The 72,089-nt window shown below is 42.2% G+C and overlaps 1 protein-coding gene across 21 annotated transcripts; it reads left to right on the top strand.

The window, feature by feature from the left end:
* Positions 1-29,027: 29,027 nt before the first annotated feature.
* LOC106573232 (paired box protein Pax-6) lies at positions 29,028-45,027 on the top strand. Of its 21 annotated transcripts, none has more exons than XM_045696927.1 (14): positions 29,028-29,395; positions 31,572-31,720; positions 34,506-34,559; positions 35,383-35,406; positions 37,827-37,957; positions 38,267-38,308; positions 38,398-38,613; positions 38,937-39,102; positions 42,426-42,584; positions 42,900-42,982; positions 43,099-43,249; positions 43,507-43,619; positions 43,939-44,086; positions 44,207-45,027. In XM_045696927.1, the coding sequence occupies exons 2-14, from the start codon at positions 31,708-31,710 to the stop codon at positions 44,290-44,292; spliced, it is 1,386 nt and encodes a 461-aa protein (XP_045552883.1). In that variant the 5' UTR covers positions 29,028-29,395; positions 31,572-31,707; the 3' UTR covers positions 44,293-45,027. The 21 variants fall into 21 exon arrangements, with proteins under 21 accessions (XP_045552883.1, XP_045552882.1, XP_045552881.1 ...); XM_045696926.1 differs by having other exon boundaries at positions 43,099-43,255; XM_045696925.1 differs by having other exon boundaries at positions 38,398-38,628.
* Positions 45,028-72,089: the final 27,062 nt, after the last annotated feature.

Below are 72,089 nucleotides of genomic sequence, written 5' to 3'. Positions count from 1 at the left end.
CCAAAGCTCTGTTTCGCCTCCCGTGAAAACTTCTCTCAGTAACACAAACGGCTCGTTTCCGTGTAGCTCTAATCGACGGGAGGTTCCTCTTGCGGCACAGCCAGTCTCGTACAGAGGTTTTAGCCTGACAGTTGAAACCTGACAGAGGAACCTGTAAATGGTTGTCTGCTTGCAGCGAGAGAGAGAGAGAGAGAGAGAGACGGCTGCAGCTGGCACGGCGGGCGGGCACCATGTGTGCCATCCCAAACCCATCATGTCTGTCTTCAGATGCTCAACTCCCATGATCACTGATCAATGGAGCGTTACGCCACGTGTGTGTGTGTGTGTGTGTGTGTGTGTGTGTGTGTGTGTGTGTGTGTGTGTGTGTGTGTGTGTGTGCCTCTGTGTGCTTCTGTTTGTGGGAGGAGAGTGAACACCGATCATTCAAATATTCTCAAAGGATTGAGCAGTGAATATGTTTACCCCTAAATAAATAGTCTAATGATGTTCATTAAAGTATGCCACAAGGCTACAATCTTCTAGGTCAAGTGTAAAGGAGCTGAGAAGCAGGCACCAAGATCAACATGAATTTCCTACGAGCGAAGCTTTCTCCCACATCACACATGAGCTCATGAGCTGGGATAGTCTCCAACCTCACAACCAACGTCTCTTCCCTGTATGTGGCTGCTCTATCCTGAGAGCCAGCCAGGGTAAAGCTTTGTGATATTCACAGGCTGCTGTGTGTGTGTGTGTGTGTGTGTGTGTGTGTGTGTGTGTGTGTGTGTGTGTGTGTGTGTGTGTGTGTGTGTGTGTGTGTGTGTGTGTGTGTGTGTGTGTGTGTGTGTGTGTGTGTGTGTGTGTGTGTGGCTAGCGTGCACATCTGGGTGCTGGTGAGCAGTGCTGCAGAACTGGGATACAGCATGGCGGGAGCAGCTGTGCTTTTGGTGTTGACTGTTGAAGGTAAACGTGAGTGATAGGATCAGAAGGCACATATGCTGATGAGCACACGGTAGCACACGGTAGCACACGGTAGCACACGGTAGCACACGGTAGCACACGATAGCCGGGAGCACCAGAAGGCCCTCAGCAGTCGCACGCCTTTCAGCATGGCTGCATCAAACATGCCGTGTCCAGACTCCAACAACACACCTTTGTTCCTCCTCACCTTTTTGTTGTTTGGCCTGAATGCGTATCGAGAGCAGCTCTGCCCAGGTTCACTTATATCACAGTACATCATCAGTGGCTGCTGGTGTTACAATTTTTCTCAGTCGCGTACAAGCCTTTTTTGGAACTGTGGTAAAACATACCCAAAGCAGAACAGCAGAATGCCTGGTCGTTAGTTTTTTTATTGATATCTAAAGTTTTTAAGGGTGGATCAGCTTTAATATTGCAGATAGATTGTTGCTTCCATCAATGTCATTGTCCGCATCATTTCCAATCCCCCATATACTTTTTTTTGTCAATATATATATTTTATTAATTTTATTATTTTCCCCTAACCCTACCACCACTCCCCTAATTGGAGTAAACTAATGGACAACAAAATTGAGGCTTCCAGTTTATACATACTATATACATTTTTATGGGCACAATGTATTTTACAATAGTTATATTTTGTTTGTTTTTAAATCCCGTCCTTCAGCTACCCTCAATCCCTTCAATCTATCTCTGAAGACCATCCAGTTGGATTTCTATCTGCCATATATTATTAACTGTGCTGTATCTGGTCATTTTATTGCCTTTGTACACAAATTACATATCTTAAACCCACTTTTGCAAAACTTTAAAGACAATTGTCATAAATGAATATTGAATTCACTGTAAGGTGTTTTGTTAACAGCCATCAACACATTGTTTTCATCAGAAGAGAAGAGTTTGCAAACGGGGCTTTAAAGTGCGACCATTTTAGTCACATATGCTCTTAGATGTGTTGCTGGTGCGACATGGCATTTTATTTTGTGAGCACCAGTGCGACCAGGAAAAAATAATTGATATAATCATAGTCTTCACTGTGCAGTCGTTTCGAGTGCCCTAGAGAAAAAGTAGAGCGCTGATTTGTTTAATCCAAACGCTACATGTGAAGAATATTAAAAAATGCATCAGTGATTTGTATTTTTTGCAACTTTCTGAAAACCTGACAGCATGGGAGTGGCTGTGTCTATCATTGTGTAGCCAGTTAGCGATGTCGAAACAGTAATTTCTAAAGGCTTTCTCATATAACTTTCCAAATGAAATGTTAAAGGTGCTACACATAGGATTTCAGAAAATGTCCATAATATATCTACCTCTAATAGCTGTTTGAAGCTGGTGGACCTTTTGGATTTTTTTTTTGTTATTGAAAAAATGTTTCACAGAGAGTAAGATGGTAAAATGATTTGAGCGAACAGTGTCGAATTTTAGCAACCAGGAAATGACAGAGCAATTTACATAAACTCAGAACAGCTTTCCCGGCAGGAGAAATCAATAGGCGAATATCACAGCCAATCACAGGACTGATGGGTAAGTAATACTGTGAAACACTATCATTCCACTATAAGCGGCAGATTTACACTGAGTGTATAAAACATTAGGAACCCCTTCTGCACCCCCCTTTGCCCTCAAAACAGCCTTAATTCATCGGGGCATGGACTACAAGGTGTTGAAAGTATTCCACAGCGATGCTGGCCCATGTTGACTCCAATGCTTCCCACAGTTATGTCAAGTTGGCTGGATGTCCTTTGAGTGGTGGACCATTCTTGATGCACACTGGGAAACTCTTGATTGTGAAAAACTCAGCAGCGTTGAAGTTCTTGACACACTCACACCGGTTTGCCTGGCACCTACTAACATACCCCGTTCAAAGGCACTTAAATCTTTTCTCTTGCCCATTCATGCTCTGAATGGTCCACATACACAATCCATGTCTCAATTGTCTCAAGGCTTAAAAATCCTTATTTAGCATGTCTCCTCCCCTTCATCTACACTGACTGAAGTGGATTTAACAGGTGACATCAATAAGGGATTATAGGTTTCACCTGGATTCACCTGGTCAGTCTGTAATGAAAAAAAAATACAATGCAAAAATTCTAAAACATTTGTGTAGCACTCTTAACTGCAAAGTATAGGCTTAGCTGGCAGAATTATATGATATCATGATTATTTGAATGAATCGGGCGGTCTTTTGTTTTGTAAACTCTTCCATTTGGCATACAGAAACAACGCCAGCTAAACACCAGTCTCTTGAGGTGCGCAATTTTAATTAAAGGGCAACTACTGTATACCCTCAAAACTATAGATGTTGTTGTTTTACTATTCAAAAAGTGAAAACCTGGAGAAAGAAACTGGGGGAAATCCAAAACCTGGAAAAACTAAACCGATAAAACTTTATTTTGTGGTTGTTGGTGTTATTATGGCAAATAAATGTACTGTCTGGTAGTTCTGTGTCTTGAGAACACTGTTTTGAAAATCGACAACATTGTTCCAAGAAATGCTTGTACACGATTAAGGAATGCATCTGATTTAGTGTCCTTGTCGTGAATCTCTTCCTTGTTTCTCAATCCCAAAAAATCGCTTCTTTAAAGGTAGGCTCAGCGATATGACATAGATGCAGAAAGTTAACAGCATTGGGGTCAATTTCCGCAACAACTAAGAGCGTTGAAGCGTGAGGCTCAGCTTCTCCGCTGTTTTGGTCTCGTACCCATGCACAGGCGCAGATACTGTTTGTGACTGTGCGCTGCTGCTTGTGGCAACGCCGTTTCGCTTTAAGTCATCACTCAAAATGAAATGTTACTCAAAATGTATGCATACAAATGTCCAAAGGAAACGTAATTAATATAGTTAGTCACTACTGTTTGATATGCACTACCAGATGATAATCTACGGTCATTTGCGTAAATGTAAATGAGCATCTAGTCCCTCAGATTGATCAGTATGGACGTATGACAGTACGGAGGCAGAAACTGCTATTGGACTGAGGTCAACATTCCTTGTAGATAATGTCAGGTCAAGGGAAGCATGGGATTCTTCCCCTGAATAGAGTTGTTCTCTCTGTTTTCCCGACAGGAAACTCCATCAATGTCTCTCCCCAGCTAGCTATACCAGAGCCACAACACAACACCCTCCGAGATTAATTGCAAATGGTCATTATTAATGAGATTCCCTGGCGCCTGTGGTTCTCCTCTCCAGAGGTCATCTCTCATTGGGGAGAGTGAACACTCTCACAGAGACCAGCATCATGGGCCAAATCCCACTTAGTTTCTACCAGTCAGGTATTCCGGTTATTGTCATCATGAGGACGGTAAGGGAATGTCGCTGAATGAGTCCCTAAGCCAGCAATACTGCCTTCTGTGATCAGCTCTCACATTAATTCCATACTGTTATAGTAACATATCCAATTGGTTCCAGAACACTTTTTCTAATGAAAGCCAGTGTAGTGTTAAGCAGACTTATGGTACCTGACTTAAACATGTTTGTAAGAACAAAGCAAATGGATGACTACAGAGCACAATGTCCCCAATGTATCACCATGCCTCAGCAACAGCAGCAGCAGCAGCGTGGAAGCATGGCTTGCTTTAGTGCTGAGAGCCAGGTTTCTATGGTGGGCTCGGTCATTGGGGCCTGACTGCTTCATTAGTCCCTGTGGCTGCATTGAGCTGGGTGCTCTTTGTGACATTTCCCATCTTGACTGAAATGAAAACCCACTCAGCAGCTTTCCCTCCTTTCTTCTCCTCCTCTCCCCCTAGGAGCCATAGCACTGGAACCAAACCTGTCACCACACAGTGCCTAAAACAAACCTTTCCACACTGCATGGGCCCAGAACAATGTACCTCAACTAAATGGTACTAAATGGCATATTAAGGCTGTGTAAATGACTCATAAGGACACGAGGACCATACTGTACTTGCCATAGAACCCACCGTCATTGCATAGAACAGGGATTATCAACTAGATTCAGCAGAGGATTGATTTTTTTTCTTGAGCAGATGGTCAGGGGGCCAGAACATAATTACAAATCATTTGTAGACTGAAAAGTGACCGCAAGAAGCCCAAACACATATCATTTATGGCTAAAACATCATCATTTCAACACTTTGTATACGGTCACATATATCTCTCTATTATACGTGGTAATACTTTGGAGCAGATTTCCATCATTAAAATCACTTGGAGCTGATTTGCTGGTGTTTTTACAGTCTTTTATGTCCAACAATAAAAACATTTAAGTAAAAATTGAAATTGAAATTGCTCTGAAAACTTGGGGAGGCAAATAAAATCACCAGCGGGCCAAATTCGTAACGCGGGCCACCAGTTGGGGAACCCTGGCATAGAAGATACAGTACATAAATGTACTGAGCACTCCTATTAATCCACAAAAAGGAGATCAAATCATTTTGCCCATGTACCTTTATCCCACCCATAAAAACAGGTAAAAAGTGATATTGCAGAACATGCTGGAATAACATTAGTAACAACATTGTGGGTATAGGCTCCTAGAGGCAAAGGGCACAGTGACAGCTCTACCCAACCACAGCTGCACCAGCCCACCACACCATGCCAGACAGGGTCTGTGCCAGTCAGCTGTGCCCTTATGCCCGCAAACTCCCCCATCTGTCACACACACAAACACACACAAACACACGCACACACACACACACACACACACACACACACACACACACACACACACATGCACACACACAGGTGCACGTGCAAAAACACACCAAAAAGAACAAACGGACATTCAGAAATACCTTGTTTGCCCAGGCACCTGCATTTGCACTTGAAATATGAAGCAAAACCTGGAACAGTATGATATGGTGCAAGTGAAAGTATTTTCTCCAGAGTTCACAGGTAGGTTAAGAAGTGCAGGAGGAGAGGAGAGAGGTTCTGGAGCTTTAAACTTGCTGCACATCTGCCTGTGTCTCCTTCTCCTGCACCAGGCGGTGGTGAGGCATCTGCTGCCTAGCAGGTGAATCCGCTTTTGTTCCAAATCCTTCTCTCGCTCCCTGGCTGCATACATCTCTGGCACAGGGTGCAATAACACTACCATGACCTTAGCCCCGTAACCTGGAGGAAACTGGAGGAAACTTACGCACCATTAGATCACACAGGGACTGATTTGACATGAGAGAACTTTTCTTCTGTTCAAGAACTGAACAATTAGTGGAGGGGTGGTAGTGTACCGATCTCACCTTGTCAGCCTAATGAGTGGAGAATTAGGTCCAAGTTAATGGAATTAAACACCACAATCTAATTTTAATCAGAATGTTTCTCGCCTTGTTCTGTCTTTTATTTCTGAACTAGATGATTCCTGATCATGAAGACGCGGATCCTTGGGCAGCTAAGCATTCTCTTTGGATATAACATTCAATTCGTCAGTGGTGACAATACTACATTTCCAAGTACTTAAAGTGGAACTGACAGTATTTTAGCAACATGAAATCTTATTAAAATCTGTTCATATACTCCCCCAGGAAGAATATAACACATTTTGTACATTTCTAACAAGCTGGCACTTAGATATGGTCATTTTCACGTTTTCATAAATTCATAGAATGTTTGGTAATGACATATAGTAAGGCATTTGTGAAAATTCTATTGCAATATAGAGTGGGAAAGCGGCCGTGCGTTTGGACAATGAATAGACACTGCAGTAAATAAAACCGAATAAAAACATCTATCCTGTCCAGGACCGGAGTCTACGCAGACCGGTGAACCATAGCCAATCTGAGCTACAGTAGACCTATATGGAAATAAGCCATTTGCCACAAGGGCCTGTAATCATTCATGTTGAACTGGGTGTTTACAGACAGTAGCAACAGAGTGACTTTAGATCATTAGAACGCATTTGCCAAAAACCTGAAAATACACCTGAATGGATTTCTACAAATACAGTATGTAAATACCACGGGATTCCTCTTACATTTGGGAACTTCACAATCCTGTTGATCAAACAACCAAGAAAAGCTAGGCTCTCTCCCTCAGTTGCATATGCACACCCACAACAACAAGATCAACAATTAATGCTAGGCAAAGCGAGGTGAGCTCAAGTCTAACAAGGGAACATTAGATAAACCCTCTCAAACTTTTTCAGCTAGTTGGCCGTCAAAACTGCACTGATAAACAGTGGGGAAAAGTAGCCTGCTCGTCCTTCTGTAGTTTGCCTGCCAATGCATGCTTGTCCCAACCCACGTTTTGACAACTAAATGGGAACTTGCCTGCCTACCTGCCCATTTGATTGATGCCAAATATATTTGATTGACAACTAAGAGATATGCTAACTGTGGATAACAATCGTTCAAGTTCAGCATAGCTAGCTAGCTAGCAAAGCGATTCACATTCATAACAAGCTAACCAAATGACACATGCTGCATCTCTAGCTGTACCCAACGAAAAACGATATGAGGGGAAAAGGTTGGTCACTCATCCACTCCTCCAATGACATTTATTTATTTTTTATTTAACCTTTATTTAATTAGGCAAGTCAGTTAAGAACAAATTCTTATTTCTTATTTGTCCTGCGAGACCGGGGGCTGGGATTAAAAATTTTAAATAAAAAAATAAATAACATATAAATATAGGACAAAACACACATCACGACAAGAGAGACAACACAACACCACATAAAGAAAAGAGAGAGCTAAGACAACAACATAGCAAGGCAGCAACACATGACAACACAACATGACAACAACATGGTAGAAAAACAACATGGTAGCAGCCCAAAACATGATACAAACATTATTGGGCACAGACAACAGCACAAATGGCAAGAAGGTAGAGACAACAATACATCACGTAGAGCAGCCACAACTGTCAGTAAGAGTGTCCAGGATTGAGTCTTTGAATGAAGAGATTGAGATAGAACTGTCCAGTTTGAGTGTTTGTTGCAGTTAATTCCAGTCGCTAGCTGCAGTGAACTGAAAAGACGAGCGACCCAGAGATGTGTGTGCTTTGGGGACCTTTAACAGAATGTGACTGGCAGAACGTTTGTTGTATGTGGAGGATGAGGGCTGCAGTAGGTATCTCAGATAGGGGGGAGTGAGGCCTAAGAGGGTTTTATAAATAAGCATCAACCAGTGGGTCTTGCGACGGGTATACAGAGCTGACCAGTTTACAGAAGAGTATAGAGTGCAGCGATGTGTCCTATAAGAAGCACTGGTGGCAAATCTGATGGCCGAATGGTAAAGAACATCTAGCCGCTCGAGAGCACCCTTACCTTCTGATCTATAAATTATGTCTCCGTAATCTAGCATGGGTAGGATGGTCATCTGAATCAGGGTTAGTTTGGCAGCTGGGGTGAAAGAGGAGCGATTATGATAAAGGAAACCAAGTCTAGATTTAACTTTAGCCTTCAGCTTTGATATGTGCTGAGAGAAGGACAGTGTACGGTCTAGCCATACTCCTAAGTACTTGTATGAGGTGACGACCTCAAGCTCTAAACCCTCAGACGTATTAATCACACCTGTGGGGAGAGGGGCATTCTTCTTACCAAACCACATGACCTTTGTTTTGGAGGTGTTCAGAACAAGGTTAAGGGTAGAGAAAGCTTGTTGGACACTAAGAAAGCTTTGTTGTAGAGCATTTAACACAAAATCCAGGGAGGGGCCAGCTGAGTATAAGACTGTATCATCTGCATATAAATGGATGAGAGAGCTTCCTACTTCCTGAGCTATGTTGTTGATGTAAATTGAGAAGAGCGTGGGGCCTAGGGTTGAGCCTTGGGGTACTCCCTTGGTGACAGGCAGTGGCTGAGACAGCAGATTTTCTGACTTTATACACTGCACTCTTTGAGAGAGGTAGTTAGCAAACCAGGCCAAAGACCACTCAGAGACACCAATACTCCTTAGCCGGCCCACAAGAATGGAATGGTCTATCATATCAAATGCTTTGGCCAAGTCAATAAAAATAGCAGGACAACATTGCTTAGACTCAAGGGCAATGGTGACATCATTGAGGACCTTTAAGGTTGCAGTGACACATCCATAACCTGAGCAGAAACCAGATTGCATACCAGAGATAATACTATAGACATCAAGAAAGCCAATCAGTTGATTATTGACAAGTTTTTCCAACACTTTTGATAAATGGCAAAAAAGAAATAGGCCTTTAAGAGTTACGATCAGCTTGTTCTCCCCCTTTAAATAAACATTACATTGTATCCTCCCAGCAGCTAGATAGCGAATGTTAGGCTCCGTGTTTTTAGCTTGCCTAATAAAGTAGATACATATTGTACTTTCAGACCCCTTGACTCTTTCCACATTTTGTTACATTAAAGCCTTATTCTAAAATTGATTACATGTTTTTTTCATCATCAATCTACAAAGAATACTCCATAATATCAAAGCAAAAATGAATATTAAAAATATACTGCTCAAAAAAATAAAGGGAACACTTAAACAACACATCCTAGATAGGAATGAAAGAAATAATCTTATTAAATACTTTTTTCTTTACATAGTTGAATGTGCTGACAACAAAATCACACAAAAATAATCAATGGAAATCCAATTTATCAACCCATGGAGGTCTGGATTTGGAGTCACACTCAAAATTAAAGTGGAAAACCACACTACAGGCTGATCCAACTTTGATGTAATGTCCTTAAAACAAGTCAAAATGAGGCTCAGTAGTGTGTGTGGCCTCCACGTGCCTGTATGACTTCCCTACAACGCCTGGGCATGCTCCTGATGAGGTGGCAGATGATCTCCTGAGGGATCTCCTCCCAGACCTGGACTAAAGCATCCGCCAACTCCTGGACAGTCTGTGGTGCAACGTGTCGTTGGTGGATGGAGCGAGACATGATGTCCCAGATGTGCACAATTGGATTCAGGTCTGGGGAACGGGCGGGCCAGTCCATAGCATCAATGCCTTCCTCTTGCAGGAACTGCTGACACACTCCAGCCACATGAGGTCTAGCATTGTCTTGCATTAGGAGGAACCCAGGGCCAACCGCACCAGCATATGGTCTCACAAGGGGTCTGAGGATCTCATCTCGGTACCAAATGGCAGTCAGGCTACCTCTGGCGAGCACATGGAGGGCTGTGCGGCCCCCCAAAGAAATGGCACCCCACACCATGACTGACCCACTGCCAAACCGGTCATGCTGGAGGATGTTGCAGGCTGCAGAACGTTCTCCACGGCGTCTCCAGACTCTGTCACGTCTGCCACGTGCTCAGTGTGAACCTGCTTTCATCTGTGAAGAGCACAGGGCGCCAGTGGCGAATTTGCCAATCTTGGTGTTCTCTGGCAAATGCCAAACGTCTTGCACGGTGTTGGGCTGTAAGCACAACCCCCACCTGTGGACGTCGGGCCCTCATACCACCCTCATGGAGTCTGTTTCTGACCGTTTGAGCAGACACATGCACATTTGTGGCCTGCTGGAGGTCATTTTGCAGGGCTCTGGCAGTGCTTCTCCTGCTCCTCCTTGCACAAAGGCGGAGGTAGCAGTCCTGCTGCTGGGTTGTTGCCCTCCTACGGCCTCCTCCACATCTCCTGATGTACTGGCCTGTCTCCTGGTAGCGCCTCCATGCTCTGGATACTACGCTGACAGACACAGCAAACCTTCTTGCCACAGCTCGCATTGATGTGCCATCCTGGATGAGCTGCACTACCTGAGCCACTTGTGTGGGTTGTAGACTCCTACTCATGCTACCACTAGAGTGAAAGCACTGCCAGCATTCAAAAGTGACCAAAACATCAGCCAGGAAGCATAGGAACTGAGAAGTGGTCTGTGGTTCCCACCTGCAGAACCACTCCTTTATTGGGGGTGTCTTGCTAATTGCCTTTAATTTCCACCTGTTGTCTATTCCATTTGCACAACAGCATGTGAAATTTATTGTCAATCAGTGTTGCTTCCTAAGTGGACAGTTTGATTTCACAGAAGTGTGATTGACTTGGAGTTACATTGTGTTGTTTAAGTGTTCCCTTTATTTTTTTGAGCAGTGTTATATATATATATATCACATTTACATACACTACCATTCAAAAGTTTAGGTCACTTAGAAATGTCCTTGTTTTTGAAAGAAAAGCAAAAAAAATTGTCCATTAAAATAACATCAAATTGATCCGAAATACAGTGTAGACATTGGTAATGTTGTAAATTACGGTTGATTTTTAATGGAATATCTACATAGGCGTACAGAGGCCCATTATCAGCAACAATCACTCCTGTGTTCCAATGGCAAATTGTGTTAGCTAATCCAAGTTTATCAATTTACAAGGCTAATTGATCATTAGAAAACCCTTTTGCAATTATGTTAGCACATCTGAAAACTGTTTTTCTGATTAAAGAAGCAATAAAACTGTCCTTCTTTAGACTAGTTGAGTATCTGGACCATCAGCATTGGTGGGTTCGATTACAGGCTCAAAATGGCCATAAACAAAGAACTTTAACGCTCTGGAGCAAGTTTTCATCAAGGATCTCTCTGTACTTTGCTGCATTCATCTTTGCCTCGATCCTGACTAGTTTCCCAGTCCCTGCCGCTGAAAAAAATCCCCGCCACCATGCTTCACTGTAGGGATGGTGCCAGGATTCCTCCAGACGTTATGCTTGGCATTCAGGCCAAAAAGCTCAATCTTGGTTTCATCAGACCAGATAATCTTGTTTCTCATGGTCTGAGACTCTTTTAGGAGCCTTTTGGAAAACTCCAAGAGGGCTGTCATGTGCCTTTTACTGAGGAGTGGCTTCTGTCTGGCCACTCTACCATAAAGGCCTGATTGGTGGAATGCTGCAGAGATGTCCACAGAGATGTCCACACATCTCCAAAGAGGAACTCTGGAGCTCTGTCAGAGTGACCATCGAGTTTTTGGTCACCTCCCTGACCCAGGCCCTTCTCCCCTGATTGCTCAGTTTGGCCAAGGCAGCCAGCTCTAGGAAGAGTCTTGGTGGTTCCAAACTTCTTCCATTTAAGAATGATGGAGGCCACTGTGTTCTTGGGGACCTTAAATGCTGCATGTGTTGGTACCCTTCCCCAGAGCTGTGCCTCGACGTAATCCTGTCTCGGAGCTCTACGGACAATTCCTTCGACATCATGGCTTGGTTTTTGCCCTGACATGCACTGTCAACTGTGGGACCTTATATAGATTCGTGTGCCTTTCCAAATCATGTCCAATCAACTGAATTGACCACAGGTGGACTCCAATCAAGTGGTAGAAACATCTCAAGGATGATCCATGGAAACAGGTTGCACCTGAGCTCAATTTCGAGTCTCATACCAAAGGGTCTGAATACATATGTAAATACATTTTCTAAAAATGTCTAAAAACCTGTTATCGATTTTGTCATTATGGGGTATTGTGCATAGATTGATGGGGGGGGGGCGGGGGAAATCATTGAATTCATTTTAGAATAAGGCTGTAATGTAACGTAATGTGGAAAAAGGGAAGGGGTCTGAATACTTTCCGAATCCACTGTAAATAGATATTCTAGCCCAGGGGTGTCAAACTCAATCAATGCACAAGCCATATTAAAACGTCCAACTGCGAACCATTCTGGCCATTGTTTTATTCAGAAATAAGATGGTCCTTTATAATGTCCACTTAGTAGCCAGGCTACTGGTCAAATGTTGCTGTAATAGGCCTACATGTTTCTCCTTTGCATTGTTTTGTTGCAGGTTTAGTTTTTTGGTTATTAATTGTCAAGCCAAAGCCAGACTGCAACATGTTAGTGGCCTAGCTAGGACACTTTCCCTCTGCTGCGCGCTATAAATGGGACACACGAAAGCAGCGCAATTGACGTTAGATTCACCAATGCGAGCGCATCAGCCTGTCATTTCATAAAGTTGATGACTCAACTGTTTATACTCGCTTGTGTGTCCTATTCGGCCCGCGGGCCTTGTGTTTGACACATGTGCGCTAGCCTATTAGCCACGTTATGACTGACTTGTGATCCCTTGCTGGTTTGATTCTATTGATATTCCCATACTTAGTTACAGTCGTCCGTTTTTGTTCAAAATATTGAGTCATTGAAACTGAAATGGTGCATCCCGAATGCTTGGCGGCAGCGAACAATGTACCAGACCAGCTGTGATTTACAGCCTGATCGTAATGTTTTTTGGACTACAAATACATGTATTGGCAAATTATATGATTCATGCATATGAATCATGTAACGGCATCCATCTATTCTGCCAACAATGTCTTGCTGTACCTCGTGGAATTGTTTGTCAGATATAACCTATTTTTTAAACATCTTATGAAGTTGGTTTTGAAGCATAAACTGGGAATTTGATCTTTTTGTACTGATAGTTTGATTGTCTTTGTTTTATATCGGCAAAGTAGTTAAAACGCTGTCAGTTCCAATTTAAGAGTACGGATAGCCACTTTAGTAGAGCAAGCTCATCAAGGGAGGTAGTGACAGTACAATCAGAGAAGGAGATAGATACTGGCTTGCAGGTCAAAACCATGTGTGTGGGGCTGGGGGGACGGTTTGGGCTGGGCTGTTATGGTCAAATCTGCTGCAAAACGTCTCGCCGCTGGCCATTTTTGGTTGTGAAAATTAGCATGTGTTCATCAACCTCGTGGTGATATCAGAGAGACAGTGTAGGAGACAGAGAGGGGGGAGGAAGTTGTAGTCTCCCGGGGCACTGGGGGGTGGGCGGGTAGTTTAGGAGGTTGAATAAGTCATCTAGTCAGCGCTGGCTGCTGTGAGATGTCAGTCCAGTCTAGCACCACCCTGTGCCACGGCCAGTGCGGCTGACGTTCTACTTTTATGTAAATACTAAAACAAGTACACCAATCTCCATGTGATAGAGCTCCAACAAAGCCGTAGCCTTCAAATAACACATTATTTTACATTGAGCAATTCAGTATATGGCAGAAATAACATCTACAATGTTAATATTCATAATGTCAAGATAACAGGTGAGAGTAAATATTGACCTTACACATTGATTCAACCATTCAAAATCCCTATCTGTATCAAAGCCCAGACCAAAGCTCCTTCGTTTCCCATTTCCTTATGGCATCCTAGAGAAGTGGAGCAAAATGACGCTCACTATCGAGATCGGCATCAATCATGGTATGACGTTTCGCCAGAGTTTTGGGAAAGGACTTTAAGAGCAACTTGGATGGGTGACATTATGAGATTGAAATTGCCTGTTAAAGTGTCCCATATGTCAGCTTGTTCTTGTTGCTATAAAAACAGACGGGATGGAAGGAAGGAGGGAACGAATGCCAAATGCTGCCCCTGCCAGTCCACTCTCAGACAGCAGACGTAGGTAGCATTTTACTGCTGAGAAAAACAACATCTTCCGATTCATATTTGACTTTCATTTGACACAAATAGATGTACTTTATTATCGGCTTTTTTATTGTTGACTACTGACTTCTATAGTCTAAATGCAATCTTTCTTCTGCAATGATTTCACACATTTCATTAACGATGTCCATCGGTAGGAATATGAAAAACTTAATTGTACAAATATTGTGTATATGTGTCCGGTGAAAAATGTATGTTTTAATTGCATTTTCTTTTAACCAAATGTGTTTATTAGTGGGTGAAATAAAGAGTCATCTTTCAAACGGAACTAACATTTCCCTCTTTCCTCCAAATGCAGAATTAATGTACATTTTAAAATCATTAGTTTAATTTCCAGCATGATAGTTTGGTTATTTTGGCTTTTGAACTGCTATGGATATGTTTTATCCTCTCAGATTGTTTGCCTTATTCAAGCAGTCTTTTTTTAAATAATGAATGAAGCATTCTTAGTCAAGCGTGGAGCACCTCATTTAGCAGAGCATCCTTTCCTTGTGTGTGCCCTGACAGGCAATCAAAGTTTTTATCAGTGCAGAAAATCTGCAATTTACAGATATACTTGCTGCAATTAGTAGCTATCTGATAACCAAGAATTGGCAGGTTGGTGTGAGAGTTGACAGGATTAAATGGAGTGGATAAGAGCTAGGCATGGTTCAGACAGAGCAAAACAAAGAGTCAGCCTTTAACTTCTCCAAAGTGATAGGGTGATAACAGGTTATGTTCCTTTGTTATCAACCAACAACCTAACAATCTCTCTGCGTGAAAGCAGCCTCATTTCATCGACAAGTTACAGTGAAGAACGACTATAGAGTAAGTCACTTCAGGCTGTCTGTGTATCTTCCTGTGTCCTCGGAGGAGGTGTTTTTGTGCCATCTCTCTCAGGCACAACTACAATGCTCAGAATGAAAGGTCAGTCCAGAACCATATCCCTACCATGTGTAACTGATCTAAATATAGCTGTGGTCCCATGGGGTCTGTCCACCATGGGCTTTTCAGGTAGGCCTTTACTTGTTTATAGCCATATTCATAACCCTATAAACGGTGTAGTCAAAAGTATGTGACATGTTTTTAGTGTTTGTATCACACATGCGCGCGCGCGCCACACGGAGCGAGCCGCACACCCTGGTGCTTACGCTGGACAGTAATGTGGTGAGGAAAAACACGGGTCCATTAAAACATCTCCCCACCCTTCTCTGACCCTCATTAAATACACCGACAGTCTTGTTAAAATACAAGCCAGATTTGCGCTTAATGATCTAGAAAGAAATGTAATTGACTGTGCATTACCATCCAAATGGCTTCCCAACACACGATGTTTACATATTTCTGACGGGATTGCTGACCAACTCAGCATCCGATCGTTGTTGATGAAGAAAGTGTCTGACCAAAGATAGAACCAAGGATTTAACCCTTCGGTCCATTACTCACTATATAGCCTAACAGTTTCCAACATGATTGTGTCGGTGTAAATGGACAAAGAATAACCTACAGCGCATTGCAGTAGACTAGGCTACTAAAAAGGCACGCCACTGTTGCGACCTGATGGGAGCTGTCATTTCAGCACCATAACGTGTCCTCCAGTCCACAACTCAAGTATTCAATGGAATCGACAGATCATATTGTTGACACAAATGCATCTGCTCAATAGCGAACACAAATGCATTCCCTCAATAGTAGGCTAACACTTCCTGAAGGGGTTGACATCTTTCAGCCCAGTGCTTGCGTGACAGTGGGAGGAGGACAGAGCGGTTCACGCCACGGTTCTCATTAAAATATAACATCCCTTGACATACTCTGGGACCTCACAGACAATGTGTGCATATACACACAGCTCTTCCGTTTTCGGTTTTGTTAACTGCAAAGCGGTAGTTATTTAAATATAACATCGTGGAAATAATCACAATTTTGAACATGGGCCAAAAACGTGAAACTTTGTTTCATTGTATCGTGTCTCCGTTGCATTAAATAGGCCAATCCAAATGTAACCATACAAAAAAATAGAAACGACAAAAAAAAGTGATGTCAAATCATATTATTATTTTATTCGTATAGACTACCCCAAACGCTGGATAGGTATTTGAAGCCAAGCCATGGATTTCTGTTATATTTCTACCGCTAGAGGGCATTCAAACATTATGAACCAGCCAGGCAACCGCTGCAGCATGAGCGTGATAAATGATCCGTGGTGGAGGAACCCTGGCTAGGATGGAGTCAACGGAACAGTTTACCGTACTGCCACGGACTCTCAAATAAATTAAAACAATCCTTCAATCACAAACGTGGACCTTACTAGTTACCTGTATACGAGTACTTTGGTCAGGCATAGACAGTTGTAAGCCGCGCTACACGATCACCACCTTGGCTGCAAAACAAGCTCAGAAAAATGCATTGAAACTGGGGCTCCTGGGCTATGCCATGTAGGCTTAGCAGGTAGCTTTAGTGAAGCAATAAGCAAAGCAATTGTACTATGTAAACACTGGACCACTGAGGTTTATTTTCATAAAGAGTTAGGCTTATTTATCCCTCTTTGGTAAAGTGCTTTGGTGAGCCTATAGGACAATCGATTGAGTGTATTTTTTTTTTTTTTTTTAAACATGCAGATTTTGTTCCATGCAGAACTGCTCCATAGTGTGATTTTAGCAGTTGATTTGTGGAGAGGAGTGAGCGTTAAGGCCTGTCGGGTATCCAAACGTTTCAAGCTGTTGTCTGTATTAGAGCTAATCAAAGTCCTTAGTCCAGTCACAAAGTCCACCATGCCTGCAGGCAATACAAAAACAACAATAACATTGATAAGCAGGTATTTTACGTGATTAGCAGTGGCGTGGTTCTCCAGTCTTTTCGATGCGTCACTCATCTCCCTGACTAGGCCTATATGCATTCATTCTGGCAAAGAGAGTGAACACTACAAACACCCGGAAACACTGTGTTGATGCTGTGTGGCAGAGGCGTCACTGTATTTGGTCCAGTCAAACAAAAAAAAATCTTATTTTAGAGTTGTGTGAAGTCAGGGATATTTTGTGTTTTCGGTCCAAGTCGCACACACAGATGAATAAAGACCATATTTTTCCCCCCACAGACAATAACATGGTTTTCCCAAATAACATCAGTAAGTAACCACAATTCATGACAGACCACGGAAATATTCATTTTGCAAACTAATGGACGATCCTAGTTTGAGAAACACGGCCAACCCACATTTCGAGCTAATATCTCTTTGCGGCATGAATTATGAGCAATTATGAAAGCGCGTTTGACTTGTTGTATTGTCTATTGACAACCTCTGTCGTGGAATTAAATGGTGAACATTTATTCAAACCAGTTCCAGTTTATTCATGTTTAATCGTTTGGCCTCTACCATACATGAGCAGCAAGCTGATGTACTTTAGAGTAGCTGTATATATACGCTGACAGTCATGGCACAGAAGTCGCCATTTTGGATTCTATTTGTAGCAGACAATAAATGTCACTATTTGCATTGAGTATGGTGGTCATGCAGTTGAGGAGATGTTATGATAACATGAACATGGGTCAATGACCAGGTTATCAGGTGCAGCAACCAGAGGTGATGCCATGCCAGGATCCGATGCGGGATTATAATTGGTCCAACATAGAGAATGTAGTCACCTTACCCCAAAGCATGTGATCGTTTTTTTAGTTTGTTGAATATGGAGCTACATAAAGCCTATACTGTAAAATTAAAAGTGTGTATCATAAAACATGAATGTGTATTGGCAGTGTTTCGGCTGCTAAGGGGTGAATAGAATAGGCTTACTTACCCTACTATATAGGGCCTAAAGGGTTCTCTTTTATGTATTTCTCTCACACATTTACCAGCAGAATAAACGGCAAAGTGATTAAGACTATTGTTTTATGACAAATCTAGTTTAAATCTATTGACATTTCTGATAATACAAAAATATTGGTCGTATTTCCTTGTTAAATTTGTATAAATCAATATTTACTGAGCTTTATTGTAAAGGAGACAATATGCCACTGCTCATCACGTGGTCACACGATCTCCCAACGTTCGAGTTATGCCATCAAACTAACGCGTTGTGACTGCTCCTCTCTCTTGTGACAAAGTCTTACAGCTGCCTCGAAATCAATAGATGTCAAAGAAATATGAAAACAATCATGACGAAGAACTTAAATCCTGCCTCCGAGCCTGTATGGGTAATGACAAACGTGTCCCTATTCTCAAGACAACAGATTAATTCAACTCAAACTTTGGTCGAATTGTATTTCGGGTAACTTTTTCTTCAAGCAGATAATGGCAGTCAGTCACATCTGTTGGGTTTGTAGTGTAATTTGTAATTACTGCCCTTCATGTGGTCTACAGCTTTGAACCATCTTTAATTAAAAGCTTAATTAAGGGGCTATCTTAAACAAGATCATAACCAGATGGTTTTCTGTCGACAATAGACGATGTGAGGCCTTACGCTGACTTGTCACTAGGCGGCTATTCACGTTCATTCAAAAAGAGAAAAAAATACTTTAAACTTTCAAAAATGAATTTAATAAAATTAAACAAGAACATTTCATTAATAACACTTAATGCAAAAAATGTCCCACAACCAAGGACAGGTGTGTGTGTGTGTGTGTGTGTGTGTGTGTGTGTGTGTGTGTGTGTGTGTGTGTGTGTGACCTGCCTGTTAACCAAAGTTAACATTATTCTTAGTTTTGCCTTGGGCTAGATGTTAACAAATTAAAGTTATTCTGATAACTTTATCATTCTGATTTTCCCATGCATTACCATGAATTACATTTCTATATAGGATATACTCTATATCTTCTTCAATTATCATCAAAAGATCTACTTTGGGACAAAATGTGTATTCTACGTAAACAGTCATTATCACTCCTGTGGGTCTATTTTGCAGACGGCTTGTCGTTCATATTGTTTCATTCAGTGGGTTGTTTGCTTATCTCTGGTTATTTCTAATTACTCTGATATATTATTTTTCCCTAGATGATTATCTCATCGACGTAGTAATATTTGGTAACTAAAAGGATAGCGAAAGGAGAATAAGAAATGTTTAAATCTAATGTAGCATGACTCCTTTGTTCAGTGGTTGATGTAAAACAGTTTTTCTTGGGGAGAGATGTTGGCGTAATTTAATTTGAGCCGTGCTCTCCCCCCTTGCTGTGGCACACAGCACGCGCACTGTGCATTCACTGCATTCTTCTGGGCTGTAGCATCTGGAGCTGCCTGGACGGAGAAATTAGCATTGATATGGATTTAGTTCAAATGCAATCTTTTAAATCTTTGCAAGAGGCAGGCAAATAATTACACGTTCAGTAAAATGCCAGGGGTCACTGTCTCGGTGGACCTAACATGCTGATGCCCTAACAATACCGTGTACATGGAGCAAAGCACCGGCTGAGATTGCAGTGTTAATGGAAGGAGTCGCTGGGGAATGGGGAGTGTTGGGGGTGTATCAGGCAACAACAACAAAAATTCAATGTTCAATGCATCTAGGCTGAACTTGGTCTGCTATATATTATCACTGAGTCTAATTTAGGGATTGGACTCGTGCAACACTGCAAAGGAGAGGATGAGATGCTCTGCTTAAGGCTTTTGCTTTGTGCATGTTATACATGAGAGTAAATGATTTGTTCCTAGTCAGATAACATCCAATGTGAACTGTATATACAAGGCTGGCAAGCAGTTTGTCTGAGCGACATTGTAGTGTGCATATATAAATGATCAGCTTGGAACGTATACATGCTCATATGCTCGGTGATCCTTATGTCCTGTTCTGACCAGGTCCCAAACCCACTTTTTCCTGAGTAAACTCAATTCCACAGCTATGCAGCTCACATTATTAGCATAATGCCACAGGTGGTAAGTCAAGTCAAGTTAAGGCAAATACAGAACATACCATATAGATAATGTAGGCCTATGGTGGACTATGTGGAAAGTGAAAGTAGAGAGAGAGAGAGAGAGAGAGAGAGAGAGAGAGAGAGAGAGAATAGCCTTGGCCTCCAGCTTGGACTGTTTCATAGGTGGTGGCATCGTGGAATGCAGCACCATTTATGGATGTATGATCAGAACCATGAGATGAAGGTCTTCCTGCCTGATGTTACTGATCATGGTAGAGAAAGGAGAAAGGAAATAACCATTTATGGAGTGGAATTTGGTCTGAATAGCTCGAACTAAGGTGTGGAGTGCAAACACGTTTTGGATTAAGCATTATGATGATCAAATCAATCGTTTCCCTCACTATTTTGGTCCCATGTTTTTATCGTATACAGTAGCCTCTTATAACATAGGCTACTGTTACAGTACCCTATTTAAAATCGCATTATGTCAATCAAATTTTCGCCTTAAGGAAGCAAATAATTCCATCTCGCTAATTCAGCATGCTGGAAGAGAACATTCTACCGACACTGTTCTTGCCTCTACATGGGCATAGCCCTCATCATACACCATAGGTGATTGAAGCAAGTGAAAATGTTATGTGACAAGTAGCCTATGGGATGTCATTTGTAAAATCTGATCAAACAATACATATCATCATCAGCAGGCCTACAACGCGTTTACAAGTCTACTTGTAATTACGCGCGTTGTGGCTATTAATGTTGGACGGTGGAGAGGTGTAGGCCTATCATGTACACTGAGTATACAAAACATTAGGAACACTTTCTAATATTGAGTTGCACCCCCCCTTTGCCCTCAGAACAGCCTCAATTCGTTGGGGCATGGACTCTACAAGGTGTTGAAAGCGTTCCACAGGGATGTTGACCCATGTGGACTCCAATGCTTCCCACAGTTGTGTCAAGTTGGCTGGATGTGCTTTGGGTGGCAGACCATTCTTGATACACTCTGGAAACTGTTGAGTGTGAAAAACACAGCAGCGTTGCAGTTCTTGACACACTTTTAAACCTGTATGGCCTGGCACCTACTACCATACCCCGTTCAAAGGCACTTAAATCTTTTGTCTTGCCCATTCATGCTCTGAATGGTCCACATACACAATCCATGTCTCATTTGTCTCAAGGCTTAAAAATCCTTCTTTAGCCTGTCCCCTCCCCTTCATCTACACTGATTGATGTGGATTTAACAGGTGACATCAATAAGGGATCATAGCTTTCACCTGGATTCACCTGGTCAGTCTCTGTTATGGAAATAGCAGGTGATCCTAATGTTTTGTACACTCAGTGTATATTTAAACATATGGGCACATAGAACATTGTAAGACATCCCGGTAAAGTGATTCATTTATTAAAGGAGATGTTGCCTACTCATTTGTATTGTCAACATGTCTGATATCCTCGTTAGCCTACATTTTCCCCTTGTCAGCTCATGTGTCGTTGGCAACAATCTCACACGCAATTTGTGGCAATATGTACAAAAAGTATTTCAGCAGATTTTGTGTGTGTTTTTGTTTGGCTTAATTCGTGTGGAAATACACATTTTTGTACGACTTCATTCGTAGGAAAAGACACATATTTGTGCGACTTCACTTATAGGAAAATACTTTTTTCTTCGGAACTTCAGAACAATTGTGTAGAAAGTCACTAGAGCAATGCATGATGGGCAATGATGTTCTACACTGCCTTTTTTTGTGTCCCAAATTTATTTGTATATAAAACTAATGTGTTAACAACCCAATATTGTTAATCAACCAGGTTGTCACCGAAGAAATTCAAAATATAATAGTAGCATTATGTTGTTGTTTTTTTGTTAACGCCAACACTGTTTTCTATGCTTGTTTTTGCTTAATACTTCGGCATACTGGTGCACTGGTATTCAGAAAGGCACACTTTTTTGTGTAGGCAACAGTTGGCCTACATGATTTTCTTCATAACACATTTCATATTTCGTGGAGCCTACATCACACAATTTTCTTCATAATGCATTTAATATACAAGGCTCCACTTTTTTTCGTGTACATTACACCATTTCTTTCATAATGCATTTTATACAAGGCTATGTCGAATTTTATGAGGGTTGCCAGATTTGTTGTCAATATGGAACATTTCAAGAACCATCAAGCACTATGATGAAACTGGCTATCATGAGGACCGCCACAGGAAAGGAAGACCCAGAGTTACCTCTGCTGCAGAGGATACTTTCATTAGAATATCTGCACCTCAGATTGCAGCCCAAATAAATGCTTCACAGAGTTCAAGTAACAGACACATCTCAACATCAACTGTTCAGAGGAGACTGCGTGAATCAGGCCTTCGTGGTCTAATTGCTGCAAAGGAAGGCCCTAGAAATTGTCGAGGTCTCCAGCCACCCTGGTCATGGACTGTTCTCTCTGCTGCCACGTGGCAGGCCGTTCCGGAGTGCCAAGTCTAGGTCCAAGAGGCTTCTAAACAGCTTCTACCCCCAAGCCATAAGACTCCTGAACATCTAGTCAAATGGCTACTCAGACTATTCGCATTGCGCCCCACCCCCTCCCCTCTCCATACCACTACCACTCTCTGTTGTCATCTATGCATAGTCACTTTAATTAACTCTACCTACATGTACATACTACCTCAACTAACTGGTGCCCCCGCACATTGATACTGTACCGGCACCCCCCTGTATATATTCTTATTTTATTTTTTTACTGCTGCTCTTTAATTACTTGTTACTTTTATCTCTTCTTTTTATCCATATATTTTTAAACTGCACTGTTGGTTAGGCGCTCGTAAGTAAGCATTTCACTGTAAGATCTACACCTGTTGTATTCGGCGCATGTGACTAATAACATTTGATTTGATTTGATTTTGATTTGATTTGACTACTAAAGGACACCAATAAGAAGAAGAGACTTGCTTGGGCCAAGAAGCACGAGCAATGGACATTAGACTGGTAGAAATCTGTCCTTTGTTAAGATGAGTCCAAATTTGAGATTTGTGGTTCCAACCGCTGTGTCTTTGTGAAACGCAGAGTAGGTGAACTGATGATCTCCCCATGTGTGGTTCTCACCGTGAAGCATGGAGGTGGTGTGATGGTGTGGGGGTGCTTTGCTGGTGACACTGGCAGTGATTTATTTAGAATTCAAGGCACACTTAACCAGCATGGCCAGCACAGCATTCGGCAGCGAAACGCCATCCCATATGGTTTGAGCTTAGTGGGACTATCATTTGTTTTTCAACAGGACAATAACACAACACACCTCCAGGCTGTGTAAGGGATATTTGAAAGAAGGAGTGTGATGGAGTCCTGCATCAGATGACCTGGCATCCACAATCACCCGACCTCAACCCAATTGAGATGGCTTGGGATGAGTCGAACCGCAGAGTGAAGGAAAAGCAGCCAACAAGTGCTCAGCACATGTGGGAACTCATTCAAGACTGTTGGAAAAGCATTCCAGGTGAAGCTGGTTGAGAGAATGCCAAGAGCGTGCAAACCTGTCATCAAGGCAAAGGGTGGGTATTTTGAAGAATCTCATATATAAAATATATTTTGATTTAATGTTTTTTGGTTACTACATGATCCTATATGTGTTCTTTCATAATTTTGATGTCTTCACTATTATTCTACAAATAAAGTAAAACCCTTGAATGATTTGGTGTGTCCAAACTTTTGACTGGTACTGTACATATGTACATATATACATACATACATACATACATACATACATACTGTATGCTACAGTATAAACGTCAACACGATATACAGAAAATAAGGCACTTACTTTGATAGGAATGCACACATGTCCAAAGCTATTATTCGTAAGGAAAACAACAATGAAGGCAATGCGAGCGCCAGCCAGAAATGTGCCAGTTCGTGCAAGACTGCGCACATGTCAGCAAACTTGATCTGCGGAAACAATGGAGAAGTGCTTGGGCTCTCCTTGAAGAGAGAAGTTTGTCCGGTTCAGTAAACGCTCAAACATAAATTGTCCGCAATACTGAAATGGGCAACTTCTATGTGAATTAATGAGGAGAAGGAACACACCTCAATTGAAACTGTTGTTAGAAAATAAAACTTGTTAGAAAATAATTTGAAACTGACAAGTTGAAACAGCCTATAGATAATTAGCAGGCAGGGCAAATGAACTGTCCTGTTGCGTAATAATCACATTGCGGAACAGTGAGTGCATTCTGACATCACGTGAAACTAACAACTCACGCTGGGGGCGACCGTTAGAGATATTTGGAACTCACATGTGAAAGGTTAAATAGGTAGTTTGTAAATGTGTAGAATGTGTTTGTTTTGGGTCCACACTGGTAAGTTAACTTATGTAAATTAGACTGTCACAGAGGATTTTCTTCTGAATAACTGGTCAGGGCATGGCACTTTCCAATCAGCTTCAGGTAACTTTGATTGTTGCTTATCCATAGTTCAGTAGATAATATCAATATAATTACACCCACCACAATGTAGAAAAACAGAATGCTTCCCTCCGCTAGATTTTTATAATTTTTTATAAATTGTTTTATTTAACTAGGCCAGTCAGTTAAGAACAAATTCTTATTCCCAATGACAGCCTACCCTAGCCCAACCCTAACCCGGACGACACTGGGCCAATTGTGCGCCGCCCTATGGGACTCCCAATCACAGCCAGTTGTAATACAGCTTGGAATCAAACCAGGGTCAGTAGTGACGCTTCAAGTACTGAGATGCAGTGCCTTAGACCGCTGTGCCACTTGGGAGATCACATAATTAGACGTGAACTGGACGTGATCCCAATGCTGCCACCAATGTAGCGGAAGAAAGTGTTGGCTGCAACAGGGTCTCTAATCAGGGCTCATACGTGGCAAAGTGAGATCTAATGGCTGTTTTACCCACATTTATTGACAAATGATGAAAATGTATCCCTATTCTCCAATCAAAGACCTTCATCAAGTCCACAAAAAGTAGACAAATAAAGTTTTTTACTCCAATCTGGCAACCCTCATATAATCGGACATAGCACCAGTATCCCAATGTATTAAGTGAAAACAAGCATAGAAAACAGCATTGGCATTAATAAAAAAAAATAAAAAAAACATAAGGCTACTATTATATTATATGTATTTTGGTGATAACCTGGTTGATTAGCAATATTGGGTTGTTAACACGTTTTTTTAAATATATATATATAAATAAATGTGGGATACAAAAAAGACGGTGTAGAACACCATTGTCCAAAATGCATTGCTCCAATAACTTTCAAAAGATTGTTCCCGAAGTTTGCCCACAAAAATATATTTTCCTATGAATGAGTCACACGAAAATGTGTCTTTTCCTACAAATTAGGTCGCACAAAAATGTGTGTATTTTCACACGAATTAAGCCACACAAAAACGCACGAAATCAGCTGAAATACATTTTGTACATATTTGCACGAATTGAGTGAGAGATTGTGTTGGTCCTATAGCCTATGCCTTCACTAACTCCCCACTTTCGTGTCGTGGAAATGACAAATATGTAACTTGTTTTCCATGGAAGTTGGTTCAATATTGTAGCTAGCTTATTGCATCAAAATCAATGTGAGTGAAGAGTAGTTGGCAGGTGTCAATCTCAGTATTTCGCTTCACCCACGTCTATTACAAGGGTCATGGGAGTAAGACCAAATCCTTCTGTTATCATGTTCTCTAGTTTAGAAAGCAGCAAACATGGACGGTGGCGGGGTGAACAAGAAAGACATGTCTATGAATGTTATTAAGGGTGTTGTAGGAATACCAACAACTGCACGTTCTGAGAATGTTTTTGAGCGAATAAAGAATCGTGTTGTCCTGTGAGAGAAGAGGGAAAGTTTAATGACGGAGGGTCTTTCTGCCGGATGCGTTTTCAAACAGGCTACATTGTAGATCGAACTGTCACGTCGAGACAAAACAATTTCTAACCTACAGGACGTGCCTGTCGACTTTGACCAAATTGAGTCCAATCACCCCGAGGCCCGAGGGAATGCAGCTAATGTTTCAGTCAAGGCTGGACGACGCGCAGAACAACAAAACACTACATTTATTAGAATATTTCACAGAGAAGAGAAACAGAGAAAAGGAACAAATACACCAATTGCCTACAATTGGCCTTAAAATAACTATGAATTACTTTCTTTAGATTGTTATTTTTCCCTGACCAGTATTTCCTCAAGTAAATTGCTTGATATTTTATGATAAATGTCATAACTGAATGGTGGCATGTGCTATGTATGATCAACTCATGCAGACTGCACATTTCCAGTGAAGACTATTAGCTCAAGAGAGTTGATTGCCAGATTATCATTTTACAATTGATAGCCTATCCTCGAAATGGACTCCCAATGCTATATTGTATGCTACTTAGCCTACAGCAATCTGATCAAAAAACAAGTTTTGCAAGTGCATAGGCCTATAAATTAGCCCTCCCAAACCACAAGAGCAGACTTCTTGATGCACATCTAACCTAGGTCTATAAAGAAGAAAATCCAAATTGAACCCAATCATTTTCAAGTATACCTCATTCCATCAAAAGATCCAACAGTTATTCCAGTTTTGTCATGAGGTAATCCTTTATCAACTCACAGCTGTAATGTGGTAACATGGTCAGTCCCTGGACTTTTAACATCAGCTTCGCTGCAAACAAATGCTTGGGGATGTAGGCCACTTGTTATTGCAACCACCGATCTGCATGGCTAGAATCAAGGCTAATAATTAATGTTGGCCTTTGTTTTTCATTTTCTCAGTTTGAGTGTGCTGGATCCCTGTAAATGTATGGTGCACTGGATGAGCAAATGTTTTCCCAACCTTTTTTATTAGATATTTGATGGAAATATTTGTATTATTGGATTAAAAAATTATAATAACATTATTGTTAGTATGTTAACATAATAATAATAACAATACAAAAAAATAGTATTCTTATTATTATGATGATGATTAGTAGTAATAGTAGTAGGCCTAATATTAGTATTAATAATAATAATAATAGTTATTCATATTATTAGTCATATTATTATTATTTGTATGCCCCCCAAAAACAAGTATTAAAGTGGTAGTGATGAGTCGTTCGTGAATGAACGGCTCTTTTTGGGCAATGTCAGGAACCGAATCACATCTGTGAAAGAGACGTTCATTTGGGTCCCTGATTTGCATACTGTTAGTACTGCCTTTTGAGCTCCAGACAACGATTAGGTCTATCTCTAGATAAATTATAAAAACGTTCTCTGAAGATTGTAATCCCTCACTGCAGGAAGAATAGATAGTGATGAAAGAGCTTTTTTCTTGTCCACACACATTTTTGCAATGTGTTCATTTTTATCAATTTTTTTTGCAGACGTCGAATAATTTTGTCAGGTAAAAACGTATTTCAACTGACATGTCACGATCTGACATAATGGCAGGCATATTGTAAGCATTACATTAGATATTTGATATTGTTCCATGGTTTTAAATATAGCCTACATTTCTAAGCGAAACTGAACGAAGAGCCGTTTGGAGCCAAATGAACGGCTCTTTTAGCTGAACGGAGACAAATGAGCCGCCTCACTGAAAAGACTCGGAATGCCCATCACTAATAGTAGGTTTGGACATCTCCCGTCGCGATTTCCTAGTTAGCGGAGTGATAAGTGGTGTCCAAAGTGACGTGTAGCGCCACTACTGCCAATAACTGCCAAGTTATGGATGATATTAGTCGAAAGTTTGTGGTGGAAGCGACATGGTCATTTTATATTCTCATCGACGTGGAAACAAATTGCAATTCACTAGGTTACATGAAAAGCATGGAGTCTGAACATCACAATCTATACATTTTTGTTTCTGTTTTATGATCAACACGGACTGGAAACGCAAGTGGATCTTTATTTTCTATCAGATATGACTTTATACATCTTTCTCTGTCAACCAATACTCTTTATAGGCCTATGGCTTTCCAGGTGTGGTGGCTTGGATATATTGATCCTTGCTATTAAATAAAGCCGTTTACAAACACATTTCCCTGTGCTTAATTGTTCCCACTGAGCTCCGAGGAAACATGTGTATTGAACCCGAGGTAAGTCTTCACGTGACGCTAGAGGCCTACATAGGACATAAGGAACGTAAACGTGACCTTTTATGGATTTAATGCAACTATCGTTTTTTAATGCAAACATGATTAATTGTTAATAATAGAAATAATATAAATTAATACTAATCATTGTTTTTGTGTGTGTGTGTTATTAGGTTATATAGTTGATATAATCGTGGTATTTGCCTGGTTAGGCCCTTGTAAGTTAGTAAAATAATGTGCGCACTGAAATAGAGTGCACGCTGAAGCTTACCTCATGACTAAATTGAGAGCCACTTTCCACACCTCCCTAATTAGTGGCATTTATCGAGGAATATGTTAGTCCTGCTGTCAGGATTAACAAGTGTTTGAAGTAAAGAATCTGGCAAAGAACCATGTCCTGAAAAATGACAAGATCTTCGGTTATACTTACAATTCTGAATATGGGTCAGCATCACAATTAATAAACACATATAGCCTGACCAGGTATAGCCATGACAAACATTGTATTACCCCCCCCTCCTTCCACAAAGGAGTTATTCGTGGTTTTATTCCACTTTTATTCATTCGGCAGTAGATCATTTCTATCAAGTATAGCTTAGATACAATTTATAATTTGTCACCGGCAACACTGCAAGATAAATTACAATACGACTAGTTAGCTGTTGAATATAATATTCATGTTCAGAATCTTACGTTTCCCAGAACCGATCCTCTCATTAACCTCTGATAAATCAATGGGTATATCAACACACATTCGCTTTGGTTGATATTTTAAGTCTCTTGCTCTCCCTCCCTCTCTCCCCTTTCCTCCCTCCCCACTCTCTGTCACTGTGTTCCCAAGGATGACGTCAGCCGTATTCAGTGCGACCTCCCCTTATGATTTTTTTTTTGTTCAAAACTTTTTAGGCGGTCGTCAAAGACCACTTTGCCCGAGGGAAAAGGAGCGACAAGATTACAGTCTTCTCCCATGGCTTGAGAGAGTACTTTCTGCTAATCCGAAATGCATTAGGCTAATTGATAGTCTTCAACGTAGCAATTGCAACTCGTGAATGTCGGCTGAGTTGTTCCAATGAATGGATTTACATTGAGATTTTTTTATTTTTTTTGCACTTGTTGATTTCAACAAATCCAATCTGCAGTCAAGTAACAAGATAACTCTACCACAAGACAAGAACAAGGCGGATTACGTCTTTCCAAATAATTAAATTATCCATTGGTGCTATTGTTACAACAGGTTGATCTGGGATCTTCTCATTGAATTGAGTGAAGAGGAAGTAATTGGGGTTTGTACATTACAATATAACAAACGTTGTTAGCAGTGCACTGCATGGTTCTTCAGTGGGTCTTCAGTGGGTCTACGGACACGACTTTTGTTGTAGCCTAACTGCAGTTTCAGGGTAAACTTGTAACGATGCCTTTTCGTCCATAGATGTGCATCAAAGCAATTCTAACTGTATTTTCAACATTCCTTGACATAGTCATGTTTTGCTTATTTGCATGCATAAAATGTTTGACCTATGCAGTGCATGCTCGGAAATGTCCATAAAATATTCAAATCAAATATCCTATTCAAACGCCCATCTTAAACTATTAACAAATATTTTACTACACACAAACCTTGAAATCAATGCAACATTGAAAGAGTAGCCTATAATTCATGAAACCTACTGAAAAGTAGCATCTGGCTCTGCTATCTATACAAACCTGTTTTGATGGGCCAACTTCAGAAAACAAATATTTCATTCAAATAATTGACTATTTTTTTCACAGTGTGTGCCAAAGTGTTCAGGCAATAATAAACCGTCTTCGTCATAAGAATTCGCAGCAAGGATTTTAGAGGAGTGGAATGGAAGTTAGGTGAAAATATTAAACGACGTTTCAGAACTTCACCACCGGGCTGGAGATGACAGTGCATGACGGTCGCGGCAGCTCATTATCCCGCTCCCATTCATCCGCCCTTTCATTGCGATGCAAACTCTTTGGCAGTGTCGTTTGTCTCCGCATTGTACTTCAGTTGGGAATGCAATGGTTGTCAGTGCTCTTATTCAGTTTCAAGATAGTTTATTGATGAGCTCTGACTTTTAGCACTTTTCACATTTCAAAGGAAGTCAAGTGTACGCATCCACGACCACGGTTTCAATTTATGGTCTGCGCGTTGCGACACTTTCACCCCTCTTTTAGGTTACCCCACCACGCCACAACCCCCCTCGTTTCTTATTCCACGACACGGAATCTGTTCCATTTGAACAAATGATTGGAACACCCCTAGCCGAGACTGGTTCTCCAAGTGTAAACTAAAATGCAGGCAAGGAGGGGTTGCTTTGGAGTGTACTGAGGTGTCAGACATTCTACAAATGTAGTTCGGGAGAGTGGTCATGACTGCAAAGACAATTGCTTATATTTACGTCCTGTGTTATCTATACTTTAGAAGCCTCGACGCTGCGTCCTGCCTATCATTTGATCCATAGAAAATTAAGAAAGATCATCAGCCTCGGTATTGTACTCATTTAGTCGATAGATATTGTTTGTCATTTTGAGGTAAACAACCAAATCTACCAGATGTGATGTCAGAGTCAACAGCAACACGTGCGAGTTTGCGCTTGCTTCAGTGACTGCACTCTGCCCTTTAGGCTGCTGCCTAAAGATTGTAGGCTATGCAAAGCTTTCAAAAGCTATAGCCTAATAAATCCCTTCCTGAAATAATTCAGTAAACGGAATCTTTCAATTCAGCCTTTAGATGTTTAAAATAAATAAACGTTAACGTATCACACTATGTAAATGGATAAAGCGGTGTTTTATTGGTCTTTATCAGTGGATTATCAGTCGTAAACGATAAAAAAAATGAAGATGGAGTGCAAATGGTTAACGTTGATCCGTTTGAGGTCGGCGCCCAGCATGTGTTCACTGCCCGTACGTCCATTTGCAACTTCAGGTTCATGGTTAGTGTAGGAAATATTGTATGCGTTCCACGACCGTGGAGCCCTGTGAGTTACACTTGCCCTCACAATAGCATTTTTAAAGGAAATATTCAGAGTATGTATGTGCGCGTGTGTGTGTGCGCGCGCGTTTATGTGTGTGTTTGTGTGTGTGTGTGTGTGTGTGTTAGAGAAGGAGAAATTAACGTCCGTGTGCAGAGTGATTAGTGGGTTTGAAAAGCAAGCTCTGGCTCTGCCCCGTTTCCCGCTCTGGCACCACGAAGTAGGAGGAAGTGTTTCTCTAGAAGATGATGACAGAGGTCAGGCACTGCTAATGGGCCACTGAAGAGGAGTGGAGGCGAGGCACAGACCAGGAACACATACATTAATACACTAGTACGGTCACCAATCAGCATAGGTGCGCTACCCCCTCTCTCTCTCGCTCTCTCTCTCTCTCTCTCTCTCTCTCTCTCACGAGCGCACATTTTCAGTCTCGCGCAGTCCTGACATCCCATTTTATTGTCAATATCTGCTTCCTTCACAGGGATTTCCATCTCTATTCAAGACCACTTGGAAAATATATACAAGGAAAATAATTCGAGGGGGCTATCCAGCACTGCGGCTCCGTCTCTTTTGCGCTCAGACTTATCAACAAGGGCTTTGGCTGCAGTGTACACAGGATGCCTCAGAAAGGTAAGCTCCGATTTCTTGGCACTTAGTACCTACATTTCAGACAGCACACATTGTTCACCCAACCATGCCTACCCCAACCAATCTTACACATTACAGCATTTTAGAGTGAAACATAAAATAAGGCTAAGTGTTGAAAAGGCAAATTACAATTAAGTTAATAACTTGCAAGTTTTTGTGGTAATTTAGGAAGAGAATCCGATTGGCTCATGTTTTCAGTGATAGTTATATCGGCTTTAATGAAGGAACTTCCGTACGCAGACTAGTGGCAGCCTAATTGGAACATTTCAGTCCGCCTCTTTCTTACTCTGGTATTGCTTGAATGCCGTCGTTGGTTGCGGATAGCTTAATGCTTATTTATGACAGGAAAGAGTAAAAAGTCAGGTTATGCCAGTAATCAGTCCAGAGAATGGGGACGCAATGATCCGATGAGCAAGGGTGTCAAGTTGAATCATACAGTCAGACTCACCCGGGCACCATCACAAAAAATGCTCTGTGAACTTTTTCCTAAAGTTCACAAACCCTAACCCTTTTTCATGTATTCAATTACAATTGAAGTAGTCCTACTTACTGAACACAAATAGTCAAGTGGTTTTAACATTTGCAGGATATATAGGCCTATGTGAAAACAGTTCAGAAATCCACTCATAATAAATAATACACGATTAAGCTTAGCCTGTAGCTATTTTCCCATCCAAAATAATGATGATGATGATAATGATTAGAATGAGTCCATATTAGGCTACTTTTTACATGCTGTAGAGGAAACAAGTAGAAGAAAACGCTTTTGACTTCCTGTACAATAGGCCTATTGCTTCATTCTAATTGCAAAAAAAATATATATGGTAGCTATTGGTCTAATGGTAGCTGTGTAACATGTTATTGTTGCTATATGGAGTTGTTCTGCATATAAATGAAGGGAATAATATAGGCCTTACAAGTCTGAAGAAGCATGTTCAATTGAAATTCCAGTAGTTGTGGGTTAAAACGGGCAAAATAAAGATGAGGCCCTCGTATTTTGCGGACTGCATCAAATAAATGATATAATTGTAGCTAGACCTGAACAAAAAGCAAATGATTGGGTTTTCATCATCTCATCTTAGCGTGAAGTAAGAAAAAAAAATAAAAAAAAATATTTGCAAATAGGCTGCTTTCGGGTTAAGTTCATGCTTAAAACATTTGATTATTTTAGACATCAATATCAATATAAACTCGGAGCCCTTTACTTTGCTTTTCCAACATTTTCCATTGCATCATTGCATTTGAAAGCAATTAGCATGAGAAAAATGTAAAGAAATGCTTTGTATCTACACCTATCTACTAATAAACATCTACAATGACTGAACCAATAGCGCATGTAATTATTATTATTTTTTTTTAAAGGATTATTAATTGTGAATTGTAATGATGTCTTAGTTGAATTTACACATTTTCTTTCGAATATTCTCCATTCATAGGAATAACACGTGCTGCACAGCTTAGATGTATAGGCTATTTATTTGTGGATGTACACTGTAAATACACACACAGTCTATCTCCTGTTTAAAAAGGACGTGATAAAAAGGGAGAAAATCAAAGCTTGGACTATTTCCTTAGTGGCCTCCTTTTCGGCAAATGTTTTGAATGGGCTCTTTATGGCAATTGTCTTTTTCCAATTGAGCACCCTACTGAGCTGTTGTATCTTTTTTAAAAACCTTAACCAAACACCAGTAACATAATTATCTCCAGATATTTATAACAATAAATTGCGTTTCTAATTTATAAAATGTTTTAAAAAGCAGAGGGATACGGGCACCGGGTCACGGCAAGCAGCAGTGTAACTGTAGCGGTGTGAGGGGTTTGTTGTTGTGCTGGGCATGGGTGCAGTGGGAGGGGGTTGGTCCCTTCAGCTCTTTGTATTCCTGAGAGTTATTGGTACGGTTAGAACGAGGCTGGGTATATAGTTAGGGAGCCTCAGTTATACTCTCTGGGTTCTGGTGTAGACGCAGAAAGGACGCCATTGTTGAAATTCTGCAGGCTTTGTTGGAGAGCCTTCACCCCCTTTCCCGATTTCACTTTCCAGAGCAGCCAACCGAGGTAGACAGCATATGTCACTTGACGACTACATCTAAAGACGTCTAAACGTATATTACTGAAGTTTTTAATTGTATGGAAAGGGGATGGACTGAAATGTTCATGGCCAACATAACAACAGTAATATTAACATGAAGAGCCCTGAACAATTTTGCGCCTCTTAATATGCAAATTTATTCAGAAATCCTTAATTGTATTTCTTAAAGGTAGCCTACTCTCAATACACCTAAAATACGGTTAAAGCTGATAATATTTAACGTTTTCTCAAATTACTGCAATTCTATTCATCTCATGAAATGGGTTGGAAAATACTGCAGTACGTCTGACTTTATAAAAACGAAAGCTAAGGTGTACTAATAAAATGTTTTGCTTTGTCCATAGGGAGAATATATTAACTAGTGAGAAGCAGATGAGAGAGTCTTTAAATTGTTTTAAGCGGACAGTCCACACTGTTTCCAGGCAAGTTTATACACTGAATATATATATTCAAAAACCGATAGAACAACAGACGATATTATGCTCTCGTATTATAAAATATGAATGAATAATAGCCTAATGCATCCTGAGTCATTCATGAGTAATATACTGCCCACCGTAATTTTCTAATTGCACCAAATCAATGTCTGCGATGTGTATGTTCCCTTTGTATTGTATTAGTCTATTATTATCAGCATGCCAATACTGATCATTGTTATTCTTTTCCCATGACTAATAGAATACTATAACCGGGCCACGTGGGAATCTGGCGTTGCGTCCATGATGCAAAACAGTAAGTTGTGTTTTTTTCTGAGTAACTTGTAACTTGTACTTTGAGCTGGAAAGAGGCAGGTGGCACATGACATTTATGCTGAAGATGTTGGTTTGCATGTCTGTGTAGAATAAGGCCACTACTTTTGGGCTTGTTTAAATTTGCTGAATTAGAAATTATTTTATATATGCTCCTTCTCATATTTTGTTCCACATGGTGGTCATTCTGTCATTGGACTTTGACTAGTATGCTTCTACTAACGTGTACGTGTAAGAACTGAAATAGAGCCCAATATCTGCAACTGTACTATCATATCAGAGAAGAGGCTAGCAGGAAGTAGAAGGCCTAGATTGTTTCATTTATTGGCCAATTGCACAACTTCCAATGCAGTTGTTTTGACACACACACACACAGAAAGAAAGAAAGAAAGAAAGAAAGAAAGAAAGAAAGAAAGAAAGAAAGAAAGAAAGAAAGAAAGAAAGAAAGAAAGGTTATTCTTGATATGATAAAATAGCATTTCAGAAACGCCTGTTGGGGTATTCCAATTCACGTTGTTCATTATATGCACTAACGGACATTGCAGTCATCTCATGGAGAATGTGGAATGTTTATGAAGAGGTTATCCCTTCTATATAACCACAGTGTGGGCTACAATTGTATTCTTTTGATTAGACGTTGATTTTTATTTTTATTTTTTATTTTTTTACGAATGCATTGGACCTATTAACGTTAGGGCAGTATTTACATATTTGAGATGTTATTCAGTAATTCATAATGAATCATGTTGTGTGGTTGGCAGAGTGACAATAAAATACATATATTTTCTTTCTTAATGCTGGACAAGAGGTGTATGACATCTGTAACGAAGGTGTGTGGAATAGCTTACCTCTCATTCTCTTAACTGAACGACACGTTTGTGCTGCAGTGTGCTTTCATATTTATGCCAATACATTGTATTGCCTTGGCTTAGCCTTGAACTTCCTGTATATTTCCATATCAGGCCTAAAATGTATTAAGTTATAGACGTAGGATCAGATGGAAGATGTGACGCTCTACACTTGAAAGACCTCCAACCAAACAAAGCATTTGAATCTAGGTCAGTTTAAGTAGGCCATAGGAAATAATTGAGCAGTGATGTGAAGTCCCATATTCCCTCTCACATTTGAAAAGAAAACGGAGGCCTTCAAAATAAACGCAATAAACAATTTTATTATAGATTTTTTTTTTAAGACCGGACATATTGTGTCTGTTCCTCACCTTTTAAATGAGCCTACCGGCTACCATAATATTAGGCCTAGGCTATATATTAGCATGTAATCAAGATTGTATAGGCGCATGCCATTATTCATATATTGTTACATTTTAATGTGATGGCGATGCTATATGGGGTGGTCTTTTGAACGAAATGCTGAGCAGATATGATTCCGGTGAGGACTTTGGTTTGTCTGAAGGTCGCGGCTGGCTCTGCAGGCTTTGTGCTAATAACTCCTGGGTGTATATGAAACTGAGCGTCCAAATTGACGCCATATGTTTTCCTATTAATTGACTTGCAATAGAATACAAGGCGCATAATCATTGCCACCCGGCGAGATCGACAGCACTTACCGTTGGGAATTATATAATGATAAAGAATTAGGCCTAACCTTTCTGGTGAAACTTTTATATTATTATCTCTGTGTGGCAGTGATCAAGTGGATTTATTTGAGCACTATACGGGAGGCGTGTTCAAATCCAATAAATCTTCAATATGCTTTTCCCTGCTGACCTATCAAATGCACAAACACAATTGATTTAATCTAATCCTGGAATTAACCTAAAAAAATGACATAGCGAATTGATTTTTTCTTACAGCAGTCTACTCCTAAGCAAATAGCCTATATTTCCACTCTGATTTTGGCTAGAATTTGTGACTTTAGCCCTATGGCAGTAGACAACAAATTCACAAGCACATGTAGCCTAATGTTTTATTTGTAAGGCCTAATATAATATTCTAATTGATGTAGGGCCTACCTATTTTTTTAATTCGTATGTGAAAACAGTAACAAAACAGATATAAAAACAAGGGAGTCTAACGTCTCCAGCAGACGCATAAAAACAGTGTAAATATAGGCTGTGTTGTTTATTTTGCTTGAAAAAAAAAAGAATGTCACTTTTTATATATTAAGAGCGACGCGCGCTCCCATCCTCGTGCCCGCGCACAGCCCCTTGGCTACCATAAAATGAAGCTTCCCTTGAAGGGTAAATGAGTAGGGTCCAATTTAGTCTGAGTGATATCCAAATGCAGACAGCTAGGGTCGTTTTATCATGCTACTATTTGTCGTGATGATGCGATTTTCAAAAGCAGAGCAGTGTCATAAAGTGACATGCCTGCCACAAGTGCTCCAACTGATCTTTTCAATTAGCCTTCCATGCATGATCCAGGGCGACTTCCGCCTATTTCTAGAAATTAAGCTCAAACTTGACGTGCAGCTAGCTTTATTTTAAAGACAAATGTCAGCCAGGCTCATCATATTTTCCCACTCTTCTATATTTGGAGCTTATTTATTGCTAAGGAGCTTGTGCTCTTAGAGTCAATTTAACGTGAGGCTTCGAAGGGAAGGGAGCGCAGATGTAGAGCAAACGTAGGCGACTACAGGGAGGCTCCTTTTCCATTTGACTTCAGGTTTGGTCTGGTTTTCGGGGCTATCCTAAGCTGGATATTGTTAATTGACTCGCATGAAAGTACTTGTTTACACCAGCGTTTATGATGTTTTGGCTTGTGTAACAAACATCAAGTTTATATACATAGGATTAGGTGATGATTTGTTTGAAGTCTCGACATTATACTGTAATTACAACTTTATAATGCTGTGCAGCAAATAGCATTACGCTATTTGAGCTAAATCTTTGCAAAGATGCGCAAATCTCGGCTCGGTGGGCTAGATATGTTTTGGTCCAGCTCATACCACACCGCTGAGGCTAATCAATGTTCTGCATGTGTGATTAGAACAATATTGTAGAAGATAATGATATTGCGTGCATATCCGGAAAGCATTTCAAACATCTGACAAATGAACAACGGCAATAATTACACACTACGCAAAGTCCAGGGTGATTTCCTCTATGTTTGGTGCTGAACGTTCCGTTTTGTTTAGTCTCTTGTTTCGGCTTGATAACTTTTATTCTTTGCATAGTTAACCACTAAACGCTTGCATCGGAGACATCTGTAGTGAAGTGGCTAGCAGTTTTTAATCACAGCTCTTGATTAGTGGCTTAACTAAAGAGAGTGCAACCCCTGTCTCTGCCCAGGTCACAGCGGAGTGAATCAGCTCGGCGGAGTGTTCGTCAACGGCAGACCCCTGCCCGACTCAACCAGACAGAAAATAGTCGAGCTTGCTCACAGTGGCGCGCGGCCGTGCGATATATCCAGGATTCTGCAGGTGATAACACTGCATTCTTCTCTCTGTCTGCATAGTAAAATGCTTTAGAATAACATTTGCCTTGTGTGATTTGTATTTGGAATATACAACTAAATGCACAATCGACTATTGTTATTTCAAACCGTTTTAAGTTGCAGTTTTGATTTTGGATGGTGAATTACGAATGATGGTTTGTGGTGATGCCAGGATATGTTAGGACACAACCTGCAAACATATCCATCCAAAGTAGAGCTCCACTATCAGATGCATTTCAACAAAGTGCAAGTAAAATTACCGTATACCATTCAAGGTATATTTCTTGTGTTATAGACCCATGGTGATGCAAAAGTCCAAGTGCTGGACAATGAAAACGTAAGCTTAACAATGTTTGTAGTATACACATATATTACACATTAGTCTTGAATAATGTATGTGATTTGTGTCTATTGTTTTCTATTTAGGTGTCAAACGGCTGTGTGAGTAAGATTCTGGGCAGATACTATGAAACAGGCTCCATCCGACCAAGGGCGATCGGGGGTAGCAAACCAAGAGTAGCAACTCCAGAGGTGGTCGGAAAAATTGCCATATACAAGAGGGAGTGCCCGTCAATCTTCGCGTGGGAAATTCGTGACAGACTGCTTTCAGAGGGGGTCTGCACAAACGATAATATACCCAGTGTAAGTTCATTGAGTGTAAGTTACTACTCATACCATTTTATACGCATTAAAAAATGAGTTAAATTACAATGAACAACTGACCTTAATATTGGTTATGATTATGCACCTGTTTCAGAACAATTACGCATCGCGATTGACGACATACATTTAGTTGATATTTGGTTTATTTCCCATTTTGATACCGAGTTTCTTACCCAAATGCATATTGTGAATGTGAGGGTATGCATGCAATTGATGTGACAGATCACTTACAAGCCAATGTGCCGTCACAACCAAGGGAAACGCGTTTAATTAATGTGAAGCATTTTGGGTTTGTCTTTCAGGTGTCGTCGATAAACAGAGTACTGCGCAACCTGGCTAGCGAAAAGCAACAGATGGGCGCAGATGGCATGTATGAGAAGTTGAGAATGCTGAACGGTCAGACTGGGACGTGGGGAACCCGGCCGGGCTGGTACCCCGGAACCTCAGTGCCAGGACAGCCCAACACAGGTAGGAAAATCACTGGATTTGACGTGAGGAGTGAGAATGTCTTTATTAGGTCATTTTATAACGAAAAGTGTTATTATTAGCTATTTTTTTTATTATCATTATAATTATTATAATTATTGTTGTTGTTGTCGTATATCATCATATCAGGCCTAATATTACCGTCATTATTATTATTATTACAAAAAAATAAACAAAATAATATTTCCTTTTTATTTGATTGTTACAACCTTATTAGGCTACATTATTGAAAGTATCAGGGGAATATACTTTTTTTGTTGAACATCTTAGAGGATATCAAAGTTCAGCTGATGTTGTTTGTCACTAATGCATCGGCTTTATTAGTCTTATTTGACTTACGCATGGAACTGAAATTCAACCGCTGTTCTATAGGCCTGTGCCATGCCCCGGAAATGATTCAAAGATTAGGCTACTTGGTATGATTCGACTAATTATTAACTTGCAAATTCTCGACATGTTTTTCGACGAAGTTTTTTTTTACATTAAGGTTGTAATTTCACAATTTAGTCTGCACGATTTAGTCCGCACGATTGATGCATTTCCTGGCCCATACTGTAGGCCTATATCTGGATGAGTTCGTCAATGAGTCCACATTTTCCCCATTCAACCTGCTTTAAGATGAACAAATTTGAAGCAGTGTGCGGTAGGCCTATCTGTACAAAGGATGTTTCTGTCACACTCAAGAATTTGTTATGGGAACAGTTCTGTCGCTATGTAATTGCTCATTAGAGAACGTTTTGTTTCTCATTAAGGCGACATGAATAAGCGTCTAGTTTGAGGAGACAGCTGTAGAAATGTTCCACGGGAGACCCATGGACACGATATGGCACCACTTGCCAATTAGACACGTCAGTTTTAAAAGAACTAAACAATAAAGGATGGACACTATTGAAATACAAATAACAGTTTTTTTTGTCCTTCATAATATCTGCGTTTTTTTGTTGTTGTTAACTACACTTGCCTCGAATGAGGAATCCCCAACAAATAAATTAAGGTGAAAGGTGACCAAGTGCCAATAGTAACACATATATATTTTTACAGCAATTATTATTATTATTAAGTATTATTATTCATTTGGGGCGGCAGGTAGTCTAGTGGTTAGAGCGTTGGGCAAGTAGCCAAAAGGTTGCTGGATCGAATCCCAGAGCTGACAAGGTAAAACTCCGTCGTTCTGCCCCTGAACAAGGCAGTTAACCCACTGTTCCCCGGTAGGCCGTCATTGTAAATAATAATTTGTTCTTAACTGAATTACCTAGTTAAATAAAGGTGAAATAAAAAATAAGTAGACCCTAGTGTTATCATAATAGTATCCTAATTCTCTAATTATAGACTATTAAGGCTGTTATAAATGAATAATAACGATGATAAGAAGTGCTTCTGCTGTTGTTGTTTGTACTTTGAATGTATCTCTATTATCATTTCTATTCAAAATATGCCCAAAATGTGTGTGTGAACACCACAGCCAGCTATACCAACATCGTATGTTCACTTATGTTCTGCCATAAGTGTCTATACTTCCATGGAGTGCGATTTCAGGGAAATTAAGAATCCATTACTCCGGAAGCATACGGCAGGGTGAGGTCTCAGAGGGGGAGAAATATGGTCTCAATCTGATAAACGCCACGCAACAGTGAATAAAATAGTAGATTCATCGGAGTGACAGGGCCCAAAGAGAGACAACTCTTTCATAAGGAGAGGGTGAAAGCTCTCGCTTGCGAGTTCGTGTTTTTAGAGATCAACGTGACACTTTTTCTTATCTTTTTTTCTTTATAGAGGACTAAAGCTGTCTATGGGGTTTAGACACTTTCTCTTTCAGGGGGTCCCAGAATGTTTTTAGTTTCTATTGCTGAAAGATGCCGCAGTTGGTTCTCTATCTTTTGGCTTGTTTCACGCCTGACTGATTGCGACACGTGATACTAAGGAATGGTTTTATTTCCCAGCGCCTTTTATTAATGAAAACAAATCCCAAATCTAGCGACAGTTGGTCTGACTGAGGGATAATAGAACGCACATTCACTCCGTTTGACGGATTAGCTCCAAAACTATAGCGCGCTGGTCACTGATAATCTTTCTTTTTGGACACAAGAGGGACATTTAAAGGGGATAACTTTAATCTTCGCCTATGTTTATAACAATATAATAAGACACCTTGTTCTGAATAATGCATTTGGTTTTGAAACAACAAATCTGTCAGAAAAGCATCGGCATAACTTCAGAGCAGAGTTATGCTACTCAAATATGAGGATGGGTCTCTGCTGATCAGTCACACAATAAACTGCCAAAGCAGATGTATCTAGGCCTACATAAATAGGTATACCGTTTGCCACGTAGGCATAATGTCATGGATAAAAGGCATGCTGAATAAAGTGTCTAACAACGCCACTGACTGAGGCCCCTCAACTCACAGTTGGTTTCTCTGTCGCCTTTATGTAACAAACGCTGTCTGAGCATAGAGATGTCTCATTCAATGTGTGCAGGTTTTTTTCTTCTTCCATGGCCTAAAGAAGCCATAAATCTGAACTGGAGTTGAACAGGGCATCCTAGGAGACAGTGATTAATGATAGCAGTGCATAAAGGTTAACATACTGAGCTGAAAAGTCTGTTGACTGGAATCCTCCATACAATGAGGGGCACTGCGAGCCTCGAGAGAATCCTTTTGTGGCCTCCAATTGTGTCCTCAAAATTCTGCCCACGAAAGTTTGCCAACCCCTCCACAGACCATGAATTTAATAGTTCCCCTTACTCTCCTGGTATTGTGTGGTCGTGAAAAACTGTTTTTATTCAAGTGTTGTGGTTTATTTCTATGGGTGTACAAACACCCATGTGGAAGAATGTAACATTTTAAAAAGGAAAGTTTGGATTTGAAAGAATTTCATGGAATCTGAATAGCTTCTACCACGTTGTCTTATATTTCAGCACGGCAAGCATTGCTACATGGTCATAAAAGATCTAAGCCAAAAAGAATTATTTCCCACTATATTGTATCGCCATTTTCTATAGCCTGATGTAACTAAAAATATCTGGTCAAAATAACACAATGAATTGTCAAACCCAGTCAATATCATTTGGAAGAAGCAGAGAACGCAACAACTCTCAACATTTCATATATTATAAGATAATGTTTTAGGCACAGGCGGGTTTTGTGCATATCGTCATAGGCCTCATTAAACACCAAGCAGCGCAAAAGAAACTCCAATGCAAGAAAATGAAATAATTGCGCCAACAACAGGTGCACCTCCTGGTAGGCATGAAAGCTGAACAAAGAGTGATTGTTTGAATTGATTGATTTATTATTTACTTTTCAGATGGCTGCCCACAGTCAGACGGCGGAGGTGAGAACACTAATTCAATAAGTTCGAATGGAGAAGACTCGGATGAGACCCAAATGAGACTTCAGCTGAAAAGAAAACTGCAAAGGAACCGCACTTCGTTCACACAAGAACAGATAGAAGCGCTTGAGAAAGGTAAATCACACCGCCACTGTCACATGTTCTCGTCCAACTGTCGGCCAAAGTAATCTCATTAATGAGCTGGTGATACTAAATTAGTATATTTTAAGCATAATTAAGGCATCAAGACTGACTCATAACTCGGCCTATTCATTTTGGAACATTACCACAGATTGCTGTTTTCATTGGCATACTTTGAATAACTGTTTCACTGCAAATTAGATTTTTTGACCCACAACTGTAATAGTCTGAATGCTTTTGTAGGCATATTTGATGTATATCACATTTAATTACTTCCATTCCAGTTCTAACTAATGTGCTTTTTTTCAGAGTTTGAAAGAACTCACTATCCAGATGTTTTCGCAAGGGAAAGACTTGCTGCAAAAATTGACCTCCCAGAGGCCAGAATACAGGTACAGTGACCTCTCCTTCTGCCTATTAATATCACCTTGAATTTAGGGATATTGTAATCACATTCAAAGAAGTGACACATCCAACACTAACCATTGAAACATGAATGTGGTTTCAGGTGTGGTTTTCAAATAGAAGGGCAAAGTGGAGGAGAGAAGAGAAACTCCGGAATCAAAGGCGGCAAGCCAGTAACTCCTCCAGTCACATCCCTATCAGCAGCAGTTTCAGCACCAGTGTCTACCAGCCCATCCCACAGCCCACGACACCAGGTTGGAGTCAGTGATCTTTATCTTTAACAAAACGTCTTATTGCATCATGTGCATTCCACCTTCATCTATTGTTGTAGGATCCATTTATGGGATTTTAGAACTGTAGCTTCATCAGCATGTAAAACAAAAATGTGTACACGTGGGCGGTAGTCAGGAGTGCCACACAATCCATTTTATGTTCCTGCAAATCAATGTTTCAAATGGCAATCAGGTGCTGACTGGTCTCTAAAATAAATGTATATATCCTACCCCTGCAGTGTCGTTCTCGTCAGGATCCATGTTGGGAAGACCAGACACAGCCCTTACAAACACATACAGTGCCCTGCCACCTATGCCAAGCTTCACCATGACCAACAACCTGCCTATGCAAGTAAGTACATCGCTGTCAGATCCAATAATAAATGTAGCATTTTGGTGTTTTTTTTCTAATGACTTTGCATAGCATCCAAGTTATTTACCACAACAAATGTAAACCTATACAAAGTATACATACATGTCACAAGTGAATGCTAAGAACTGGCAATGCTGTAGTAAATACTATGTTGAATTTGTAAACTAAATATGATAGTGCATTATTTACGTTCCCATGGCTTAACGTGGCCCATCCCTTAGTTGTTGTGAGCATAGATATGAGATGCTGCTAGGTGACACGTGAATCTGACTGTCATGTGTGCTGTTTACGCCCCCAGGCTCCTGTGCCCAGCCAGACCTCCTACTCCTGCATGCTGCCCACCAGTCCCTCAGTCAACGGGCGGAGCTACGACACGTACACCCCTCCTCATATGCAGGCACATATGAACAGCCAGTCAATGGCAGGCTCAGGAGGCAACTCAACAGGTAAGCAGAGAAACGGGTTATGACAAAATAAACTAAATCCAAGACATTATGAATCACCATTTACAAACATGAGATACATGGTGCCTGAACTGATCCATCGCTCTGTGTTTGTTATGTAAGGTCTCATCTCTCCTGGAGTATCTGTTCCCGTTCAAGTCCCAGGCAGTGAAGCAGACATGTCCCAGTACTGGCCCAGGCTACAGTAGAGACACGACTACCGTCAACGTGTGACTCCTCGGATATTGTCTTGAAAGAAGAGGCTGTCCAGCAGTATTTAATTACAGACGAGAGAAAATAGACTCTAAAAGACACTATTTTGTACTGGGATTGTGCCATTCTCTATCATTCTTTGGAGGCAAAGACTTGAAAAAGAAAAAAAGAGAAAGGACTTCTGTAAAGTGCCCAGTGTAACATCCTTAATGGGGGAAAAAAAATATCTCTGTTCTCCGTTTCCAACTTATGTCATTTTTGGTGTATTTGTATATGGCCATTTGTATGTCATAATGAAAAAACAACAACGTGGATGGACTGTGAAACTGAGTTGTTCCTTGCTTCTGCTGAAAAGAAGATAATTTGTGAAGAATTTTCTGCCATGAATAGTTTTTGTCAACGTATATCAAGAAGCTCTCCCAGTCTGTGTACAGAATGTGGACTCCGGTGAAACAAGTTTGTATCATTCAAAGGCAGAGCTGGACCAGCAGGTACCAGCTGGGTACGAGAAGCCCATTTCTCTGTTCTTTTCTTTTCCAAAGCTTTCTGGCAGAATCATTGTAAATGGAAAGCATTAACCGCTAAAAAAGAGGTGAAAAAAACTTTTGGTAGCTAAAAACTGTAGATTGTGTCTTCGATATAATTCAGTTTGTTATGTCGAAATGTAAGTATTGGTCTTCCCTAGCAGTCTCCCGGACACAATTTCTATAATAAAGTTAATTTCATTTATATTTCTCTGAATATTCTATGTATGTTTTATGCACATTTTCAAGTAATTTCAGTCAATTGGGTTCAAGTTCTTGTTATAGTTGTAGTTAAGAGTTTTACTTTATTCTGTCCTACTAAAACCTTTCACTGCAACAATGCATAGTAGCGCAAGGCCTGCAAGAGTTTAAAGCCTTTTGAGGTTTGCATCTATACATGTCTGAATTAACCATTGTTGAGTGTACAAACAGACCAAAGCCTTTGTATATAATTTATTACACAACCTTCATTTCCTTTTGTAGTCTTCTGTTGCCAATTTTGTAAATATTTTGGTGACTTTTACGTAGTTTTAAATGTTAGTTTATCAGCTAGTCTTTAACTTATGAGCGAAAACCAGACATGTCTTTATAGTGGGTTGACCAGACCTTAGTTTGTCAGCGCTTTTATTTGTCTGACATGAGAGGATGCCGAAAAGTTACTTTTCACGAAAAGTTTTGCTCTACGACCCCCACAAGCTTCATGAGAGTTGCCTGAAGTTGGTGACGCTGACGTACCAACTCCGAATAGGTCTTCTCACAAAATCGCCTGTCTAGTCTGAACGGTTTGAGGTATAAACTATTAGGACCCCACTACCAAAAGCTGAGATTCACACGAAACACGGAAATGTCGTGCACTATGACCCACACAAGCTCATTGCTGGGTGGTGAAAATGAACAAAAGTGAATGAGGGGTAGAATGTGCCAAAAACAAAGGGATAAATATGGGTCTAAAAATAGCTAAATGATCCATGGTATGACCATCTGAAAACAATTCCATATGTTAGCTTAGTAGAACATCCCCCCCAAGGATTAGACTCAAAAGGGTTAGCTAGTAATAAAACATTTATTAAAAAGATAGTTGTCCAAATTATTGGCACCCCTGTTTTGAATACTCCGGCACCCTCCCCTTGTGAGGATAATGGCACTGAGCCTTTTAAAATATATATTTTATGAGACTGGAGAACACATTGGGAGGGATCATAGACCATTCCTCCATACACAATCTTTCCAGATCCTTAATATCCTTCTTTCTGTGCTTATGGACTGCCCTCTTCAATTCAAACCACAGGTTTTCAATGGTGTTCAAGTCCGGAGACTGAGATGACCATTGCAAAATGTTGATTTTGTGGTCAATTAAGCATTTCTTTGTGGATTCTGACGTGTGCTTGGCGTTATTATCTTGCTGGATGATCGATCCACTTGCGGCCAAGTTTCAAACTCCTGGCAAAGCCAACCAGGTTTCTGGCTAAAATGTTTTGGTACTTGGTAAAGTTCATGATGCCGTTGACCTAACAAAGGCCCCAGGACCAGTGGAAGCAATACAGCGCATTAACAACAATGATCCACCACCATATTTTACAGTAGGTAAGAGGTTCTTTTCTGCATATGCATCCTTCTTTCAACGCAAAACCCACCACTGGTGTGCGTGGCCAAAGAGCTCTATGTCATCTGACCATTGCACCGGTTCCAATCCAAGTGACAATGCCGTTTAGCAAACTAAAGGCATTTACACTTGTTGGTTTCACTCAATAAAACCTTTTTTTTCTGGCAACCATAGATTTTGAGACTTGGTGAACCGAAGATGCGACCAAGTTCTGTATTTCTACAACTTTGGCCAATGGATTTGTCTTTGCTTCCCGTACCATCTTCCTCACTGTGAGTGGAGACAAGATACATTTGCGTCCAATACCAGACAAGTTTACCACTGTTCCAGTGGTTTTTAATCTTCTTAATTGTTGCCCTAATAGTGGTAAGTGGTATATATATATATATATATATATATATATATATATATATATATATATATATATATATATATATATAGAGAGAGAGAGAGAGAGAGAGATATTATTTTTTGGTATTTTTTGGTACCCATTGCCTGGTACTCATTTCCTGATTTATGAAGGTCAACAACCATTTGTCTCTTTTCCTTTGTGAGTTCTCTGCCATTTCCCATGGTGATGGAGGACAAAGGGATTTTACATGTGTAAAGCCATAAACTGAGCTTAACTTAAAATAATGAACATATTAATGCAGATTACATTTTGTTTGATTTTATTTGTAATATTCTTTAGGGGTGGTAATAATTTTGACACATCTTTTTGAGCAAAAATAATTGTATTAGTATAAAATAAGATAATTTCCCAATTATTTTTAGCATACAATATGCTGAGCATTTGTATTATTTATTTTATATGGTCTTGTTTTGCTCATCTTTATCAAGAGTGCCAATCATTTTGGAGGTGACTGTAGCAATTTAAGAGTTTATTTCCAAAAAGCTATATACACCAATTTTTCACATTTGTATTTTTTCATCAAAATTGACTGCGTATGGGTACCTTCATGTCTGTAAATGTTACTGTTCTCAAATTTTTAATTAATAGATTTTAGATGTGTATGAAAATTATTTTTTTTTGCAAAACACTATGTATACATTGTTTAGCTGGAATGTAATTTTCATATCCTGTATATTTGACTGTGATATGTGGTTGTCTCACCTAGCTATCTTAAGATGAATGCACATACTTTAAGCCGCTCTGGATAAGAGCAACTGCTAAATTACTAAAATGACAATTTAAATGTTTTACATACAGATCTCATACCTCTGTATTGAATTATAATTAGTATTTTTTTTATATTGAGGTCACAAATGTATCATTTGTACATTTCTTTATTAAAAATGTACGTATTTGTTACATTTGACTGTGTAAAACCAAGCAGTACTACTGATTTCTCTGAGTGTAACCAGGTTTCCATCCAAACTTTATATGCTAAAAAAATTGTCACGACAGGCCTGATGGAAACAGCTAATTTGTTGGTAAACCTTCCAAATGTCGACAAAGCAAAATACGCCAGACAAGATGATATCTTTAACCATCATACTAAAGTATACTTGCAGTCATGCAGTGATATGTTGTGTGGTCCTCCCACTACAACTCAGGAAAGCATGCAAGTTATTAGGCTACAAGTTACATAAATTATGATGAACTGAAAGTGCACATGATGAGCTTGATGCTCCTTTCCAATACCAATTGAGGGTCTTATTCTGGTGACATGATGATCAATACTTGGCTGCCGTTTGACAAATAAAAATAATCTTGCTCTCATGTTTATAACAATCTGATCCTGTAGGTAGCATACCTGCATATTTGCGAACTGTTGGCTAGAGCGCACTTGCCAAGACAAGAGTGGGCACATTCACTATACAATGCATTTTTTTTCTGTCAAAACCAACAATAGAGTTGACAATGCGATGGAAAACCATTTAACTTGTATTTTTTATTCGGTACATGGGAATTTAACAGCAAAAGTTATTTTTATATGCACTACATCATCACCCACAGCCTTTTATCTGCAACAGGTCTATTTGTTGGATACATATTTGGTGGGAAAATGCAGATTTTGGAATATTTGCATGAAGATCTGGCGCTAATTGGATGGAAACCTAGCTTGTGAGACGGATATAAGGCATTTTTAATTTCTATTATTTGTGTCTCTGAAATGAAACCATCAAGTGATAGATTTTAAACAAACACATCTGTCACTGAATCATGCCATGATTAGATAGTGAAAAAACACACCAATCTCTTTCATCATTTCTAATAACAATAAAAGCTAATTCACAAACATTTCTGAAAATGGATATATAGCGTTTTGGAATGAAACGCTTCAATTGTTATTCTCCTACAAGGCTTCAGGCCATGTCAGCGTGCTACCTGGCCTCAAGCCTCAGTTCTGATGCTGTACAGAAGGATGGTCAGGCATTGGTGTCTAACCTATCAGAAACATTGCACTTCACCCATTTGAATGGTTGAGTTAGTTCAGTCTCTGCTGAAGAATCTCTTCTGTAGTTTTCGATGTAGAGCAAACCTGTGGACACAGAGGGGCTAATGTGTCACCGATCATGGTGCTACTGGACAGTGACACCTGACATTTGTAAAAGTGAGTCAGTTTGGGGTCATGAAAAATAGAGACTGTTCCTTTGTGCTGTCTGATATATGAGACAGGGCAGAGGGGAGAGGAGACCCCAAAGGGACACAGGTAACGCTCGGAAGCACAATGTCAACTGATGATGATGATTTTTTTTTACCATAGCAAGTGACGTTGACGACACTAAACTGGAACCAGTGAGACATCAACACACATCGGCAGCCATCATTATAGAAACAACAACGCTGGGAACATTCCATGTTAAATGATCATGTTCTCTTTCTGAGTAACAGAAAAAAAATCTCCTGCGATTTCCTAAGGCAGTTGGTGGTAGCGGTGAAATTATGCTTAAATTACAGTATCTGATTGACAGCACTGGCATAATAATTATAATGTAATGTATTAGTATGTAATCAACAGTGGACCCGTGGACAAGTGACAACCAGCTGGGATGAGTCAAAGGTGTGAAACAATGGGCAACGCCGATCCCCCTCCTACCGACATGATAATAGTCTCACACCCACTAGACTTACATTGGTAGACTCTACATTTGTAGAGCCCACAATGTGACACATATCACCTAGCCGGGCGTGTGATTTGGTCAGGTTTGGCTCTGTCAGGACAGGAGCAATGTTTCTGCTCAATGGAACACAGAGCTGTAAGAATTCTCTGACGATATTCATGTTGAGCCGGTAGCACGGCCATCACAAAATATTCAAATGAAGCACAGAGATGCGGCTCTGCTGTGTACACGTCTGCCAGAGTTTGATCTGATTCGTTCCCGTGCTTTTGTTGTTGTTGGCGAACAAGTCACCTGAAATAAGGCCTTTTCTTAATGCCCTGAATGGGTTTGTTTTTGTGCAGGTCAAAACCTCATAGAACTAACCCAAGATTTGGAAGATGTGTTATAGGTGTTCCTGTAGGTCCACTGCTGTACTCTTGCAGAGAGCTATATTGATCGTGAGAGCATGGTATGGGAGTGAGGGGGTGTAGTTGGAAAGACTGATTAGCATGGTAGCAGAAGTGGTTTAAGAGAGTAGGCAGAGGTAATACACGTGCATCTTACTTTTGGCTAAATAATGCCTATAGGCCTTTGACCTGTTGGATTCTGCCAAATTGAGTTTTCTGCTCATATGACTAACTGTACATGACAAGTTTGGAGGCAATGTATCTACAGAAAAGGAGGAAGATAGTGGAAGAGGGAGAGAGAGAGAGAGATAGAGAGGAAAATAGAGAAGAAAAGAGGGAGACAGTTTGTCATAGATTTAAATATGACAGGACATGATTATGCTCGGCGATGTCGACCACTGCAGAAGTGCTCACTGAAATACAGAGCCTTCAGAAAGTATTCACACCCCTTGAATTTTCCACATTTTGTTGTGCTACAGCCTGAATTTAGAATTGATTAAATTGAGATGTTTTATCATTGGCCTACCCACAATACCCCATAATGTCAAAGTGGAATTACATTTTTCAAAATGTTTACAAATGAAAAAATAAAATAAAAGCTGAAATGCCTTGAGTCAATAAGTACTCAATCCCTTTGTTATGGCAAGCCTAAATAAGTTCAGGAGAAAACAATTGCTTAATAATAAGTTACATAATAAGATGCATGGACAATAGTGTTTAACATGATTTTTGAATGACTACCCCCTCTCTGTACCCCACACATACAATTATCTGTAAAGTCCCACAGCTGAGCAGTGAATTTCAAACAGAGATTCAACCACAAAGACCAGAAAGGTATATTTTTATTGGTAGATGGGTAAAAATAAGCAGACATTGAATATCCTTTATAGCATGGTAAAGTTATGAGTTACACTTTGGATGGCGTATCAATACACCCAGTCCCTACAACGATACAAGCGTCCTTTCTAACTCAGTTGCCGGTGAGGACGAAAACCGCTCAGGGATTTCATCATGAGGCCAATGGCGACTTTAAAACAGTTACAGAGTTTAATGGCTGTGATAGGAGAAAACTGAGGATGGATCAACAACATTATAGTTACTCCACATAACTAACTTAATTGACAGAGTAAAAAGAAGGAAGCCTGTACAGAATAAAAATATTCCAAAACATGCATCCTGTTTGCAATAAGGCACTAAATTAAAACTACATAAACATTTAGAAAATAAATTAACTTTATGTCCTGAATACAAACCGTTATGTTTTGGGCAAATTCAACACAACACATCAATGAGTACCACTCTTCATATTTTCAAGCATGGTGGTGGCTGCATCATGTTATGGGTATGCTTGTCATTGGCAAGGACTATGGAGTTTTTAAAAATAAAATATAAATGGTATAGAGCTAAGCACAGGCAAAATCCTAGAGGAAAACCTGGTTCAGTCTGCTTTCAACTGACATTGGGAGACAAATTAACCTTTCAGCAGGACAATAACCTAAAACACAAGGCCAAATATATTTACTGGACTTGCTAACCAATATGACTTTGAATGTTCCTGAGTGACCTAGTTACAGTTTGACTTAAATCGTCTTGAAAATCTGTGGCAAGACTTGAAAAGGTCTGTCTAGCAATGATCAACAACCAACTTGAAGAATGTTGTACAATCCAGGTGTGCAAAGCTCTTAGAGACTTACCCAGATAGACTCAGAGCTGTAATCGCTGCCAAAGGTGATTCTAATATATATTTACTTAGGGTCATGAATACTTTGTAAATTTAAATTTTCACTTTTATTTTCAATACATTTGCAAACATTTTCTAAAAACATGTTTTCAGTTTGTCATTATGGGGTATTTTTTTTTAATCCATTTTGAATTCAGGCTGTAACACAACAAAATGTGGAATAAGTCAAGGGGTATGAATAGTCTCCGAAGGCACTGTAATTCCACACTGTTAGCGCATCAGAGAAACAAACCGTTCCATCGTGTTTATGCAGATGTGTATAACACAATAAACTAAATACAGAGAGCAAAATGCCTGATTTTACTACAAACTAACATCCGGTGAAGGCAGGTGAAGAGCATTCCAGTGTTTCGTTACCCTACTGTGTTTATGCTAAACAAGTAATTCTCTAACCAGGTTGACAATTAAAATACCAAATGGAAAGCAACCCATTCCCTGGAATTGGCAAAAGGAGGGGAACACACGTAGGCTACTCTTCTTATCAATGCTGAAGCTTCCAGTGTTTATATATACAGGTTGGAACAACATTACAAAGTTTGTGTGTGTGTGTGGACATACAGACATTAGCCAAAAGTTTACATTGATAATCCCAAATTGGAACCCCAGTCAGATTGACAGTCATTGGAGTGTAGAGGTGGCTAACTCCACACCAGCAGCACTAAACTTCCCCCGAGCAGGCCAGTGCCAACAGTCATAACAAAGCGACAGTTTAGGACAATATGCAAAAATACGATTTTTAGATAAATGGATTTAAAGTTCCAAACTCTTATTGGTTTGAATGGTGTCAGCTATTTTTTTTTATCTTGTATTCTTTTGAACTTAATATGAATTGCGGTATTTAGAGCACTGCGTAGGTACAGAACTTTGAACGGAACAAGGCTACGTCGCTAACTCAATTTTGACAAAAATGCAGAAAGAACCCTTAAAGTCCCAAACTCTCAAAAGGGCAGTTTAAGCACTACCCTGTGTGTAAATCCACATAAGGTAATGTAGAACGTGTTAAAAGGGGTTAAGAGTGGTTGTGTCTGAGTGGGGATTGGGTTGCTGGCCCGTGGCACTTCATGAACAATGCTGCGGAGATGAGGAGGGGATGTGGAGGGTGCTTTTTCCCTCTCCTGAGGGGTTTTTGGGCACTTGTAATTTGCCGTCAGAGCCACTTCATCCGTCCCCTTCCCCTTCCCCTTCCCCTTCCCCACCACCACCTCACCCCTCCAGTCGTGCAGATAAAGGACCACTCCTGTCCTGTCCACACGAGCATGCTTATCTCCTGGCTAATGAAACTGCCTGATGACCCTCCTTTGTGGGTGTTCACAGGGACACAAGTGAAGAGTGGAGCTCCGAATGGAACAGCAGCCACTGGAGTGGAAGTGAAGTGACTCTTCAGTTCCTGATCCCTTTCTCCAAGGCTGCTCCACAAACTACACTGTCTGGTTGAATGGTGGGTCTGGTTCACAGGTTTTGTTTACACAAGAACAAGTGGAGATTTGACTAATTGTATGATAAACCATTTCTGTAATGCTTAACTTACTAGAATTTGAGTACTATAAATTAACCCTCATAACATCAACTATTTTACATACATGGATTACCAACTGGGGAAGAAACTATTGGAAAAAGCTACAACCATAGCAACATATCAACTTAATTTGTATCAAAACATCATTAGACATGTTCATATTTTTTTATAGGAAAAAAAAACCTAACAGACTGATTTACCAACATTTGATTGTTGTATAATTTAGTTTTTAGAACTTTGAAGTAAATACTAATTTTGTCATATTTATGTGGTAAAAATGGCTGCTATAAATATACTTCATTTTATTGACAAAAAGTGATCCATCCATTGATCCTATTTCTCTACCCCACAGGCAGCATTAGCATCGCTGCTAGTGAAACAATGGAAGTGGTAGGGCCTACGGCAGGATGCTTCCAAAAGCATGCCCAAATCCTCAAAGTCACTTCAAACCAAAGTTATAGCAACCCAAATACCATAACAAGTTGCACATATAGACTATTTGAGGATATTATAGGAATTTCTGTATTTATATAACATTTCCCATAGAATAACTATGTTTCAAAGAATACACACCAATACAGCACTATGTGTACATTTAGAGGGTAACTGGTTTCTGTATTACAGTCCTACCAAGTATTCATATCACTGACAGACTTTTATGAGCTGTTTTGACTGCCACTTCAGTGCCTTGCGAAAGTATTCACCCCCTTGGCATTTTTCCTATTTTGTTGCCTTACAACCTGGAATTAAAATATATTTTTGTATCATTTTATTTACATAACATGCCTACCCCTTTGAAGACGCAAAACATTTTTTATTGTGAAACAAACAAGAAATAAGACAAAAAAACTGAAAACTTGAGCGTGCATAACTATTCACCCCCCCCCCAAAGTCAATACTTGGTAGAGCCACCTTTTGCAGCAATTACAGCTGCAAGTCTCTTGGGAAATGTCTCTATAAGCTTGGCACATCTAGCCACTGGGATGTTTGCCCATTCTTCAAGGCAAAACTGCTCCAGCTCCTTCAAGTTGGATGGGTTCCTGCTGGTGTACAGCAATCTTTAAGTCATACCACATATTCTCAATTGGATTGAGGTCTGGGCTTTGACTAGGCCATTCCAAGACATATAAATGTTTCCCCTTAAACCACTCGAGTGTTGCTTTAGCAGTATGCTTAGGGTCATTGTCCTACTGGAAGGTGAACCTCCATCCCAGTCTCAAATCTCTGGAAGACTGAAACAGGTTTCCCTCAAGAATTTCCCTGTATTTAGCGCCATCCATCATTCCTTCAATTCTGACCAATTTCCAAGTCTCTGCTGATGAAAAACATCCCCACAGCATGATGCTGCCACCACCATGCTTCACTGTGGGGATGGTGTTCTCAGGGTGATTGTTGAGTGTTGTTGGGTTTGTGCCAGACATAGCGTTTTCCTTGATGGCCAAAAAGCTACATTGTTGTCTCATCTGACCGTAGTACCTTCTTCGATATATTTGTGGAGTCTCCCACATGCCTTTTAGCAAACACAAAACATGTTTGCTTATTTTTTTCTTGAAGCAATGGCTTTTTTTCTGGCCACTCTTCTGTAAAGCCCAGCTCTGTGGAGTGTATGGCTTAAAGTGGTCCTATGGACAGATACTCCAATCTCCGCTGCGGAGCTTTGCAGCTCCTTCTTTGTTGCCTCTCTGATTAATGCCCTCCTTGCCTGGTCCATGAGTTTTGGTGGGCGGCCCTCTCTTGGCAGGTTTGTTGTGGTGCCATATTCTTTCAATTTTTTTTATAATGGATTTAATGGTGCTCTGAGGATGTTCAAAGTTTCTGATATGTTTTTTTATAACCCAACCCTGATCTGTACTTCTCCACAACTTTGTCCCTGACCTGTTTGTAGAGCTCCTTGGTCTTCATGGTGCCACTTGCTTGGTGGTGCCCCTTGCTTAGTAGTGTTGCAGACTCTGGGGTCTTTCAGAACAGGTGTATATATACTGAGATCATGTGGCAGATCATGTGACACTTAGATTGCACGCAGGTGGACTTTATTTAATTAATTATGTGACTTCTGAAGGTAATTGGTTGCACCAGATCTTATTTAGGGGCTTCATAGCAAAGGGGTGAATACACATGCACGCACCACTTTTGCGTTTTAATTTTTTTGAATTTTTTGAAATTGTCACGTCCTGACCCTAGAAAGATGTCATTTTCTATAGTAGAGTTGGTCAAGGCATGACAGGGGGTGTTTTGGGTTGTTCTATGTTTTCTATTTCTATGTTTAAGTTCTAGTTTTTCTATTTCTATGTTGGGATTGTTTGGGTTGATCTCTAATTGGAGGCAGCTGATCCTTGTTGCCTCTGATTGGAGATCATATTTAAGTAGGGGTTTTTCTTCCTGGGTTTTGTGGGTAGTTGTTTTCTGTTTAGTGTATGTCACCTGACGCAACTGTTGTCGGTCGTTTTGTTGTTTTCGTTTAAGTTTTTCATTAAAGTTAGTATGAGCACTCTACACGCTGCGCCTTGGTCCCCTTTCTATGACCCTCGTTACAGAACTACCCACCATGATTGGATCAAGCGGCGTGCCCGGGCAGAAATGGACACCTGGTCACATCAGGAGTGGATTGAGAGGAGAGACTGGACTTGGGACCAGGTAATCGAGCGATATCGGAGCCTACCTGGGAAGAACGAGAGACAGCCCCCCCAAAATAATTTTTTGGGGGGCACACGGGTAGTTTGGCTGGGCCAGGACTGGGACCTGAGCCAATTCCCCGTGCTTTTTGTGGTAAGCATGTGCCTGCCTCTCGCACTCTCTCTCTAGTGCGCCTCCATAGCACAGTAATCCTCGCGCTCTCCCTCCAGCGCGCCTCCAGAATCCAGTACGCCCTGTGCCTGTTCTTCGCACTCTCCCTCCAGTGCGCATCCATAACCCAGTAAGGCCGGTGCCTGCTTTGAGCACTCGGTCCTCAGTGTGTCTCCCCAGTCCGGTGAGACCGGTTCCTGCTCCACGTACAAAGCCTCCAGTGATAATCGATGGTCTGACGCCTGTAAAGATGATCCATGGCACTAAGCCTCTAGTGATGATCCATGGCCCGGAGCCTGTAGGGATATTCCATGGCCCGGAACCTGAAGAAATAATCCTTGGCAAGAAGCCTGGAGGGATTATAAATGGTCCGGAGCCTGTAGGGATAATCCATGGCCTGGCACCTGTAGAGATAATCCATGGTAAGAAGCCTCCAGTGATGATCCTTGGCGCGGAACCTGTAGAGATGATCCATGGCATGGAGCCAGCAACAACGGTCACTAGTCCGAAACCTATTATGACGCCTCCCAGTCTGGAGACTCCAGCGACGGATGCTCCCCAGTCCGGAGCCTCCAGCGACAGACGCTCCCCAGTCCGGAGCCTCCAGCGACGGATGCTCCCCAGTCCGGAGCCTTCAGCGATGGACGCTCCCCAGTCTGGAGCCTCCAGCGGTGGTCTGCAGCCCGGAGCCTCCAGTGGCGGTCTGCAGCCCGGAGCCTCCAGTGGCGGTCTGCAGCCCGGAGTCTTCAGCGGCGGTCTGCAGCCCAGAACCTCCAGCAATGATCTACAGTCCGGTTCCTTCGACGACGATCCACGGTCAGGTGGTAATAAAGCAGAAGGATCAGTGGGTGGAGCGGGGAGTACGCCCAGAACCGGAGCCGCCTCCTATGCTGGAGGACAAGGTTATGTGGACTGCGTTTTAGCAGCCGTAGACTTTTGTCACCCTCCCTACCCTCCCTTTGTGTTTTGTGGTTGTTTTGTTGGGTTTTGATTATTGTTGCATTCGGAGTCTGCACCTTTGAGGGGGGGGGGTACTGTCACGTCCTGACCCTAGTAAGATGTCATTTTCTATAGTAGAATTGGTCAGGGCGTGACAGAGGGTGTTTTGGGTTGTTCTATGTTTTCTATGTTTAAGTTCTAGTTTTTCTATGTTGGGATTGTTTGGGTTGATCTCTACTTGGAGGCAGCGTTGCCTCTGATTGGAGATCATATTTAAGTAGGGGTTTTTCTTCCTGGGTTTTGTGGGTAGTTGTTTTCTGTTTGTCACCTGACGGAACTGTTGTCGGTCGTTTTGTTGTTTTCGTTTAAGTGTTTTCATTAAAGTTAATCTGAGCACTCTACACGCTGCGCCTTGGTCCCCTTTATACGACCCGTGTTACAGAAACAAGCAATTTTTTTCGTTTCACTTCACCAATTTGGACTATTTTGTATGTCCATTACATGAAATCCAACTAAAAATACAATTAAATTGCATGTTGTAATGCAGCAAAGTAGGAAAAACGACAAGGGGGGTGAATATTTTCGCATGGCATTGTAAGCATATCTGTAAGGTCATTTAACCATAGGTGAGTGTAACGCCCTGGCCATAGAGAGGGGTTTTTTGTTCTTTATTTTGGTTAGGCCAGGGTGTTACATTGGGTGGGCGTTCTATGTTCCTTTTTCTATGTTTTGGTATTTCTTTGTTTTGGGCCATGTGTGTGGCTCCAAATCAGGCACAGCTGAAGCTCGTTGCTGCTGATTGGGAGTCACACATAAGGAGCATGTTTTTCCTTTGGGTTTTGTGGGTAATTGTTTCTGTTTTGAGTATTTTCCTAACAGGACTGTTTGCTGTCGTTTTTGTTCATTTTGTAGTGTTCTCTTGTTATTTGAATTAAAATTCTAATGATGCACACATCCTCTGCTGCACCTTGGTTCCCTCTTCCAGACAGCCGTTACAGAGAGTACATAAGGAGGTTTGATTTCTGCAGCTGATCTGTCTATCTAGCCATAATCACTGATACAGGTTCCCCTCCATCCTCTGAGGATATGTATAACTTAATATTATACCTCCAAAGAAACCTGGATTCAAATAAATACGTTTTTAGATTTGCCTTAATACTTTTCAGAGAATACACACCAATACAGCTCTCTGTGTAGATTCCTTTCAGAGTGTATCTGAGTTCTGTATTGCAGTTCTATCAAGTATTTATACCATTGGCAGTCTTCAATACCATTGACAGATTTTTGTATGCACAAAATTTTGGTTTTGTACACAGTCACAATACATGGTATAGAAAAGTACAATATTAGGAGAGTACATGGGGAGTTATATCTCTGCAGATGATCTGTTGATCTGGTCAAAATAACTGATACAGGTCCAACTCCACCCTCTGGTTGTATGGATCACTTGTTATTACGTCTCCAGAGAAATCTAGATTGAAATAAAGGTCCTATCTATCAAATTACTATAGGCGGATTTAGGTGTTTTTGGCTGGGGTCAAAATGACGCTAAAGGACTTTTTTTATAGTCTATATTGATGCAGAAACACTAAACAATGATTTAGATTTATTAAGAACAACTTCATTGACAAAATAATGAATCATCTGAGGAATTTAATGAACCACCTTTGGGCTATGTTCAAAAATATGCCTCAGTGGTCAAAATGACCCCAGTTGGTAGTTTGAGGGTTAAGGATTAATTTAAGCGAAATAGTGGTCTAGGTTGTGTATTAGTCCAGCTAGGTAAGTGACGGTGGTGTAACAGTGAAGTGACAGCAGAGTGATGGTGGCCGGCTGGGGAGCAGGTCAGGGCCATGATGACCAGACCAGAGGAGGGATGGCCGGAGAGACACAGAGAACAGACACACTTGTAGCAGATGGAGAGGTGGGGGGATGAATATCTTGAGGTCTCCACTCTTCGCCCACTCCTGCTTTCATGGGCCCTTTGACTTGGGGCCCAGAGAGACAGACAGAGAGCGGGGCATCTCTGGAGCCTGGCAGGGCCTGGCAGAGCTTGGCAGCAGTGGACAGGGGAAACTGAGGGAAGAGTCCCACTGTCACAGCCGTCACAGCCAAGGGGCCTCTGGGAGGTGGCGCTATGGCAGTTGCTCTCCTTTGTTCTGTTCTTCCCACCTGTGGATGGAGGAGGCAGCAGGAAGACTGCTCAGCTGGAACCTACTCCAGACACAATACTAAATAAACAAATGTGCATGTTTAACAGTTCTAAGTTGATATGAAAAACAAATACAACTCGGTAAAACTTGATTAAATACTTAAAGCAAATACATTTAGTTTTTTTTTTTCATTTTTCCTTTTCCTCCAATTTAATATTTTTTCTGCAATACTTTAACACGTTGGTTTACAAAGGTAGTATTAGAGCATGTGTTCTCGGTCATGCTATTAGAAAATCCCCATTCACATACAAGGGGGAGTGTGTGTAAGTGAAGCAAGGATCAGGAGGGATCCAATCTGAAGACTTTGTAGAGGTTTAACAGTGTTTATATCACTTATGTGAGTGAATAGTTTGTGACCTAAATGCCATAATTCCCCCAAATAGAGATTAGGAACATACCCTCACTATAAGAACAGCATCAAAGGAATTCCATTGGCTGGGGTTTACGGCTAATGACATAAGTATTAGGTACTAATTCAACACAGTACTTTTTCCTGGGACTTTCACCTCCAATTCTCAGACCATACTAGAAATGTTTGAGGCAAATAAGTATATAAAATGTATATAATTTACATGTAAGTAATGTTTTATATAAAAGCACAGCTGATATTAAGGGAGTTCAGACAACTAAACTCAAACTTAATCCAAGCCCTCGGTGCAAACCGAACTCCTTTGCTCCAATTAAAACTTTGACTCCAGCTATAGACTTCTACCCTAACATTAGCCTGAATCAAAACCCCTAACCCCTACCTCACTGTAAGCCAGGGGTAATATTGCCCTCAAAACTTGTTTCACAGCAATTCTACCCCACTGTCTCCTCAAAGACCTCTCTCTGGTTCTTAAATCAGCTTAAGATGAAACTCAACTCTACTGTTGGTCACATATATAGAATTGCAACGTGTTGTTCTGGGGCTGTTCCAGGGATTTTCCTCTTTTCCTTCTACTTACAAAAACTATAGCACACAAGAGAGAGGTTTGATTTTACTGGTAAATGTCAAGAACCAAAAATAAATGGGTAAAATGTTATTCTCACAGAGAAAAAAAAATATTGGTGAAAATGTTCAGTAAACTGTGGGTATTTACTGTGCTAATTCTTAGAATTCCATGCAAGTCCGAAGAAGTAAATCTATGTACTGTTTACAGGTCTATGTTCTACTTAGCTGATAGTCCGCCTAGTCCAAAGTATTGTCTGTAGGTTGGGATGTAGGCCTGGTACAGACTTGAGGCAAGCTTGGCCCGACAGGACAATAAATATTTGATCATAGCGAGCACTCGCCCAGAGGCTTGGGGGAGGCATGAAGACAGCACAATGTGAAGGGGGAAAATACATGTAAGTGCTGCCTTCACATTAAATACACTGTCCTGAAAAAGCTGCAGCTGCATGCATTATGACAAGCTACTATATCTAAGGGGTGATCACTCCCCTCCTCATCCTCATCTCTCTATTCCCTTTTATTAATCTCTACTGGTCATTTATTAGATTAGAATCACTCCATATAATAGCGCTACAAACAATGTCTCTCTTTGTTATATAATTTGTTATTTTCCATAACTACTATTTTTCCATAGTATTATCAGCAACTCTGACCATTCCATCAGGTTAGAGAAAAGTAGCGATTTTTTTAATTTTAACATTATTTTCTTTAAACAAAAAGAAAACATTAGAATGTAGTGATGTCATCTACAATTTGGAGATAGGATTTGTAATCTACTAAAAAACAAAAAAAATTCTCTGGCCACTTAGCTATATATTATTATTTGTCTAGCCAGATATCGCTGATAAACATTTCTCTGTGCTAAAATGTTCTTGTTCCTGTTAGTAGAGAACATGCAGAGGCTTGTGCAGAACAGACTCTCTGATTGGCTGTCCCCTCTACGTGTAGATCTAGCCTGGAGACATCTGATCTGGCTTAATAAGCCGTAAAATGAGCAAAAGCAAATACTTAGCAGGCTTAAAGAGGAGCTGGGGCGCGTTGTCTGTGGTGATGGTCTTTGCTGTACCCCAGCGGGAGAAGAGGGACTGAGCCAGCCACAATGACCTTTGTCCATTTTGAGTGTAGATTGTAGGCCACAACCAGGAACCATTGGTGGTGGGGAACCCCATGGATCTCACCACAGATATCCAAATGCAGGTGCTCCCAGGGCTCAGCAGGCCAGGTGAGGGGTTGCATGAGCGGAGGGGCCTGGTGGCCAGTTTTGCCACTCACCAGGCAGGCTGCACAGTCCTTGACCAGAGCTTCGATTTCCGGGTCGAGGCCTGGCCCCCACACCAGGTCTCAGCATCTCTGTCTGAGCTTCACTATGCCCAAGTGGCCTTCGCTCGCCATCGACAAGAAACACGCGTGAAGGGCACTCGGGACAAAAGTGCAAAGCCCACGCACCACATAAGATTAATTCCAGCAGGAGAGTTCGTCCTTGACTCTAGAGAATGCAGAATGTTCCTCAGACACTTTACAATGCCAGCCGTTCCTGAAGAAGGTACATAGCTGGGAGAGAACTGGATCCTGTTCAGATGCCTCCTTGAGCTCATAGAGAGAGACTTTGGCCCGGAGGGGTTTGTGCAGCATTTGGATGATGTCTTGTTCCATGTGTTCTGAGCCGGTGTGAACGGCTGATCTGAAGAGCAGATCTTGCGACCACATAGGAATGTGGGTGAACTTGAGGCTGACGTTGTATTGGGTGAAGCAGCCAGATCAGATGTGTACCCATACAGGTACAGATGCCATCGCTCACATGCCCAGACGAAGGCTAACGCCTTACGCTCGCACACAGAATACCTCTGTTCAGTGGTGTTGAGGGCCCTGGAAGCAAAGGCGATGGGTTTCTCCACTGCCTTCTGTATCTGGGATAACACCGCCCCTACAGCTACAGCGGATGCATCACAGGTGACGAGGGTGGGCTAACACTGGGGAAGATGTGAGTTGCAACTTGAGGTGTCGCACTGCCTCACTGCCTCACTGCAGGCTTGTGACCACACAAAGGGCTCGTCCTTCCGTAGGAGTTGGCGCAGTGGGGCTGTGGTGGCTGAGTACTGGGGCAGAAACTTTAGATAGTACCCGGTCATGCCAAGGAAGGAGGCAACTGGAAAGTTGAGCTGGGCTCTGGAATGCTGTAGATGGCGTCAACGTTGGACTGGTAAGGGGAAACGCCGTCAGCCGTTAAGTGTGAGCTTGAGTTTGGCCAGTGCGGTAAACACCCTGTGTAGGCGCTCGTCATGAGTGAAGGTCGTGGACCCATGCACAACAATGTTGTCCAGGTAGATGGCCACCCTGGAGATGCCTGCCAGCACTGAGGTCATACTTTTTGAAAGCAGCTGGGCGCAGAACTCAGTCCAAACGGCATCTTCTTGTAGCAAAAGATGCCATCACGAGGTTCCTGCTGCTGGGGTGGAGGGGCACCTGGAGATAGCCCTACCGCAGGTCCAATTTTGAGAACACTTTAGAGCTGTAGAACAGGGCTGTGAGTTCCTTTGAATTGGGCAGTGGATATTTGTCAGGAATGACGTTCTTATTCACTGGTTGAAGGTCCATGCAGATGCGTAAAGCGCTAGACTTTTTCCTTGCAATCACTAGGTTTGAGATCGAAGTGGAGGCCTCAACTGGCTCAATTACGTCCTGTTCCAGTAGGTTCTTTAGATCAGCTTCGACCTATTCACGAATAGTCATCTGAATGTGACGCAGTGGCTGAATGACAGGATAACGGTGGGGTCGATCAGAGGCTGGTGGGTGTAGGATAGTGAGAGAGCCCAAACCATTGAACAGCGTTGGCCATCTGTGTTGCCACAGTTAGGTGACATGCAGAATCTCTGACCCACCGGTGTCCAAGAGGGTGAAGCCCTGAGTGGTGAAGAGGCCCAGTCCCATCGGGTTAGCGCCACAGCGCACTACCTGGAAACAGGAGTCGGGCAACACTTTTTTTCCGTAGCAAACAGTGAGCTGTAGTGGGCCCACTAGGTCGATTTTTGAATCACCATATCCACAGAGGGGAGTGGAGAGCGTAGAGAGCGGTAGGGAGCAAAAAATGTGATTGTATGTGTCCACATTCAGCAGTGATACACTTGGACCAGTATCCGATAGCAGGAGAATACATACATCACTAAGGTTGACTGGGTGATTTGTAAGCCTCTGGCCCAGAGTTCACATTGTGGATCATAGTTGGAGACTGAGAATGATGTTCTGTGTTTTTGTGGGGCTACAGGGGAAGAGCGGCAGACATTGGCAAATGGTTTGGTCTTCCACAATTGCGTCAGGTTTGGCCGCACGCAGGGCAATTCTGAGCTCTAGTAGCATGGGAACCGGATCCACAGTTTCCACACTGTTCCATGGTTGTGAACGTTGCTGTCCCGTGAGCTGCACTGATTCGGTAGAGCTGACATCATGTCCGAGAGAGCTGTCAGTGAGTGAAGGCAGCAGCGTGAAGTGGTGTGAGAAACCAGCGGGGAAGGGGCTGGTCACTCGCTGTGTTAACCTAGCACAGGGGTGGGCAACTCCAGTCCTCGGGGGCCGGATCACACTTTCTCCATCCCTAGCAAACACAGCTGATTAATCAAATTGCATTCTAAACTGAAGATCATGATTAGGTGATTATTGGAGTCAGGTGTGTTAGCTGGGGCTGGGGCAAAACTGTGACACCAATCAGGCCCCCGAGGACTGGAGTTGTCCACCTCTGACCTAGCAGCACACTTGGCTGCTGACTCGACTTAGGAAGCAAGATCAATTGCTCGTGTCAATGTATAATCGGCTGGGTCGAGCAACAGTCTTTCAAGGCACTTTAGCATTGTTTGTGTGTTCTATCAGTTGAACCCGAACCATCTCGCCTTGAAGTGCGCCAAACTTGCACGAGCTAGCTAAGACCCTCATGTTAGCTACAGTACATAGATTTGCACAGACTCACCGGGGAGTTGTTGACTCTGTCTAAAGATGAACCGCCGGAGGAGAGCACTTTGTGGGGTGGTAACGTGGGCATTTAAGAGTGCCATACACGCAGTGTAGGTGTGTGCTGTTCCCAAAGTTCCGAGCACACACTGGCCTACTGCTCCCAAGCAATGGAATAGAGGTGCCTTTTTCCGTGCAGCATTGACATCATGACGCCCAAGCGCTATTGTACGCTTCCAAGCACTCTAACCAGAGATCCCATGGGATCGGGGGCCTCACCCGATAATGCGAGGAAGGGAGGAGGTGGTGGGAGAGTTCAGCCATCCTTGTCGTCAATGTTGTGTTGAGAATGATAACTCAGTGACAGTGATTTCGACTCAACGGTGTTGTTCTTTATCTCAAACCCAAGTGAAGTTACAAAACAAAGCAATCCATCATGTATCACAATACATCAGACATAACCCAACAATAGCAGCACTGTCGAACTGTGTGCTAATGTAACTCTCAATATAGCACTGTAAACGCAGTGTGCATATACACTGATTGTACAAAACATTAAGGACACCTTCCTAACATTGAGTTGCACACCCCGCTTCGCTCTCAGGACAGCGGGGTGTGCAGCCTTCCCTGTAGCTCAGTTGGTAGAGCATGGTGTTTGCAACGCCAGGGTTGTGGGTTCGATTCCCACGGGGGGCCAGCAAAAAAAAAATGTATGAAATTGTATGAAATGTATGCATTCACTACTGTAAGTCGCTCTGGATAAGAGCGTCTGCTAAAATGACTAAAATGTCAGGGCATGGAGTCTACAAGGTGTCCAAAGCGTTTCATAGGAAAAACCCAGCAGCGTTGCAGTTCTTGACACCGGTGCCCCTGGCACCTACTATCATACCCCGTTCAAAGACACTTCAATATTTTGTCTTGCCCATTCACTCTCTGAACGGCACACATACACAATCCATGTCTCAATTGCCTCAAGGTTTAATAATCATTATTTAACCTGTCTCCTCCTCTTCATCAACACTGATTGAAGTGGATTTAACAAGTAACACCAATAAGGAATCGTAGCTTTCACTGGATTCCCCTGGTCAGTCCGTGTCATGGAAAGAGAAGGTGCTCTTAATGTTTTGTACACTCAGTGTAATACATGAACATCTCATTGCAATCTCATAGATCATTTGCCACTATTACGACGTAATAGCATCAAATACATCAAGAATGTTGACATTTGTTTACGTGGCACTTCAGTTCTCTCATCTCCTTCGAATGACCACAGCCACACGCAGCATACTATATAACAACTAGTGTTGTCACATACCAACATTTTACTAACGATACCAGGCCAAGTATCACAATACCGAGTAGTATCGCAGTACCACGGGAGAGGAAAAATCAGTGGCCTAGCATCCTGTTCGCCCCGGACACTGATTCTAAACGTTCTGCGCATGTGCTATGCAAACACCTGTCACTGAAATTGAGACTTCTACTCAATAAAACACATTGAATTTAACTTCTCACTGTTCAGCGTATAATAGAATACTGCATAAAATGGCTGATTTGCTCATATTTGCAAAGGCCTACCTGTGATTTGGCTGGAGGAATAGGGGGAAGGAATATACATGCATAATGATCTGCATGTCATTGTGTCCATAAGGTGAAAACACTGGATGAAACCTTCTTTACTCTTCAGTTAACACAGACATACACAGTCTCCCTCCCTTCCTCAGACACTCTCTCTGGCTACCTCTCTCTCATAAACAGACACACACACACACACACACTGCTCCCAACTTTTAAAACGTAAGGCACCAAACTTAAGGAGCACCATAAATAGATCGATTTTGATATAGTTCAGGCTTACATTAGGCCTATATGAATCCTACTTTTGAAGCACATCTCATGATGAGTAGAAGACCCTTTTCCTTTCTTCCAGTCCCAATCAAATTTGCCTAGACCTACTGTCAAGTCACCAGGTTGTTAGCTAGCTAGATAACGACTGAACAACATTGTTTGTTATCAAACCATTCATTAGTGACCCGGGATTCGTTTAAAACGGCCGTGACATGGTTTGTGAAATTAGGCTTCTCCGGTAATATGGGTCATATTTTTATTTACCGTCTAGGCTACAGACAAGCCGTTTTCTTTGCTGTAAAGCTGCGAGCATGCCTCTCTGGCACGCAGAGGCTGCATGACAGTGAACTTGCAAAGTCTACTCCAACTGAACTGTGCCCTTGGTTATAACAGGCTACGAAATTATACAATGCATCAACATTGATCGCTATGCGCGCTGCTCCAATGTAACAAAACTACAAATCCAACAACAGAAGACTCGTCAGGATCTGCATCCCTGCTCGCCATTACGGCAAAATTCTATTTTAGAAACTGATGGAGGAATAGATAAACATGAAGAGTGGACGTAGAGAGGCAGGTGAGTGAGGCAATTGTTTGCAACTGCGGGCTGCAAATCGGGGTGTTCCTGAATGTGGGAACACTCTCCCCCCAAAGCATCCCATTCATGAACCCCCCCCGAAGCACGACATCTTCATGCTTGTGTGACACTTTTGAAAGTGGGTCAAAAGGGAAATAAATGTATTATCTAAGGTAGACAGTGTCCTTCGCGCCTGCCTGCCCGAACAGCTGGCCTCACCGTTGTTAACAGAACTGCGGAAAACATGGCCCGACAGGCGGGAGAGAAGGACACTGTCTACCGGTTTCTCCTGCCTCCCGCAGGAGGCTGCGGTGACACTTTGTGCTAACTAACTAGCTTGCATAGGACACTGTACCAGTGTATACTAGCTCTTGTACGAGTGACCCTGCCTTCTGCCTATGTACTGGAGTCATAGCTGAAAAATAGACCAGTAGAAGTATAAAGAGGGTTTCCTGCAGTTGCAAGAATGCCAACATGCAGGAACGCCCTGAATTGCGGCTGCAGGGCTGATAGGGGATTTATTTATTTTATTTATTTCACCTTTATTCAACCAGGTAGGCTAGTTGAGAACAAGTTCTAATTTACAACTGCGACCTGGCCAAGATAAAGCAAAACAGTGCGACATAAACAACACACAGAGTTACACATGGAATAAACAAACATGCAGTCAATAATACAATAGAACAAGTCTATATACAGTGTGTGCAAGTGAGGTAGGATAAGGGAGGTAAGGCAATAAATAAACCATAATGGCGAAATAATTACAATATAGCAATTAAACACTGGAGTGATAGATGTGCAAAAGATGAGTGTGCAGTAGAGATACTGGGGTGCAAAGGAGCAAAACAAATAAAATAATGTCACGATTCCCACCGACGGTGGCGCCCCCTCCTGCTCGGGTGGCGCTCGGCGGTCGTCGTCACCGGCCTATTAGCTACCACTGATTCCCTCTTTTGGTTTTCCCTTTTTTTGGTTTTGTGCACCTGTGTTTAGTTTGGGTAATTAGCGGGGCTATTTAATTTAGCTGGTCCGCTTCCGTGTTGTGCGGGATTATTTCGTTACTGACGACTCATGTTCATGTCGGCGCTGTTTTACGCCATGTGTGTTTTCTCCCCTGTGTTTGGGAATATTTGTTTTGTGTGTGTGTGTACATTAAATACGCCACTACCCTGTGCTCGCTGCTTCCTGTGCCTCATTCCTTCACCACGACTACCAAGCCATTACAGAATCCCGCACCATGAAAAGGCATGGAATCAGCAGGAGCAGCGGCCACCCCTCTTCCCTCGATGGAGGAATGCGTACTCCACCACACTACGGTCCTCCACCGCGTCGGATCCGCGATGGACCACCGTCAGACCTGCTCCCTCGGGAGAGGAGAGCGTGAGTGCCCTCGTTTCCTGCCTGACGGGCCGAGCTCTGGAGTGGGCTAATGCGGTCTGGAATGGCCCAGACTTGGTGAGGGACCACTATCCAGAGTTCACACGCCGCTTTCGGGCCGTGTTCGACCACCCTCCGGAAGGAAGAGCGGCGGGTGAACGGCTGTTCCACCTCAGGCAGGAGATGAGGAGCGCTCAGGACTTCGCGTTGGAGTTCAGGACCTTGGCTGCTGGGGCGGGGTGGAACGACAGGGCCCTCATAGACCACTACAGATGCAGTCTCCGGGCGGACGGCCGCAGGGAGCTGGCCTGTCGAGACGCCGCTCTATCCCTGGACGAGCTCATCGACATGTCCATTCGTCTGGACAATCTGCTGGCTGCCCGCGGGTGTTCGGAGAGGGTCCTGCCCGTTCCACCTCCGTGCACCCCCGCCCCTACCCCTATGGAGGTAGGGGGGGCCGTGCCAAGGGGCACCGGAGGAGGTGGCTCCTCCTGCACCAGCTGTGGTCGGAGAGGACACACGGCCGACCGGTGCTGGAGGAGCCAGTCTGGGAGTCGAGAGGGCAGGCAGAACACTTCTCGGTCACCCCAGGTGAGTCAGCACCAGATTCACCCAGAACCCCCTGTTGGTCACGTGTTCTTACCTGTTTTGTTTTCTAAATTTTTCCCCTCTTCCCAGCATAGGGCGCTAGTCGATTCAGGTGCAGCTGGGAACTTTATGGATCGTGGACTTGCCATTAAGCTGGGCATTCCGCGGGTGCCTATAGATTCCCCCTTCCCCGTGCACTCCCTAGATAGCCGACCATTAGGGTCAGGGCTAGTCAGGGAGTCTACGGTGCCACTGGACATGGTAACGCAGGGGAATCATAAGGAACGCATTAGTTTTTTCCTTATTGATTCGCCTGCATTTCCGGTGGTGCTGGGGGTCCCCTGGCTGGCTGGTCACAATCCCCGTATTTCGTGGAAACAGGGGGTTCTCCAGGGGTGGTCAGAGGAGTGTTCAGGGAGGTGTCTAGGAGTTTCCATAGGTGCCACGTCTGTGGAGATTCCAGACCAGGTGTCCACCGTGCGCATTCCCCCTGAATATGCCGATTTGGCGATTGCCTTCTGTAAAAAGAGGGCGACTAAATTACCACCTCATCGACAGGGGGATTATGCGATAGATCTCCAGGTTAACGCTGCGCTTCCCAAGAGTCACGTGTACCCCTTGTCACAGGAGGAGACGGCGGCTATGAAGACATATGTCACGGAATCCCTGGGACAGGGGTACATTCGGCCCTCCATCTCACCCGCCTCCTCGAGTTTCTTTTTTGTGAAGAAAAAGGAGGGAGGTCTGCGTCCGTGCATTGATTACAGAGTTCTAAACGCTATCACGGTGGGGTTTAGTTACCCACTACCTCTCATCGCTACGGCGGTGGAATCATTTCACGGAGCAAAGTTCTTCACAAAACTGGATCTCAGGAGCGCGTATAACCTGGTGCGTATCAAGAAGGGAGACGAGTGGAAAACCGCCTTTAGTACCACATCGGGCCATTATGAGTACCTCGTCATGCCGTATGGGTTGAAAAATGCTCCAGACGTCTTTCAATCATTTGTTAACAAGATTCTCAGGGACCTGCACGGGCAGGGCGTGATTGTCTATATCGATGACATTCTGATATATTCCGCCACCCGCTCCACGCATGTGTCCCTGGTGTGCAAGGTGCTTGGTAGACTGCTGGAGCATGACCTATACGTTAAGGCTGAGAAATGTGTGTTTTCTAAACGAGCCGTTTCCTTTCTGGGTTATCGCATTTCCACCACGGGGGTAGTGATGGAGTGTGACCGCGTTAAGGCCGTGCGTAATTGGCCGACTCCAACCACGGTGACGGAAGTGCAGCGGTTCTTAGGCTTTGCCAATTACTACTGGAGGTTTATCCGGGGTTTTGGCCAGGTAGCGGCTCCCATTACCTCACTGCTGAAGGGGGGGCCGGTGCGTTTGCGATGGTCGACGGAGGCAGACGGAGCCTTCAAGAAGTTGAAGACGCTGTTCACCGCCGCACCCGTGTTGGCGCACCCGGACCCGTCTCTAGCATTCATAGTGGAGGTGGACACATCCGAGGCTGGGGTGGGTGCCGTGCTATCACAGCGCTCGGGTACGCCATCGAAACTCCGCCCCTGCGCTTTCTTTTCGAAGAAGCTCAGTTCGGCGGAGCGTAACTATGATTTGGAGAACAGGGAGTTGCTAGCGGTGGTAAAAGCTTTGAGGGTGTGGCGGCACTGGCTTGAGGGGGCTAAGCACCCCTTTCTCATCTGGACCGACCACCGAAACCTGGAGTACATCTGGGCAGCGAGGAGACTGAATCCACGTCAGGCAAGGTGGGCCATGTTCTTCGCCCGGTTTAGGTTCACTATCTCCTATAGACCGGGTTCCCTGAACACTAGAGCCGACGCGCTGTCCCGTCTCTATGACACGGAGGACCAGCCCATCGATCCAACTCCCATCATTCCAGCATCTAGGCTGGTGGCACCGGTGGTATGGGAGGTGGACGCGGACATCGAGCGGGCATTAGTGTTGGAACCTGCGCCTGCGCAGGTTCCCGTGGGTCGCATGTATGTGCCGCTCGGTGTTCGTGATCGATTGATTCGATGGGCGCACACGCTACCTACTGCGGGTCATCCTGGTGTGGCGAGGACAGTGTGGAGTCTCAGGGAGAAGTACTGGTGGCCCACCTTGGCTAAGGATGTGAGGTCCTATGTCTCTTCCTGTTCGGTGTGCGCTCAGAGTAAGGCTCCTAGGCATCTACCGAGAGGGAAGTTACAGCCCCTCCCCGTGCCACAACGGCCATGGTCGCACCTGTCTATAGATTTCTTGACAGATCTTTCCCCCTCTCAGGGGAACACTGCGATTCTGGTGGTTGTGGATCGGTTCTCTAAGTCCTGCCGTCTCCTCCCATTGCCCGGTCTCCCTACGGCCCTGCAGACTGCGGAGGCCCTATTTACCCACGTCTTCCGGCACTACGGGGTGCTGGAGGACATTGTCTCTGATCGAGGTTCCCAGTTCACATCCAGGGTCTGGAAAGCGTTTATGGAGCGGCTGGGGGTCAAAATCAAATCAAATCAAATGTATTTATATAGCCCTTTGTACATCAGCTGATATCTCAAAGTGCTGTACAGAAACCCAGCCTAAAACCCCAAACAGCAAGCAATGCATGTGAAAGAAGCACGGTGGCTAGGAAAAACTCCCTAGGAAAAACTCCCTAGAAAGGCCAAAAACCTGGGAAGAAACCTAGAGAGGAACCAGGCTATGAGGGGTGGCCAGTCCTCTGCTGGCTGTGCCGGGTGGATATTATAACAGAACATGGTCAAGATGTTAAAATGTTCATAAATGACCAGCATGGTCAAATAATAATAATCATAGTAGTTGTCGAGGGTGCAACAAGCACGTCCGGTGAACAGGTCAGGGTTCCATAGCCGCATGCAGAACAGTTGAAACTGGAGCAGCAGCATGGCCAGGTGGACTGGGGACAGCAAGGAGTCATCATGCCAGGTAGTCCTGAGGCATGGTCCTAGGGCTCAGGTCCTCCGAGAGAAAGAAAGAAAGAGAGAAAGAGAGAATTAGAGAGAGCATATTTAAATTCACACAGGACACCGGATAAGACAAGAGAAATACTCCAGATGTAACAGACTTGACCCTAGCCCCCCGACACATAAACTACTGCAGCATAAATACTGGAGGCTGAGACAGGAGGGATCAGAAGACACTGTGGCCCCATCCGATGATACCCCCAGACAGGGCCAAACAGGCAGGATATAGCCCCACCCACTTTGCCAAAGCACAGCCCCCACACCACTAGAGGGATGTTTCCAACCACCAACTTACCGTCCTAAGACAAGGCCGAGTATAGCCCACAAAGACCTCCGCCACGGCACAACCCAAGGGGGGGGGGGGCGCCAACCCAGACAGGAAGACCACGTCAGTGACTCAACCCACTCAAGTGACGCACCCCTCCCATGGACGGCATGGAAGAACACCAGTAAGCCAGTGACTCAGCCCCTGTAATAGGGTTAGAGGCAGAGAATCCCAGTGGAGAGAGGGGAACCGGCAAGGCAGAGACAGCAAGGGCGGTTCGTTGCTCCAGCCTTTCCGTTCACCTTCACACTCCTGGGCCAGACTATACTTAATCATAGGACCTACTGAAGAGATAAGTCTTCAGTAAAGACTTAAAGGTTGAGACTGAGTCTGCGTCTCTCACATGGGTAGGCAGACCATTCCATAAAAATTGAGCTCTATAGGAGAAAGCCTTAGCTCCAGCAGTTTGCTTAGAAATTCTAGGGACAATTAGGAGGCCTGCGTCTTGTGAC

This window comes from Salmo salar, chromosome ssa16, assembly GCF_905237065.1.
Source record: "Salmo salar chromosome ssa16, Ssal_v3.1, whole genome shotgun sequence".
In the NCBI taxonomy this organism is placed as follows: domain Eukaryota; kingdom Metazoa; phylum Chordata; class Actinopteri; order Salmoniformes; family Salmonidae; genus Salmo; species Salmo salar.
The sequence above is the reverse complement of the archived record's forward strand: the minus strand, read 5'-3'. Positions and strand labels throughout refer to the sequence as shown.

Excerpts from the sequence above, each read along its gene's own strand:
- LOC106573232 (XM_014148083.2), top strand. Across the intron at positions 37,958-38,266 it reads ATATATCCAGGATTCTGCAG|ACCCATGGTGATGCAAAAGT; the intron begins GTGATAACACTG and ends CTTGTGTTATAG. Across the intron at positions 38,629-38,936 it reads CCAGTGTAAGTTCATTGAGT|GTGTCGTCGATAAACAGAGT; the intron begins GTAAGTTACTAC and ends TTTGTCTTTCAG.